Consider the following 51019-nt stretch of genomic DNA (forward strand, 5'->3'; position numbering starts at 1 on the left):
TTTCTTTAATACTCCCTCTAAGCCTTAGCCTTTTTAATATAATAAATTTAGTATTAATCATATTTATAGTTTTTTTATTTTATATACTCGCTATTAAAGTACTTTATAAAAAAGTTAGGGTTTAAACCGAATATAGCTCTATTACTATTATCGAAGCTTAGTAACGTCTAACTAAGTAGTTAATTTTTTATATAAATATCCTTAATAATTTTATTATTACGTTTTTATAAATAAAAACGACTATTTTATTTAGATATAAAATACTAAAGGTATTTATCGTTTAGGTATTCTATTTAAAATAATTCTTTATAAAAGGGGTCCTTAGGGTTAAGTAAAGAGTAATTCTTATTTATATAAGGGGTTATTATAACTTTTTTACGTTTTTTACTTTTATAAAACTAAACGACCTAATTATTTTTAAATAGATAAATATATTTATATTATAGTTTATTATTATCCTTTTTAAAGCTAGTATTATTAATACTAAGTAGTACTTTATAATTAATCTCTATTTAAGTATATTATTAAGTAACGTTACGAAGTTCGTCCGAATTATAAGGTAATTTTATTTTATTAAAATAAAAAGAACTAGTTCTTATTTCGATATCTTTTTTTCTGATCTTAAAGTTGATTTCTTTTTATTAGTAATTCCGAAATTAAAAATTAGTTTTTTAAATACTTTAATTTTGTTTTTATATACGAGGTCCTTAAGCTATTCCTTAACTTTATAAATAAATCTTTTATTAGCGTTTACTCGTCGTATTATATAAATAGACTTAGTTAGTATTTTATTTAAATTAAGTTCTTTTTAAAATTTAATAAGTTATTTTTAGTTTATATAGTTTTATTATACTATATAAACGAGGCTATTTATAATCTTTTTTATATCGGGTCCTCTTTTTTTAAACTTAAAAAGCTATTTTCTTATATTAACTAAGAGTTTTTACTTAATTCGTTCTTTAAAGAAATTAAGTATATTCTTTATAATAAGGTCCGTTTTACCCTTTTTATTTTTTATTTTTATAAATTTAAAAGAGTATAATAAGGCATTCGATATTTCTTTTTTTAAAAATATAGGGCTAATAGGTAAGTATCTCTTCTTTTTTTTTTATTATTATTAGGGTTTTAATAAGTAATAAGGTAAATCGTTTATTACTCTTAGGTTATTTAGGGTACTATTTTATTTACTTTTTATTATTTTAATAAGTAAAGTAGTTATTATTATAATAGGCTATTTATAAAAGTTACTTATAAGGGACTTTTTTATTTATAATATTAGCTCGCTTTTTTAAAATAGGTTAGTATTAAATACGCTTAGGTTATTAATAATCTCTAGCTATATATCTTAGCTTATCGTAGTTATAGTATTTAAAGTTCTTTTTTTATTATATCTTTTTACGTTTAGTAACGCTAAGGTCTATAAGTCTTTTATATTATTTATAAAACGTACTTTATTACTATTAGTTTTTTAAGTTATTTTAGTAGTTTCTTAGTAGTTTACTATAACTTTAGTATTTTTTATTAAAATTAGCTTAAGGGCGCCGTATCTCCCCCTTTTCTTTATGTCGTTTATATAGTTAAGTATTAATTTTAATAATAAGCTTAATATAACGTAAGAAATTTATTAGTATTTTTACCTTATTAAGTTCGTTCTTAACCTTATCCTTTAGTTTTTAATAAAATAAAAAAATACGGGTTTTTTTAGTAAAGTCGAGTTATATTACGAGTTTTTTAAACTTAATAACGTAGTATAAAGCGAACTTAGTTTATTAAAAATTAGCTAAGTCTCTCTTAGCTTATTATTTTTTATTAAGGTCCTAAAATAAGGATTTAAGGGCGCTCTAAAATCCTATTATATTAATAAAAATATTCATAGTTTCTTTTTATAATATAATAAATAACCGTTATTACTAAGGAATTCTTTTTAAAAAGGCTCGAACTATTTTAAAGCTCGTCCTCTAAAAAAGGTTATTACGTAAATAACTTATTTAATCTTATTATAAAAGTTAGTAATATAGAATATTTAATAAGTTTTAATTTAAATTAGAAATCCCTTAAGACGTTTAGTAATTCTATTAAAAATAATAAGTATATTAAGCTTAAGTTTTTCTTATTTATTTATAAGAGTCTTAATAATACTAATAATAACTTAGAAAGTTCTAACTTTTCATTCTAAGTCGTTTACTTTTTTTTTTTTTTTTTTAAATTAATTATAGCTTTATTAATTATATTTTAAAAAGTAGCGATATTTTCGTTATTTTTAGTTAAAGTTATAGCTATTTAAGCGGAGTTATTATTAAAGAGCTCTGCGAGTTCTTTATTCCGCTTATTACTTTTCTTAATAATACGTCGTATTTTTTTATAATTTACTTTTTTAAAAACTATATTATTATTAAAGTCGTAAGTAACGTTAAGTATCTTATTATCCTCGGCCTTAAGTAGCTTGCTAATTAAGTTAATAAGTTTTTTAAAATTAGATAAAAAAGTACTTAGGGTTTTAAAAAATATTATCGTTCTTTTTTACTACTTAGTAAGTCTCGTAAAGTTAACTTACTAAATAAGAATAATTAAAGTATTATAACTAACTAGTTATAATAAGTATATTAATAAAAATTAAGGCTACGAGTACTAAGTAAATAGTATTATAAATATAAATAGCTTTTTTAAAGCTATATTTATAAGTTATAAAATAAGTAAGGCTTTAGTAATTAATTATAGTCTTATTAAAAAAGGTTTTTTAATAAAAATAGTTAAAAGTGATTATAAAATCTAATATTAAGTTAATTATTAAAAAAGCTATAAGAAGTCTATCCTTAAGCCCGGCTTAAGTTTATATTATATATAAGTCTATTTATAAATATATCCTTTATTAATAATTATTTTTATTCGTTAGGTAATTGCTTAGTAAATATTAATAAGTAATTACTTAGAGTAATTATAGTAATTACCTTATTACGTAATTACTACTTCTTATTTATACGTAACTTATTTATAATTCTTTTATTTTATAAGAGTTACCCTATATTTTCGTACTTTTATACATATAGTATATTATAATTATTATAAGCCTACGGGGCGGGCCCTAGTCTTAGTTATATATATTAGGTCGTAATACTTAACGAGAACCTACTCTCTTAGTATATAATTAGTAATTAATAAGCTAAAAATACCCGTTAATAAGTCTACCCCTCTCGGGCTAAGTACTTTTTTAAGTTAGCTCGACGCTATAGCTATCGTAATTAATATAAATACGCCCGAGGATTAGTAAAATACTTTTTAATAATATAGAATTTAGCTAAGTAATATTATAAATATTATAAATAACTAAGTTAGTATAAATACTAAGATCTAGTATATTAATACTAACTTAGCTATAATAGTTATAATAAACGGGCTAGAGGTATATAAAGTTAAAATAATAAGCTAGCGCCTTAAATAGCTTTTATAAAACCCCCTAAGTAATAATAATACTTATATAAAAAAATAGATTATACTAGACCTAGCTACTTATATAGGCTAGTATTAAGAAGTCTTATATATATTAAAATAAATAAAGCTTATTTTATAAGTAGCTAGAATTACGTAGTAAAAGGTTAAGAACTATTAATAAAAGGGAGATAATAGTTAGGTTAGTTAATTTTAATTAGTAATTAGGTATAGAGCGTATTATACCTAGTTTTCTTTAATACGTAATATACGGTACGGCCCCGGTAGATTGCTCTATTAGGGGGAATATAGATAATATAAGTAATAATAATAATAATAATAATAATAATAATAATAATAATAAATAATAACTAAGGGAAGCGTTTTTTAATTTTAATAAAAGAAACGAGGTAATAAGTTTATATATATATATACGAGTTAAAGTTAAAAGCGTATATTAATAATAAAAAGGTTAGTATTATTTTTAATAATAGCAATAAGGGTATCTCTAATACTATATTATTATAAACTATTATTATTATTTAGAGGGTAATAAACTTAGCTAAGTAGGCGGCTTATAAAATAGTAGCGTCGGGTAGTTAATATTACTATTAATAATCTATATAGTAGTTTTTTTCTAGCTTTATAAATATAAAAGATCGACCTTAACGGGATTACGTTTTTAAAGGAAATTATATAATACGGTATACTTTTTAATTATATAATATATATAATATACCCTAAGTATGCGCTTAATATAATATAATAATTTCGATATAAAAATTACTATATAATTCGGGATAAGTAAGCTACCTTCTTTAGTAGCGGCGCTAGTTAAAAAGGTTAATAATAGAAGTTAGCTATAATAGTTAACTATAATAATTAGTTATAATAGTTAAAAATAGCCCTTAACTATAGAGGTTCTAACCCCCCGACGGAGCAATCCGCCGGGGCCGTACCGTGTATTACGTATTAGGGAAAACTAGGTATATTGCGCTCTATACCTAACTACTAATTAAAATAGCTCCTAACCTTCTGCCGCCTGCTTATAAAGCGAGCTTTACCCACTCTAACGCACATAAGACCTCTTAGTACTAGCCTACGTGGGCAGCTAGGTCTAGTATAATCTATTCTTTTATATAAGTATTATTATTACCCGGGGGGTCCTATAGGAGCTATTTAAGGCGCTAGCTTATTACCCTAACCCTATATACCTCCGGCCTATTTATCGTAGCTATTATAACTAGGCCGGCGTTAATATACCGGATCTTAGTATCCGTACCGGCCCGGCTATTTATAACGCTTATAATATTACTTAGCCGAATTCCGTACTATTAGAAAGTACTTTACTACTTCTTAAGCGTGCCTACGTTAGCCACGATAGCTATAGCGTCGAGCTAGCCGAGGGCGCCCAGCCCGAGAGGGGCAGACTTATCGACGGGCATCTTTAGAGTAGGTTCTTATCGAGGTGGTATTTTGACTAGCTAACCTCTTGACTAGTTGTCTAACTAGCTGTCTAGGTGGTGGTTTATATATTAATAGGTTTATTTAGTAGATTTGTTTAGTAGATTTATTTAGTGGATTTGTTTAGTAGATTTATTTAGTAAATTTGTTTAGTTTAAATAAAGAGCAGCTTTAGGTAATATTAGAAGCGATGAGGATAGAAAGAATCTTTACGAGCTCTGAGTAGTAAATATTAGCTTATTTAGCCCTTTCTTTAGAAACCTCTATATTACTATTAAAGTTTAGAACCTCTACGGTTAAGGGCTGCCTCTAACTATTACGGCCGACTATAGCGGCCGACTATTATAGTTAATTATTACGGCCGACCTCTGCCGTTAACCTTTCTAGCCGGCGCTACCGTAGGGTAGCTTACCTATCCCGAATTAAATAGCGGTTTTTATATCGAAATCACTATATTGCGTTAAGCGCGTACTTAGGATATATTGCGTATATTATATAGTTAAAAAGTGTACTATATCGTGTGATTTCCCTTGAAAGCGTAATCCCGTTAAGGTCGATCTTTTGTGCCTATAAAGCCGGGAAAAAAACCACTACATAGAGGTTCTAAACTTTAATAATAATATAGAGGTTTTTAAAAAAAGGGCTAAATAGGCTAATATCTACTATTTTTTAAAGCTCGTAAAAATTCTTTTTATCCTTATCGCTTTTAATATTACCCAAAGCTCTATTTAAATTAAATAAATTTATTAAATAAATTTACTAAATAAACTTATTAATATATAAACTACTACTTAAATAGTTTCTTAGTATATAGTTAGTAATTAGTAAGCTAAAGATACTTATTAATAAGTTTACCTCTCTCGGGCTAGGCGCCCTTAGCTAGCTTAACGCTATAGCTATTATAACTAATATAAATATATTTAAAAATTAGTAAAGTACTTTTTAATAATACGGAATTTAGCTAAGTAATAATACGAACGCTATAAATAGCCGGGCTAATACGGACGTTAAGATTTAGTATATTAATATTAATTTAAAAATTATATTTTATAAAGCTAGAAATCCTTTTAATACGGGTTATATTATAAATATAAAGGAATATATAAAGGGCCCTCTAACCCTTAATAAAAAGGAGTATATAATATAAAATTTAATTACTTACGTAAGCTAGTACTAAGAGGTTTTATATACGTTAAAGTAGGTATACCTCGCCCTTTAGATAGTTAGAACTTAGAGAATTGCGGGGGAAGGTCGGGAGTTAATAAAAAGAAAATAATAGTCGAGTTAGTTAATTACTATTTTAATTAATAGTTAGGTATAGAGCGTAATATACCTAGTTTTCCCTAATACGTAATATACAGTACGGCCCCGGTAGATTACTCCGTTAGGGGGGTTAATAATCTATAGTTATAAACTTTATAAAAAGAAAAGTTAAAAAGTTAAAAAATCTTAAAAAAAAATAGTTTATTAAAATAGTAGGAGTATTTATTAATACAACTTACTAATATTATATAATCAATATCAAAAACCGCCCGAGTAATTAGTAAAAGTAGAATATAAAATTAAATATTAATAATATTAATTTATAAAAAATAGATAAATATATTATAATAAGTATTACTTTTATTAATACCTTTTTAATATAATAAAATAATATAAATAAGCCTAAACTTAATAATATAATTAAGAGCTTAAAAAGAGTATAAATAAGTATATTAAATAGGAATATTAATAAGGAGAGGTTATTATTAAATAAAATAAAAAGAGAAAGTAAGGGGTAATATTAGTTATTTAGAAAGTAATTTATAATATTATAATAAGGTCGTTAGTATTTTAAGTTTAGTTAGTATTAATAGCTACTTAATAATAGCTATAGCTAGTTATAATTAGTTATAAAGTTTTATTAAAATATATAATAAAAATACTTAATATTAACTTTAATAAACTAGCTTATTTAAAAAAGTAAAAATGGCCCCTAATAAGGCGGACCGGACCCTAAAGGGTCTTTAAGATTTATATATTTTAAAAATTCTTAAAAGATAAAAAAATAATATGCCCTATGTAAAATGTACTACGGTTTTAATTACTTAGACTTTTGCTAACCCCCAGCCTCCTTTAGCAATACGAGAGGCGACTAAGAATGATGTACCTAGAGCCAGACATAGCCCTCCAAATATAAACGCATAAACATACCGACCCTCACCGGCCTTGATCAGAAGTCCGGCCAGTGGAGGGCCGGTTAAGTTTGCGAAACTAACAATTGTGTAGACCATTCCCATCCTTGTGCCTGCTTTCTGAAGATCGGTTGTCAATGATGACAATGCTGCTGGGAAGAGGCCCTGAACTGTAGCCCCAAAGATACCTGGAGGTGTAAAAAGAATGGTTAGTTTTGTCAAAGCGGGGATTGTTTGTCTGGAATCCTCAAATAGTGGACACAGAAAGGAATGGGTGACTTACCATAAAACACAGCCCAAGTATACAAGGCAGTGGAACTCTGGATTGCTATCCAACAGAACAAAAGAGTTGTACAAATAGCCGCGGCCGGAATCATAACATTTAATGGCCCCAAATAGAGGTCTGCAAGTAAGCCAGGAATCACACGACCGATCGCGCCGACCCCATTCATAACTATAAGAATGTTGATCGAACTGTCATACGAAAATGAAAGCCTGTCGCGACTGAATGGACCAATGCTATATAGTCTGTTAGCTTCAGTGAGGTACAGGAGATGAAGCAGCTTCAGCTGTCTAACATACTAATAAAACGCAAAATAGACGCCCCAGAAGTTCTAAAGATATTAGTGATGCACGAAGATCAAATTAGGATCAACTTACAAAAAACATGCCAATCGTAAAGAGAAGATAGGCCTTCTCCGTAAAAGCGGAAAACTCAATCACCGAACCGGACCGCCTCGGTCGTATTCTGGATCGCATCGAGAAGTTGGCAATCAAGAGAGTGATGAGTTGGATCAGTGCCATGACACGCATTGTCCAACTGAATCCAATCATGGGTAAAAGCTGGCGTGCAATAATGGGATAAATCATCCCTCCAGTAGCTGAGCCACTGATAGCAACTCCGATAGCGAGGTTTCTGCGCCTGCTGAAGTATGTCGACAACACAGCTATAACAGGGCAAAACAAACCTCCCATGCCAAGTCCCACGCAAAGCCCTTGGGATAAGAATAGTTGCCAATACTGATTCGAGAACGATGCGGTCAAGCTTCCCAGTACCACCAGCGTAGATCCTGAGGCAAAGACTGCTCGAAAATATCCAGCATCGGTGAGACGCCCGGTAAATACACCAACGACGAAAAGAAAAAAGACTTGCATGGAACCAATCCAGCTAATTTCAGAAGCCGACCGAGAAAGATAATCTCGATAGAATGTTTGAAAAATGCCGAAAGAGTTGATTGTTCCCCAAGTATTGAAAACAACAAAATGGGCCATGAGAGCCTGTGTCCAGGCCTTGACGCCGCCGTCGGGGGGCGGTCCATCAAACTTGTTCTCATACCCAACGCAGAGGTGATCTCTTGCCAATTTCTTGGTGTCGGTTTCTTCGTCGGACGTATCAAATATGATGGATCGAGAAGGCCTAATGCTTTCGTGGGTTGACTTGTCTTTCGGCTCGTTGTTTCCCGAGCCAGCCGTGACAAATACAGGACTGGCTTTAGCCATGTTGAGATGTGATAGGATGAATAACGAAACGAGACAGGAAAGTTTGGGGCCACTCAAAGAAAGCCCAATGAGATTGAAACCCTGAAAGCTTGACTGTTGCAATTCTATGACCGCTATATAGCATCTTTTGAAGAATTCGCCAGACAGAATCCTCTAACACGCAAGATTACTAGTGTGAATTTCTTCGTATTCATCACCCTTACTCTTGCCGTAATAAACCGAAATGATTGCCCCATGTTCCGACAATCTTTTTCATCACCTTGTAATGTAATATTCCACATGCCCCTGTAATTGGCTCCTGAGGCGTGCGAGTTTTCCGGACGAAACCATTAGATGATGTGCTGATTAAAGGTTTCCCGCACAACTTACCCGGCATTCGGCGAACTTTCCCTCGGAAAGATAGTTCCCCATCTATGGACTGTCTCTAGCGTCCTATGGCGATGCTATTGGTACGTGGCCTCAAAATGAAACGGGACTCAGACCAGCCTGCTTGCCGATCATGGTCCTACGATAAGCTCTGGGCGGTTGACATCGGCACAAGGCATTGCCGGTGTAATGCTGGTTCGATTCAAGTATGGGTCTGATGGCATTCGCAAAGATGCAGCGATGAACTACGTAGTAAGACCAGAGACTGCTCGACCTTGCTCCGCCCTCAGCTGACAATGTCACGATGCCGCGATCTTTCATCTAAGACTTGCGTCTTGATGAAATGGATGGCTTCAGATAAGACCGGGGCGATGTTATTTGTCTGCGTCTCGAGGAGGCCGGTATCATGAACGCATCGAGAGTGCCTAGATACTAGACGTCCGATAGTCTGCCTATGTTAGATACGAGAGTATGTAGAGCAAGATTTTCTCCCAGATAAACGTACCCCAGGCTTACTTACCTACGCAGATTAGTTAGGGAAGTTGCGAGTAGCCACTTATCGCGATGGCGCAAGCCGTATAGAAGCCCCCTGCAAATTTCAATGCTGCTTACGCCATGTTGACTCCGACAACGGGCTCTTAAAAGCCCCCGATCATAAGTAGGTCATTTAGTCAAAGGGTAGGTGCGTTTATAGAAGCATTCCAGCCAAACAATGTTGGCACTAATTATAGTAGCTATCCACTAACAGCCAACAGAATTCAGTGTTTGTTACATTCAAATGAAAGTCGAAAGGCCCAGCCCGAACTTTTCGTGTATGTACATTGGACACGATCTATCAATCCCTCCCAGTATGTTTTTTGAGGCACCATGACGCAGACCACAGTGGAGGACGTCATTAGGTTGAGTGACTGCGACACAGACCAGTTCAGTGAACGTAACTCTTCCGAAAGACAGCACCAAAATGATTATCGGAAGTTGCCGCTACCATTACACCGGGACAATGGGATAGAGCTCTGCCTCTTGATGCAGGCAGTAATGGCGCCAGCGACCCAAGTAACGCCCTCGTAGGAGCCATTCTGCGATAGAGTAATTAGCCTCGGTCAATACTATTACAACGCAAGGATTCGCGCACCTCGTGGCTGTCAGCCATAAAAGTTCCAGTCTGTCGGAGGCTTCCAATGCAACCCTGGAAGGTGCGGCCGTATTTGCGGTTAGTCCCGGAGCGAGTGATAACGACACCAGTGTAACCATCATCAACGGTGCCGCGAATGAGGTAGCCCCGGCCCGTCGTCCAAGTACGCGAGTAGTTGATCCCAAAGCTAGTCTTGAGTCGGTCCTTGATGAGACCCAGATCAATGCCAGCGCAAACCTGGACACTGTTCGCAATGGAGTATGACTTGGAAATGGTAATGCCAATACCCTTACTGCCAGCACCGATGACAACAGGGGACATTTGGACATCCCAGTCAACAAAGCGCTGAGTGCGATCAACTACGGCCTGATAGTTGCTATTGCAGTCACGTTTTTCAAGGGCGAGACTGGTGTGGTTCACGGATATCTCCGAGAACTCATCACCAGACCTAAGGAAATCATGATCAATGTCTGGAGTCTCGGCCTCAATACCCTCGACCTTCAACAGGAGTTCCCAAGTGTTCTGGGTGATGATGGCAGCCTCAAAACAAATTGAAAAGTTAGCATGGTAAATCAACGATTCAGATTGTGTGGTAAATAAGGCGTAATTGCTGGCCGGCAATTACGCCTTATTTACCACAGATTGAGTTGCGTGATTCGACCACTCGTTCCAAAAACGACAATCTCTCCGTTGCGAAGATTGCGATCTAAGGTATCGGTGATGTTAAGGGCACCATAATTGTTGTCAGCAATGGCGGTTGGCGCAGCGCTGACTGCGGCAGCCAATGCAGAGAGGAAGGGAATCCATATAGAAACCATCTTGAGGGAAACGACGGAGAAGTATCACACGCGAGTAGGTGAGGACATGAGGAGAGTTGGAAATAGCAAATGACTCTTTGTGGGATTATTCCGAGGCTTTATATATATTCTTGGAATGGTATGTATTCTTCTTCTTACCGACTCATGCAATACTCTCTGATCGGCTGGTGAACTACTGGCAGCATTCTCATCATGATCGTTGAATCCACGGGAGCGCGGTTGTGCTCATCCGAACGTCTGTCACTAGTCAGGCATGGTCCCTGTAGGCCTAGTCCAACATATGGTTGCTAAGTGCCCTAACGGCCAGGTGGAGTTTTACCTACCCATGTGGTGTCAAGACGTGATGTCTCGTGTAATTACCGCTGGAGTGCTGTTCTCATACACAGGTGAATTACCTGCTTAATCGAGTTTAGCAATTTCCAGTACAACACGACTCAGCAGCCGTCACGAGAAGGAAACCGCAACCACTAAGCTTCTTTCTGATAGATCAAGCAACCATCTACACATCGATTCGTCTTGGGGACCAAATTCGTGGAGTTCAACGGCTGGATGAGCGAGTAATACTTTCACTAGACAGTATCTGATAGATTACAAACTCCCTGAGGCGGAAAGGGAATTTGACCATGATATACGATATTCCAACCTCATGATCTTTGGAGAGCCACCATCATTCACTCTCCCTCATCCTAGGATAACAGACCGCAGGGATACTTCAACCTGTGGTTTTGCTGTTGTGCTGGAAAGAGATCAAATCACTCTCAGAGCAAATCTCTTCATCAAATTCTTCACTTGTGGTTAAACGAGTGTTCCCCTTAGTCCATTACTCACTATTATCTTACTTCAATTTCTTTTGCAAACGTCAAGATGCAAATCTCCACGTTTGCGACTTTTGCCGTCTTTGCCACGGTTTATGTACACACAGCCGTTAGGCGATTAATCATTCATGCCCCATCGCTAACTCGACTTCAGCGCTTTTGCAAAGATGCATAACGCAGCTGTCTGCGTTAAGAACAGGCAGCGTGGCAGCACCGGGAATGGGACTCCCTACGGCATCACTTACGGCTCATGGACGGAATACGAGATCGACACTGCGGGAACTCAGTGTGCCTGCAATCACTATAAAAATCGCAGCACCGGCAACAACCAATGGGACAAATGCCCCAACTGTCACTTCGATGGTCTTCAGTGCCTTTCCAATGCCTAGCATATCGGCGGAGACGAGGTGTGTCATATAACTTTTAGAATTGTGTCATTAAATCTGACCATCGGGCCTTCTTAGATAACTTACTACTGCGAGAAGAAGTGCGGTAGCTAGGGAGCTGAGGCGAACTAAAAATGTGGCAGAGGCGATTGGTTCGACAGCGCAGCCATGATGCTGTACTTGAATTCTGCTCTAGCCGCCAGAATGTGCTCTTGCTTGAGGGTAATTAGTCTAAAACCAGCATAGTAAACTACGACTACGAAACCGTGACTGCAATAATGAATGAACCTCTGTCTAGATCTGTGACCTTGATTCTTGCTTGCTTCGTAATGATTGGCGTATTAAGGTTCGCACCAACGCACAGACCAACTTTTACTTGGCGTCATCGGGAGTTTAAAGTGGTGGGCAAAAAGGTGAAAAAAAAGAGGTAAAACTGAAACTTGCGGCTCAGAAGGCACGATGTATTGTTAAGGCATAGAGGCCTATTCCCTATGAAAACAACACCGTCTTCCTCTCCTAAGGTCACACCGGCTGCGAAAGCTGTACCTTGGTAATGTGTGTATGTGATATATGTAAACGCTGGTTCTTCAGAGTGATAGGAGTAAGCATGGGTGATTTCAGAAGCCAAGCTTTTGACTCAAATTCTCATGTAGCTTACGTACTACTTAGGAAAAAACACCACTTAACCTCAGAGCCGCTGTGATGGCCTTGCATGCCAAGCTTTGCTGCCAAATTTGGTCAGATCCAGCATTGCGGGGTGCAAGGCTTGTGCGCAAACAAGCTGAGGTCCGTCCTCCTTGACAGGGTTATATTGCCCACGTGCTCAGAGTAACCAATCCTTTACGGCGTCTGAAATACCAATATGAGCTATGACTTCTAAGTACTATGGCAAGTTCGTTCAAGCAAGGGCTTTGCTCTTTGCTACTCATTCGGATGTAGATTGCAGGGTTCAGGGAGTCACACTAAGTACGAGTCAAGGAGCCGTTTGTTTGGGAAGGAAACATTTGCCCTGCCACGGAAAGAGTGATCATATACACGAGGAGCGCGTCTTCTGAGATTCACATTGTACTCCGGTCTCTCCCAGGAGGTGGGAGTTTTGAGCGGCGTCCGACGGAACGAGGACTGTGGAGTTGACACTAGGAACCGGCGAGGGTAGGTTTGCCCCTCAACGAACACATAACCAGCTACCGATCATGAATTTCCCCGTCTAACAGCATTGTTTCCGACCGACCTTTAGTCAGATCTAGTGGAGGTTGATGCCTAGGACGAAAGGTATAGATCACCGGCAAGAACTTCCTAACTCAGATTTACAAATGTTCCACTTCAACCAGGGGACGAATACAGATATGTTCATTTTCTTATCAGAAAATAGGGGAGTATCTAGGCCGTTTTGTATTGAAAGCGTTGGCTCGGAACTTCCTAGAAAACGCAATAACTAATAAGGGAAGTTTTGTTCTTCCACCAATCAGATATGCGGTGTTCCTTTGAGGGAACTCTCTCGACAACCGCGATGTAGGAATAGCCCTGTTCCAAGCAATATAAGGCTTTACTGAAGTTCACGACTCGGACGATGCCCATGTGGATCCGAAATTCCCTGCAGTACCGGTGGGATATACGCCCTCGCTATCTCTGCGTACTCTGTGACCCTGTGTCTGGGTAGAAAGAACGTGCGTATCTATGTTTCGTTCGGTACCACCCACAATAATTAGACTATCTCGAAAGATATAGTGTGGCCCAAATGAAAATGACTCATAAAATAATCTAACACATCAAGACATCTCTCCCTTTGAGATAGTAAAGACTACGAGGGGCCAAATAAGGCCGCACGTTTACTATCTAGGCGAGAGTTAATTATGCGTATCCTCTTAGAGCTACAAAGCCTTCCAGCACATTATCATCACTAGGCGTCTTCCCAAAGGAATTACCACATAATAAGGCACTAACGAGATATTAGTACAAGCGACTAAAGGAAATGGAGAGTGGCTGTCCGAATTAAATAAGCGCACGGTCGGCATACGGTTCTCATGTGTGTTACTGAGCCATCGGGACAAGTCAGATGTGTGACGAGGCCTACAGCCTATCACCGGTAACAACTTACTTACTCGGCCAGATGTCGAGTTATAGACCCACAATTTTACTCTTTTCATGAGGCAGAAAGGAAGAAAAATAAGGCCTTTGCGTCTGGACGTCTACCTATGATATGCTACCTAGGGTACACCTCGCAAAGGAGATATTTTCTCAAAATGACTAATAGCAAAACTTTTAATCACATATGTAAAAGATATAAAATCTCTACTTCCTAAATATACATTATTAGGCCGACTAACACTTTAGCTTGCTCTAGGGAGCTTAGCAAATAAAGCAATTATGCAAAGATGTAGCATGTCGAGCAGTAAAGATTTACCTCCGGCCATGTTCCTATCTTCAAGGTTGGTGGCCGTGTTTCATAACCCGAACTAACTATGGAAGGAGCTGCTTAATACTAATCCCTTTGGTCGACGAGAAGTAGCGGCAACGTAGTAAAAGACTGAGCCACGGAATTAATCATTTCCGATGGCAATAAAGCCCAAAGTCTGATGGCGTAGAATATTCCCGATGTTTTGCCCAATTGTCCATAAATACCTAAAAGCGGACGCGAAGTTGGCATTTTAGTGTTGGCATAGTGTTTCCCTCATGGTTCTGGTTGATTTCATGCACTACGCGCGTAAGAGGCTCACCCTGTATAAGTATATCTCTATATATGGTTCCGCTTTAATAGCGTATACTAGCATTAGCATATACGTATTTCTTTGAGATAAAAGTTCAAGTCGGTATCAATGTAGAAATAGAAAATGATACGTGATTCGGTACTACCACAATTGGCAATGTACTGACGCCATTCAGCATCCGATGAGATACCTAATACGAGGTGGTAAGCTCGAGATAGAGGCTATGATTTCGTCACTTTTAATCTTGGGATGAACTTGGGAATCACCGCATAAGGTTCACCATGCAACAATGTTATAGGTAAGATAGACAAGGAGTCTCTATGTATCCAACCGCATTACACTTGTGTTTATTGATTCATTTTCGAAGTTTCTCGTGGGCCTATCTGAATGCTCCACGGCATAGAGCACCAGGGATGTGATTTCAATGTCTTGTTAAAGACAAACGTGGAAGAATCGTCAACGAGATCGTCAAAATCCGCTGGTGGTAAGGAGAAATCTGATAGATGTATGGTTGGATGTGTAGATGTCGATGACCCTGGCGTCGCAAGATCAATGAGAAGGCCGGGACTCGAGGGCAACGTTAGCGACCGCTCACAGTCTTCCAACTTGATACCATTCTCATCTTCGATAATCTTTCTTCCTGCGGCCATCAGAACGTCTCGATCCCAGAGGTTCTCTCTCGGAAGTCCAAAAAGCTGCATAAATCTTAAGAATTCGAGCCTAATTTCGGGGTAAGGACATGCGGACACAAAGTAGAAGATGATGGCGGTGAATCCCATTTCGAACATGAACTGCGGCGACTGCTTTCCGGTGGCAGCCTGAACATCCGGTGGCATCTGAGACTGGAGCCATTGAAGTTGCTTGAGCACTCTTTGAAAATTAGGGAGGAACCTGTCTCTGGCTTTTGGGGTGTCTCCGTCAAATGCCATCTCGATCCATATTCGAGCGGCCTCGTAGCGAGTCAGCATGAATACTTGCATCTTCTTCTTCTGGTACTGCTCTTGGGAACTCAAGCGTTTCCCGCTCGCATCTATATGATGTATCTTGGCGATGAGCTGGGCAAACATATACAGCCACTTCTCCAGAAGATCCTTGACAATAGCTTGTTCGGCCCGGTGATCGTCAGAATAAGGGGGTTGTGTTTTGGTCCCCTCTCGCTCCACATCTGTTTTTTGTCCCGTCTCGGCAATGACGAGCGTTAGGTGTGATATCCGGGCGATGATGATGTCAAACATGTGCTGAGCATCATACGCTGTTGAAAAAGAGCATGGGGCAGGCTCCCACAATTCGGGCATGTCAAGGAACGTGCCGTCATTATCGCTGAAGTAAAAGGCGGACACGCTCAAACGGCGAAAAATGGGCAGCAGGTGATCTTTGATCCACCCGCTGTTAGGTAAGGCGGCTTTCAAGATTTCGATCCCGTGTCGACCGTGGCGTACAGCTGACTGCACATCTGACCGTAAGGCCTCAATGCAGATGAATAGAAGGCAGACCACAAGTACAACAATCTGCTTTTCTTTCAAGTCCTCGGTCTTGAGTTCCCGAATTGCTGCATTGTAGTGGTGCAATGCCTGTCTCTGGTGGACGAGTCGCTGGCCCGCGGTGACCTCTTGCTGCAATTCGTCAACTTGCTCAAAGAGACCACTTATCGCGACAAGAGCGTGCTTAACCGCGGCCTCATTGGCTCCGAGCTGCATGACAAGGTGTGTCCAAAAGTAGGGGTCTGAAGTACCAGACATGGCTGGCCCAACAACCTCGCAAAAGTACTGCAAAGCGCGGCCCTCCTTGGCCGTTGTACTTGGGAAAACAACATGTGGCTGAGACAGGGAAGCCACTCCTTCGGAAGTGAGCTGGGGTGGATGAGCGAGTCGTGAGCCATAGCCGTCACAAATGCGACCAGCGGTCATACACCGAGAACAGCTTGGTTTGGTTTCGTCGCACTTGACTTTGCGGACTCTCGTGCATTATCAGCTCAACTTATGCGAGGTACGAGACGTGACGCATACTACGCGGGTTCGGCGCGGACTTACTTGCAAGTAATGCATCCTGTCTTAACCTTTTGACTCCCCTTGCGAGGCATCTCTTCGGGTTGGTCCAACCTGACTAGGTTTTGGATGTCGTGGGAAGTCGAGGTTGTAGATGTTTTAGGTAGCGATGGCCTGCGACTGTGAATTTGACCATTATGTCTTGATCGTCAAGCTTCTCTGGCGGTGAGACTTCCGTAGCGTGGTCTAACCGAGCCACGGTAATCTCGCTGCGCTTACTAAGGTGGCGTTAGGAGCGCCACAGAGGCGCCTGGGCCAGCCAAGGGTAGTTAAGTCAAAGCGCCCTTACTCGGCCACCCTGATAAAATGAGGTCTAAAAAGTATTACTACTCAAATTAAAATAAATAATAGAAAGAATTATTTATTCTGGAAAAATATAAAAAAATAAACTAAAATACTGGAAAAGTAAAATATATTCTTAAGGGATAATAAAATTAAGATTAATAATAAGAGTTTTCAAGAGTAAATAAGCTAAAGTAATTATATAAGGAATTTTAAAATTATAAGTAAATATATAGAATTATTCATTATTTTTAATGTATTATTATAAAGATAAATAATCTCCGCGGATATATATCCTCTCCAAGACGGGCGACCTCAATATATAGAGGGATATTAAGTTTTAAACCTAGGAGAGTAATAAACTATATAGAGTTAACGACGTAGTGGCCAGATTTAGACATAGTATATATTATAGTTATGCTCGTAGATAATAAAAATAAGTACTGGGCTACTATAAAAGAGACCTAAGAGATGCGGAATAACTAAGATAGAGCGTAGTCTCGATTCTCTATTATTAAATAGTTATCCAAAATACTAAATATATAAATTACTAAGACATCTCACTTTTTTTCTACTTTTTCTTTTAATATCTTATAGAGTAAATTCTCGGGTTCGTTATATACCTTACCGAGAGGAGGGGGTAGGTCGCTTCCCGTATAATACTTAAAGTATTATTAATAATAAGAACTATAACGTATATAATAAGTAAGTAAAATAAATAAGCGAGTAAAATACGAAATCGTAATTATAATACTTTAATATAACCAAGTACTTTTCTTTTATAATATATTATAATATACTTAAATAAAAGGTTTTAGGTTTAGTTTACTTTTTAAACTATTTAAAATAACCCTTAACTAAGCGCTCGGGCTATAGCTAAGATCTATTTAGTTAGCTATATTATACTTATTTATAAACTTAAGGAAATATAATTACGTTATAATATTACCCTTAACTTATAAAATTTAATACTATTTAAAAAGAAAAAAACTAATTGAGCATATTTTTAATTTAAATTCTTAATTGTTTTTTTATATTAATAATATAAAAAATATAATTAATTAACTACTTATTAATTATAATATACTTCTTATTAAGAAGCGCTAGGTTTTTAATTTTATGAAGTACTAACTATAGCTCTGGATACGATTTCTTTATAAATATAATTCTAAAAGGGCTTAATATAAAGATTTAAAAATAATAAACGCTTAGTTTCGCTTTATAATAAATATATATAGTGGTTTTTTTTTAACTTTATAAGCGTAAAAGATCAACTTTAATAGGATTACGTTTTTAAAAGAAATTATATAATGCGGTATACTTTTTAATTATATAATACGTATAATATACTTTGAAGCCGCGCTTAACGTAATATAATAATTTTAATATAAAAACTATTATATAATTCGGGATAAATAAGCTACTTTATAACGGTACTAGCTAAAAAGGTTAATAATAGAGGTCGGCTATAATAGTTAACTATAATAGTTAGTTATAATAGTTAAAAGTAGCCCTTAATTATAAAAGTTCTAAACTTTAATAATAATATAGAGATTTTTTAAAAAAGGGCTAAATAAGCTAATATTTATTACTTTTTAAAGCTTATAAAGATTCTTTTTATCCTTATCGCTTCTAATATTACCTAAAGCTACTCTGTTTAAACTAAATAAATTTACTAAATAAATTTACTAAATAAACTTATTAATATATAAACTACTACCTCGATAAGGACTTACTCTCTTAGTATATAATTAGTAATTAATAAGCTAGAACTTTCTAAAAATACTTATTAATAAGTCTACTCTTTTTAGGCTAGGTATCCTTAACTAGCTTAATACTATAACTATTATAGCTAATATAAATATACTTAAGGATTAATAAAGTACTTTTTAATAATATAGAATTCGGCTAAGTAATAATACGAACGCTATAAATAACTAAGCTAATATAAATATTAAGATTTAGTATATTAATATTAGTTTAGAAATTATATTTTATAGAGCTAGAAATCCCTTTAATACGGGCTATATTATAAACGTAAAGGAATATATAAGGGGCCCCCTAACTTTTAATAAAAAGGAGTATATAATATAAGATCTAATTATTTATATAAGTTAGTATTAAGAGGTTTTATATATATTAAAATAGGTATAGCTCGCCCTTTAAATAGCTAAAAGCGGAGAAAAGTCGGGAGCTATTAAAAAAAAAAAATAGTTAAGTTAGTTAATTTTAATTAGTAATTAGGTATAGAGCGTAATATACTTAGTTTCTTTTAATACGTAATATACGGTGCGGCCCCGGCGGATTACTCCGTTAGGGGGATTATAATAAATATAATTATAAAATATAGTATTATAAAATCCGATATTTATAATTTTAATAAAACTAGTTTTATAATAAGCTAGGAGCGCGTACTTAGGGCATATTGCGCGTATTATATAATTAAAAAGTATACCGTATCGTATTTGTTTTTTTTTATTCTACTTTTACTAATTGCTCGGGCGGTTCTTAATATCGATTACACAGTATTAAAACATAGTATTAATAAATACTCCCACTATATTAATAAACTATGTTTTTTTTAAATTTTCTAACTTTTTAACTTTCCCTCTTATAAAGTTTATAACTACGGCTAGATATATTATTAATAGCGATATTAGGCGCCTAACGCCACTACTTTATAAGCTACCTACTTAGCTAAGTTTACTACCCTCTAAGTAATAATAGCTTATAATAGTATAGTATCGGAAATGCCCTCGTCGCTGTTATTAAGAATAATACTAACCTCTATAAATATTAATATATATTTTTAACTTTAACTCGTATATATATATATATATTCGTTACCTCGTTTCTTTTATTAAAATCGAAAAACGCTACTTCCCTTACCGTTTATTACTATCGCCCTATTACTATTACCCTATTATTATTATTTTATTACTATTACTATTATTATTGTTATTAAATCGTTTACTTATTTTTAGATATATATTATTAAAATACTAAGATACCTAGTTATTATTAACCCTTAGGGCTTTTTTAATAACTAGAAGTTCGATTTTATAAGTATTATACTAAAGGACCCCGAACTATAATACGGCCGTTTTAAAGAATACGGATTAGATATTATTAACTTAAAAATCGGAAAAATATATATTAATATAGTTATTACCCTAATAAGTACTTAGCTTATATAATATAATAGCTTCGAAATACCTAACTAACTCTAAAGTACTATTAATACTTTAAAAACGTAGTATAGGAGTAAGTTAAGAAAAACTAAAAGGGATATTCTAAAGTTATTAAATAAAATAAAAAGTAAGAGGTAGTTTTTAGCTATTTAGAGGGTAATTAATATATTATAACGGGATCGTTAGTATTTAATAACGGCTACGGCCGGCTATTATTAATTATGAAGTTTATTATATAACAAAAATACTTAATATTAACCTTAATAGACTAGCTTGCTTATAAAGGCGAAGATGGCCCCTAATGAGGCAGACCGGACCCCAAAGGGATACCGTATCGTATAATTTCCTTTAAAAGCGTAATCCCATTAAGGTCGATTTTTTGTACTTATAAAGCCGGAAAAGAACCACTACATAATAAGCTAGATTATATTTAGAATAGCTATTATAAACATCAAAAGGCATTTAAATACGAAAATAATATAGCTTAGTAATTAAAAATAAGTTATAGTTATTTAAACTATTAGCTCGTTAAGCTATAGCGTCTTATTATATATTATTATTATAAGTAAATATTACCTCTTTATTTAGTATATAAAATCTAATTTATTATATAATTAAGTTATTAAAATATTTAAAAACGGCTAGATAATAAATAAAAGACGCTTAGATTAAATAAAATACTTTAAATAGTAAATAAAACTACATACTAAAAGTCAATATTACCTCTTTATTATTAATAAATATAAAAGCTATTATTTTATATATTTTAAGTTATATTATAAAAAGAATAGTATCGTTACTTTTTATATACTAGCTTATTCGTCTCATTTGTTATAGCCCTTAAATATTAGATATTTTAGGTTTTTAAATAATATAGTACTAAGGAATTAAAAAAGATATAATAAGGTAATACTTATATTATAAATAAGGACTTCTTTCTGATGTTTTATAAGGTATTTACGTAAATAATTATAGAAAAGAATATTTACAGAGGTTTTCAAAGAGCCGGGTTTATATTTTTAAATATAAAAAGTATATTATTTAGTTAAGCTTAATATAAAGTTATATATTCTAACGCTTCTAAGATCCCTCTTAATAATATTACTAACCTAAACTTTTTAAATACTAAATAACTTAATAAAAGTATTATTATAGTTATAACTTATTAAAAATCGAATTACTCGTTATTAAAATAGCTCCTTAACTTTAATTATTAAAGCTATTAAGTATTTATTAAAAAGAGTATAAGGATTTATATACTAAATTACTTTATTAAAGTCGGAGTATTAGATTTTTCAAAAGAGAATAACTTACTTAATTAATATAAAATAGCTAAAGAAATACGTTTTAAATAAAAAAGAAGTTTTATAATAGCTAATAAAGAAGATCTTTATTTATAAAAAGAAGTAATAACTTAAATTAAAAAAGGAAACCGCGCTAGAGTAATAATTATTACTTAAGAACTAAAATAGATTAATAATAATATAACGTTTATAAAAATACTAATTATAATACGTAAATATATTAAATTACTAAAGAAATATCTAAAAAAAAGAATATTAAATACTTTTAACTAAATTACTTTTTTAATTATTACTTATTGGTTATAAATATAACATAATCTTAGTCGGGTAGCTAGCTCGCTTATTTAGCTAGCTCCCTTATTATATACCTTATATATAAATTATATATTTTATTAAAAATATATATTATATTAAATATTATATAGTAGTTTTTTTCCGGCTTTATAAGCGCAAAAGATCGACCTTAACAGGATTACGTTTTTAAAAAGAATTATATAATATAGTATACTTTTTAATTATATAATACGCGTAATATACCCTAAATACGTACTTAACGTAATATAATAATTTTAATACCAAAACCGCTATATAATTCGGAATAAGTAAGCTATTCTATTACTTATTAATAATAAGCTAAGTAATATATTTACGTAGCGGCGCTAGTTAAAAAGGTCAATAATAAAGGTCGGCCGTAATAGTTAACTATAATAATCGGCTATAATAGTTAGAAGTAGCCCTTAACTATAAAAGTTCTAAACTTTAATAATAATATAGAGGTTTTTAAAAAAAGGGCTAAATAAGCTAATATTTATTATTTATATTAAAGCTTATAAAAAATCTTTTTATCCTTATTATTTTTAATATTACTTAAAGCTACTCTCTATTTAAACTAAATAAATCTATTAAATAAATTTACTAAATAAACCTATTAATATATAAACCACTACCTTAATAAGAACCTACTCTCTTAGTATATAATTAGTAATTAGTAAGTTAAAAATGCTTATTAATAAGTCTACTTCTCTCGGGCTAAGTACCCTTAGCTAGCTCGACGCTATAACTATTATAACTAATATAAGTACGCTCGAGGATTAGCGAAATACCTTTTAATAATATAGAATTCGGCTAGGTAATAATATAAATATTATAAATAGCCGGGCTAATATAGATATTAAAATTTAATATATTAATATTAACTTAAAAATTATATTTTATAGAGCTAAAAATCCCTTTAATACGGGCTATATTAAAAATATAAAAGAATATATAAAGGGCCCCCTAACCCTTAATAAAAAGAAATATATAATATAAAATCTAGCTACTTACGTAGGTTAATATTAAGAGGTCTTATATATATTAAAATAGGTATAGCTCGCCCTCTAAATAGCTAGAAGTAGGGGAAGGTCGGGAGTTTTAATTAGTAATTAAGTATAGAGCGTAATATACTTAGTTTTCCCTAATACGTAATATATAATACGGCCCCGGCAGATTACTCCGTCGGGGGGATATTAAATATTATATATTATATCTTTTCTTTTCTTTATTAAGTATAATACTATTTTATTAAATCAAATTATAATATATTAGTTATACTAATTCTTTTTATTTAAACTATCCGCTTACTTATTATAACTTTTAATAATAATAATAGCCCGAGCCCTTTGATTATTATTATTAATATTATAGTCGAGCGCTATACTTTCTAAAGTATTAAAGTTAGAGGATTTAGCCTACGGGCTAATAGGGCTTAAATAATTACTATACGATAGTTAAAAAGTAAGGAAGTTAGCCGAGGCCTTATACTAAAGTTTAGTCCGAGCCTAGAGCTACTATAGCCCGCTAGTTAAGTAAAGTTTAAAAAGAATAATAATATTATTATAGCTATAGTAAATATGGGTCTTTCTTTAGTTTTTTCTTATTAATAAAAATCAATTAATTAATAATTTTTCTTTCAGCCCGAGCCCGGTAACGAGGAGTATATTAACTTAGTAAGCGCATAGTTAAGAGTAGTAGTAGTAGTAATAGTACTAATAGTAGTATTAATAGTAATACTAATAGTAGTACTAATAGCGCAAAGAGTCCCCTAAGTAGTAATAGTATTATTAATAATAAAAAGAGACCCCCGAGAGCCCTAAAAAGTATTAATAATACTATACTAGCTATATACTAATAGCACTAGTATTATAATATTTTTTCAAAAATAGAATAAATTATAATAATATAAATAAGATATTTGTAATATTTAAATTAATATAATACTTATTATTAATCATATACTTTTACATAATATTATTGTTATTTAGATTTATATAAAAGAAATATAACCTATTTATAACTCTTAAACTTTATAATAACTATTTAGTAATAGTAATTTAGTTAGTAATTACTATATTTATTATTATTATTATAGATAGTACTTCGAGTATTATGGGGGAAGCGACCTGCCCCCTCCTCCCAGTAAGGTACTCTGTAAAAAGAAGGGCCAGCAAAGAGGAGTAGTAACATTGACAATAAAAGTCCCAGAAATGCTACCAAAGGGGAAGTCACGACACGCGAAAATCCAGGACTACTCGACTCCCGGCAAAGGACTTCGCGCGCGAGCAATTCGAAACCAAGATGAGCGATCGCCCTCCCATAGCCTAGTGACATCTCCACGGAATGCATCGCTTTGCTCTTTAGCATCAACTCGCGTCGCTTTGAAAGGCAGGAGCTCGCCAGTCAGCAAGCAGTCTGTCGCGCCGTATATAATTTGCTGCTCTTGCTTGCGAGCACACCTCAAGGTCTACAGGAGACCGTTATGGCATCACCATTTGTCTGTCAATGAATTGCACGAAATGTCAATAGATCAGGGGTCTCCCGCAGCATTGTTTACTATGATATTGAAAACCAAATTTCAGTCGCTTCTTCCCAAGTCCCTACGCCCCCATAAAATACAATGGTTATCCACCCAACGATCCACTTTCAGCGTGGTACTTTACGGATAGATCCATTACACTTGGCGTAACGATCTACCAGTCCCAGCCGTCGAAGACATCTTTACAATGCCGTACGGATACATGCACTGCGAGTGAGATTAGCTCAGTATTTCCAGCTTTGCATTATTCAAAACCAACCTCAAGCCTTCTTTGCCGCCCGGGCACGCGCCATGCGTGCAACTCTCGCTGCTTTGAGCTTCTCCCTCTTCTCCTTGTTGGCGACTCTCACGGCACGCGCGTGGGCGGCTCGAGCTTGCTTTGCCTGCTGAAGATCGGTTGCGGTACCAGACATAGTGGCGAATGTTGTGTTACGATGATGAATGAGAGTTTTTTGTTGAGTAGGTGTAGAGAGGAGAAACGCTTGACGCGCCGTGACGCCTCGACGCGTCAAGTTGAGTAGCCCCGGCTCACGGACCCTCCTCAGCCCTTGCTGACTCGGCCTTAGCCGGAGTTTGGACCGCGCCACACCTCTACCGCCACACTTGCCGGCTATCTTCTATGATACCGTAGAAACTCACGCCGTTCGAACTTGCGTTAGCCCGTGCTAACCCTGCTAGTGTTCCGTACTTAGCCCTTTCGGGAGGTCAATTTTCGTAATTATTCAGTAGTACTATACCTAATATAAAAGGTAATAAAGGGTTATTTATTTATTTTCTACTCCTTCTTAATTACTTATTTACTACTACTTACTACTTACTACTTATTACTACTTATTAACCGTACTTCTACTTACTTTTATTACTTTTATTTTTTTTATAAATTATATTACTAAGTCTATTACTAATTATATTATTAATTACATTTTTATTATAAACTTTATAATACTTTTATAACGGGCTCTTATTAAAGAGAGTTCGAATATTATAAAAGAGCTAGAGCTAATTATATTATTAGTAACCAAGTATTACGGGCTAGCTTTTATTCTTATTAAAAACTAAAAATATATATTATAAAATAGCTTAGTTAAGCGCTATTATTATTACTATACTTATTAAATTAAAATCGACTTTTTAATATTTATAAAATATTATTACGTAAAGAAACTTAATAGAGAAGTAATTAACTTATTAAAGCTATACTAAAATAAGACCGAGCTCTTAAAATTTTATAAATATTTTATATATTAAAGGGAATTAATAGGGACGCATAACGAATTAATACGGACGTATAGCTCTTAGGGACGTATAATATTCTCCATTTCTAATTAGTTTAAAAAAATAATACTTTTTTATAAAAGTAATAAGGGTAATTATACTAATATAACTATTCTTACTATCCTCTTTAACCTAAGCTCTAGTTTAAGATTTTTAAAAATAAGAATATTATTATAACCCCCGTACTCGTTTAGAACTATTATAATACTTATTTAAGATTTGGGAGTATCTATTGATACTATATATTAATACTGTATAATCGATATTAAGAACCGCCCGAGCAACTAGCAAAGGCAGAATAAAAAAAAAAAAAATCTTAAATAAGTTAATAATTTAAGTTTTTATAAACTTTAAATAAATAAGGCTTTTTCGTATTATATACTTAAAATATATAAGAAGTAAATTATAATAACGTCTACTTAATTACCTCTTTTAACGTAGTTATAATAATTTATTATTATTATAAACTACTTCTTACTAGCTCCGTTTTTTTTAAATACTAGGCTATATTAGCTATTTATTTATATAATTCCCTATTATCCTCCCCCTATTAAGAATACTAAACTAGCTCTTTATTTATTACTAAAATAAGCTCGATATTTAGCTTTAACTTAGCTAATTTTTTTTTTTATAAGCCTAGCTAGCGTTAACTTATTCTTATTTTTAAATAAGTAGCCTCGCTTTTTATTACTAATACCTTAGCTATTATAAGTAGTACGGGCTTAATTAGTCAACTAGCCTTTTTTAAATAAGGCTAGTTATAATAAAATAGGCTATATTATATTCTTTAGCTTATTATAAAAAGATATAGTAATTTTAGGGTTAAGGATTTAGTAATATAAATTTAAAAAAGACGTTTTTTAAAAGTATTACTAAGGGTATACTTCTTATTTATTAAAAGTAGCTAAATTTAATATTTAAAATAGATCTTATAATAATATAAAATACCTAGCTTAATTAAAATAATATAATTTAAATTATAAAATCTAAGGGGGTTTAAAAATAGCTTTTTACTAAATAGTATTATCTTTTTTATAAGCCGGCCTTATATTTTAATTAAAATAAGATATTTTAAAAAAAGTATTATTTAAAGTTTACTTAAGTATTTAAAGCGAGTACTTATATACTCCTAGCTTATAAATACCTCGTTTTTTATATAAGCTTAGTAAAAACGTAGCTCTTAATTACTAATTATATCCTATATAACGTTAATAAGCCGATATAAGTAATTAAGACTATTTAAAAAATAACCCTTAATATTATTATTACTTAACTTAGTACTAAAAGTAACGCAAGTACTAAGGTTCTAATATTTTTAAATAAAATAACGGGATTATTATATTCTCAAAAATAGGTATATTATATAGAAGTACTAAAGGATTAGGTATTAATTATTACACTCTTTATAAAGCTTAGTTTAGGCTTTTTTAAAAGTATACTTAGTCTTAGTAAAAATAATAAGTTTTTATATTATAAAAACCCTATAATATATATATAAAAGGGGCTTATTAATAAGCGTATTAATATAGGCCTTATTTTTATTACTTAACGTAACTATTACTTATATTAATAACTAATATCCCTCGTTATTAAACTTATTATTATTATTATTATTATAATTACGGTCCTTAACTTATTTTTACTTAGCCCTAAGTATAATATTAGAGTTAATATAATAAATATAAAATTATTACTAAACGTCTAGGAACTACTTATTTAGTATAGTTTTTATTTATTTATTATAGTTTATAATAATAATAGTAAGATAACGGACTAAGTATTAGTTTATAAGTTAGTAAATACTTATTAAAAAAAACCGGAAACCCTTTAGTTTCTTATTATTAATAAGGCTAAACTTAGCGTTATAAATAGATCTAAGGTAAGTTTATTTAATAGCTTAGAAAAGAGGGAGCTTAAAGCGATTAGTATTATAAATATTATTAAAACTAATTACTTTAGGGAATCGTTTTTATATTTAAAAATAATAAAGAAAGGTTTAAATAAGGTTAATAAGGTAGTTTAGCTCGTTATTTACTTATTTTATTATATATAGGATATCTCGTTTATTAAATAGTTTAATTAACGCTATAGTTAGCGAGTATTTAGCTAGTTTTTTTTAATTTATACGAGCCCTAGCGTTATAAATATTTCGCTAAGTAAATAAGGACTTTAGGAACTACTTTTAGATAATAATACGTACGTTACGTACTTAAATCCTAACCTGTTAGCTTATAATTTTAATAATATTTTTAACTAGTTAAGTAAGCTTATAATAAAAAGGGTATATAAATACTTTAAAGCTAGGCCTATAATTATATTAGCTATATTAGGGATTTTTATATTATTATAATAACTACTATCCCTCGACCTTAGCCTTAATAATTAACTTCTATTTATAATTATATTTTTAGGATTTTTATTATTTTAAACTTATATTACGGCTAGGCTTAGGATATTTATATTAGTCGTATTAAAATATATACTAAATTATTTTCCTATTTTACTTATACTTATAATATTTTATAATACTAAAGCTATTAGTTTTAATAAAAGTATTAACTTAATTAAAAAGAGTATTTACTATTAGCTTTAGGCCGCTAAGAATTAATAAGTTTAGGGTTTTATTTAAGGGAGGGGAGGAGGATTTATTATTTTAAGTATAATAAGAAGCTACGGTTTAAAAAAACGATAAACTTAAAAAAGGGTTTTATTATAAAAATAAATAGGGTAATAAGTTCGTTTAAAAACCCCACGTTTCTTATTATAAACGGCTTTATTTATATTATTAAATAAGGCTAGTTATTAACTTTTTATTAGTCTTAATAACTCGTATAATAAGCTAAAGAATATTATTAAACTATTTTATAATAAGCTAAGTAGGTTATTAAAATTTATTAAAAAACAGAGGGACTAGGCTTTAGTAATATTTAGGGGAGGGTAGTATACTAAGTAGTTTATATCCCCCTTAAAAAATAGTATATAAAGTAGAATATAAACTATTTAAACTTTTTATTAAAAGGGGGAGGACTGTGCACTAATAAGAATTAAAAAATATTAAAAAGTTAAAAAGTATCAGTTTTATTAAGGAATTTCTAATTAAAATAGAGGTTTAGTTCTATTTTAATATATCGGTACGGATAATAAGATAGTAATCGCGTTTTTTATAATAGCTTAGGTAAAATATTATTTATTAAGTTATTATATATATAGGAATTATTAATTTTATAAAACTAGCTAACGTTAATATAGTTTTTATTTAAAATAAAAAATAATAATATATCGTTATTAATAGAGCGTTAGCGTTTTATAAAATAGCTTTAATTATTTAAGTTATTAAATTAAGCTTAGTAACGTAGGCTCGGTATATAAGTTATTAAAAAAGCTATTTTATATTATATAAACTAATATAATCTTAAGGAAAAGAGGATATAAGATATGTTAAGTTAATAATAGCTTCGTAATAAAGCTCTTTTAAAATATAATTATATAAAAGAGATTATAAAAAGGGATAGGTATTTTAAGATAAAGTAATAGAATCTAAGTATATTAATAATAAATTTTTAAACTAATTAAAAATAGAGAATATTATATATCCCTAAGAGCTATGCGTCCGTATTAATTTATTATACGTCCCTATTAATTCCTATATGAAAAAGCTATAAATTAATTTCAAGTTTTTTAAAGTACGATTATTACTTAGTATTTAAACTACGATTTTCTTATTAATCGATCTTCTAACTATACTTATTATTTATAATAACCTAAGCTTAAAATAGCTCTTTATATTTCCTTTTATTAATAATATAATAAAAAGAAGCTTATTATTATTAATTAGTTTAAAAAGAATACTAAATAGATTTCTATTTAAAGAAATCTAAAAACTAAATAAATAAATATATTTATATATATATATCAGTTAGTTCTATAGTTTTTGGAATTATATAAAGATTACTTAACGTTAACTTACTAAGTAAGTATTAAGACTACTTATAAAATATTATAAAGTTATTAATAACTTTTATTTATTTATTCAATAAGTTAATTAAATAGGCCTAGCTAAGGTAAAGCGATTAAACCTTAGAGATTTACTTAGAAATCTAACTTATTAATTTCTTCACTCGTAAATTCTTAACCTTGAGAAGACCTTAGTCCTATTTAAGTACTTTAATAACTATTTATATAATAATCTCTTTAGGGTCTAGTCCGCCTTATTAGGGACTATCTTTACCTTTATAAGCAAGCTAGTTTATTAAGGTTAATATTAAGTATTTATATTACGTACTTTAATAAACCTTTATAACTAACTATAACTAGCTATAGCTATTACTAAATACTAACGATCCCGCTATAATATATTAATTACTCTTTAAATAGCTAAAACCTACTTCCTATTTTCTAACTTATTTAATAACTCTAAAATATTCTTTTTAATCTTTTTAAATTTCTTATTCTACTATTATAATATTAAAGTATTAATTATATTTTATAATTAATTAAATATTTTATTAAGACTATATTATATTAATTAAATATTAATAAGGATAATAATTATATTAATATACGTATTTTGGATTTTTAAATTAATAATATTTAATCTATTTGTTTTTTATTTCTGCCTTTACTAACTACTCGGGCGATTCTCAATATTAATTATACGGTATTAATATATAGTATTAATAGATACTCCTCCCATTTCGATAAACTATTTTTTTTTAGATTTTCTACCTGTTTAACTTTCCCTCTTACAACGTTCATAACTACAGAAATATTTAATCTATATTTTTTAAAATAACCTTATTATAGTTCGGGGTCCTTTAGTATAATACTTATAAGATCGAACTTCTAGCCCTTAAGATATTCTTATAAATCGATAAGTTAATATTTTAGTATTTTAATAATAATAATAATAATAATAATAATAATAATAATAATAATAATAATAATAATAATAATAATAATAATAATAATAATAATAATAATAATAATAATAATAATAATAATAATAATAATAATAATAATAATAATAATAATAATAATAATAATAATAATAATAATAATAATAATAATAATAATAATAATAATAATAATAATAATAATAATAATAATAATAATAATAATAATAATAATAATAATAATAATAATAATAATAATAATAATAATAATAATAATAATAATAATAATAATAATAATAATAATAATAATAGTAATGGTATAATAATAATAAATAGCGAGGGAAGTAGCGTTTCTTAATTTTAATAATAAAAACGAGGTAGCGAATATATATATATAAATATAGTGGTTTCTTTTTAGCTTTATAAGTACAAAAAATCGACCTTAACGGGATTACGCTTTTAAGGGAAATTATATAATATAGTATATCCCCCCGACGGAGTAATCCGCCGGGGCCGTACTATATATTACGTATTAAAGAAAACTAGGTATATTACGCTTTATACCTAACTACTAATTAAAATAGTAGTTAACTAACTCGACCGTTATCTTTTTTTTATTAATAGCTCCTAACCTTCCCCCGCTCATTTAAAGGGCGAGCTATACTTATTTTAACATATATAAGACTTCTTAATACTAGCCTATATAAATAACTAGATCCCGTATTATATACTCCTTCTTGTTAAGAGTTAAGGGGCCCTTTATATATTCCCTTACGTTTATAATATAGCCCATATTAGAGGGACTTTTAGTTTTATAAAATATAATTTCTAAGTTAATATTAATATATTAAATTTTAACGTCCGTACTAGCCTAGCTATTTATAGTATTCGTATTACTACTTAGCTAAATTCCGTATTACTAAAAAGTACTTTACTAATTTTTAAATATACTTATGTTAATTACGATAGTTATAATATTAAACTAGCTAAAGAGGGCGCTTAGCTTAAAAAGGGTAGACTTATTAACGGGTATTTTAAAGTTCTTATCGAGGTAGTATTTTAACTAACTAACCTCTTAACTAGTTATCTAACTAGCTATTTAGGTAGTAGTTTATATATTAATAAGTTTATTTAATAAATTTGTTTAGTAAATTTGTTTAGTTTAAATAGAGAGTAGCTTTAAGTAATATTAGAAGCGATAAAGATAAAAAAAATCTTTATAAGCTCTAATATAAAGAGTAATAAATATTAGCTTATTTAGCCCTTTTTTTAAAAACCTCTATATTATTATTAAAGTTTAGAACCTTTATAATTAAGGAAGGCCGCTTTTAATTATTATAGCTAATTATTTCAACTAACTATTATAGCCGACCTTTATTATTAACTTTTTTAACCGGCGCTACTACTAAAAAGGGTAGCTTACTTATCCTAAATTATATAGTAGTTTTTATATTAAAAGTATTATATTACGTTAAGCGCGTACTTAGGGTATATTACGCGTATTATATAATTAAAAAGTATACTATATCATATAATTTCCTTTAAAAGCGTAATTCTATTAAGGTCGATCTTTTATACCTATAAAGCTAAAAAAAAACCACTATATAATATAGTATACTTTTTAATTATATAATATATATAATATATCCTAAGTACGCACTTAACGTAATATAATAATTTTAATATAAAAACCGCTATTTAATTTAGGATAGGTAAGTTACCTTATAGTAGCGCTAGTTAAAAAGCTTAATAATAGAGGTCGGCTATAATAATTAGCTATAATAATCGGCTATAATAGTTAAAAATAGCCCTTAATTATAAAAGTTCTAAACTTTAATAATAATATAGAGGTTTTTTAAAAAAGGGCTAAATAGGCTAATATTTATTACTCTTTATACTAGAGCTCGTAAAGATTCTTTTTATCCTTATCGTTTCTAATATTACCTAAAGCTACTCTCTATTTAAATTAAATAAGTTTACTAAATAAAGTTACTAAATAAATTTACTAAATAAATTTACTAAATAAATTTACTAAATAAACTTATTAATATATAAACTATTACTTAAATAGCTAGTTAAATAACTAGTTAAGAAGTTAGCTAGTTAAAATACTACCTTAATAAGAACTTAAAAATACCCGTTAATAAGTTTACTTTTTTTAAACTAAGTACCCTTAGTTAGCTTAACGCTATAGCTATTATAACTAACATAAGTACGCCCGAGGATTAATAAAGTACTTTTTAATAGTACGGAATTTAGCTAGGTAATAATATAAATATTATAAATAGCCGGGCTAGTACGGACGTTAAGATTTAATATATTAACGCTAACCTAGTTATAATAACTATATTAAATAGGCTAGAGGTATATAAAATTAGGGTAATAAGCCGGCGCCTTAAATAGCTCTTATAGGACCCCCTAGGTAATAATAATACTTATATAAAAAGATAAATTATATTAGACCTAGTTACTTACGTAGGCTAGTATTAGGAGGTTTTATATATATTAGAGTAGGTAAAGCTCGCCCTATAAGCGGCTAGAAGCGGTAGAAAATTAGGAGTTAATAAAAAAGAGATAATAGTTAAGTCGGTTAACTATTTTAATTAGTAGTTAGGTATAGAGCGCATTATACCCAGTTTGCCCTAATACGTAATATATAATACGGCCCCGGCGGATTGCTCTATCGGGGGAATATATATATATATATATATATAAGTAAAGTTAAAAGTATTAAAGTAAACGTGCTTATAAAGATTAGCACTAGCTATTCTTAATAATAGTAATAATAGTATTTCTAATACTACTATTATAAGCTACTATTACCTAGAGGGCTATAAACTTAGCTAAGTAAACGGCTTATAAGATAGTAGTATTGCGCTTAATATTATTATTAATTTATAATTATAAACTTTATAAAAGGGAAAGTTTAAAAAAATAGAAGAATATTTAAAAAAAAATAGTTTAATAAAATGATAAGAGTATTTGCTAATATTATATATTAATACTATATAACTAATATTGAGAATTGCCCGAGTAGCTAGTAAAGGTAGAAATAAAAAAACAAATATAATACCATTAGAGCTAAGATTATAGTAAGTAAAAGTAATTATAATAATTAAAATAAGTAATAAGCTATACTTATATTCTATATGTTTATTAATAATATATAGCAGATTAAACTAAAAATTATTTTCTATAATAAGCTTTAAAAAAACAAGGTTAATTATAGAAAGAAAAGGCTAATTATATACTAAAAAAGTAATAATTAAGTTTAATAAGACTACTTATAATCATAAGTACTTATTTAAATAATAAATTAAAGTGAAATTAATACTATTAACTAAGGGCAATAAGTACTTTTTAGTAATAAATGTTACTATTTCTTATAAAATAGATTTTATCTTTATATAATTACGTTGATATAATATTATGCCCTACTTTATTTTATTAAGGACTATTTCTCTTCTCTAACTTTTTAATACCGTAATTAATAAGCCCTTTGAATAGTAGCTTTTAAAAATACTTAATGCTTACATACTTAATAAAAACAAGTAATTAGTTAGTAAAAGGAGCTTAAGTAAGAGATTAACATAAAAAGGATAATAATTACCTAAATAGTCGTTATAATAGTTACATAATTAATTAATAAGAAGGGCTTAATAATTAGCTAGGCCTTTTTATAATACGGAATATTTATTTAGCCTAATAGTAATTAAGTTAATAAAGTCTAAATTAAAAATATATTAACTAAGGCTATTAATTATACTAAGTAAGAATTATATAATATAAAAACCTATATTAAGTATGAGACGCTATAAGAGGAAATTCTAAACTATACTATTTAAAATAATAAGTTAGAGTATATTTTTATAATAGAAGACGTCCGTAATAATATTAATAAGTAGTATATTAACTTAATTATTTAATTTACCAAGTGATTAGGCTATAAGAAGTTAGGGTAAGGCTAGAAGCTAAGGGCTATTTATATAGTTTTTAATTAGCCTTTTTATTTATTTTTATTAATTAATTTAATATAAAAAGCTTAAATTCTTAAGTTTATTAAAATAAATATTAAATTCAACTAATTATAAGTCTAGTCTCGGTAATAAGCTCTCATTAAACCGATTACTTAAGATATTAGTTTATACTAAAATTTTACAAAAGTAACTTTGTTTACCTTGTTATTCGCCTTATTATCAATATTACGTAAGCAAACTATATACTATATTAATCTACAATTTTTATAGATTATTATAGGTATTAATTATATAAGTAATACTACTTATATGAGCTTACGTAAGCAATGAAAAATACTAGAAAGTAACTAAATAAACTAGAATTCTCTTAAGACGGAATTACGTACTATAATTACGCATTTACTTATATATACGCTTATTAATTATATTATAATCAATAAGCTATAGAATATTCTAATAGGAGGTTTTCATACCTATATATAGGCGTATATTTCCCTTTGGGGTCCGGTCCGCCTTATTAAGGGCTATATTTACCCCTATAGGCAAGCTAGCTTATTAGGGTTAATATCGAGTTTTTATTACGTACTTAATAAAACTTTATAACTAACTATAGCTAGCCGTAGCTATTACTAACTATTAATACTAACTAAACTTAAGATATTAATAACTCTGCTATTATAATATATTTATTACCTTTTTAATAACTAAATATTACCTCTTATTTTCTTTTTTTCTTTTATTTAATAATAACCTCTCCTTAATATTTTTATTTAATATACTTACTTACGCTCTTTTTACGCTCTTAATTATATTATTAAGTCTAGGCTTATTTATACTTTATTATATTAAAAAAGTACTAATAAAAGTAATACTTATTATAATATATTATTCTATTTTTTATAAGTTAATATTACTAACATAGTATTTATTAAAGTAATCTTTTTATAGCTTGGGGTCGTTTAGTATAATATTTATAAGATCGAACTTTTAGTTATTAAAGAAGCCCTAAGGGTCGACGAGTTATTAACGTCTTAGTTTTTTAATAAAGTATATTTAAAATAAATAGTCAAATAGTAATAGTAATAATAAGAGTATAATAGTAATAATATAATAATAATAAATAGTAAGGGAAGCGTTTTTTAACTTTAATAAAAGAAACGAGGTAATAAATGTATATATATATATATCAGTAAAATTAAAAGTACTAGGGTAAATATCGTACTTATAAAGGTCGATATTATTTAATAACGGTAACGAGGGTATTTTTAATACTACTATTATAAGTTACTATTACCTAGCGGGCCGTAAACTTAGTTAAATAGGCGGCTTATAAAAGAGTAATATTAGGTACTTAATATTACTATTAATAATCTATAGTTATAAACTTTATAAAAGAGAAAGTTAAAAAGTTAGAAAATCTAAAAAAAATAGTTTATCGAAATAGTAAGAGTATTTAATAATACTATATATTAATATTATATAATCGATATTAAGAACTACCCGAGTAGCTAGTAAAGGTAGAATATAAAAATAAATATAGGTATATATTTACCTACTTAAACCTTTTGTGAAATAAGTAACTTCTTATATAATAATTTAACTATATTACTCTTTTTAATATAAAAACCTCTTTTATATACACTTATTATGCTTATATTTATATATTCTTATTTTTATATAAATATTTATTTTTTATATTCTTTTATAAGAATATTCCGTATTACCTCGTTAAAGCTATACGTACTAAATAAAACTATATAGCGGCCGTATTTACTTAAATTAGGTAGTATTATAGTTTTACTAAACCGCTAGTATGGTTAGCACGGGCTAACGTAAGTTCGAACGGCGATAGTATCTATAGTAATATAGGAGGAGAAGCGCGGTATAAGTTATATCGACTAGGGATTAATATAGATTTTTATATAGTATAGCTCGGGATCTAGCTCCCTAAAAGGAGTAAGGCTATTCCGCACCTATATAAAGGCTATCCCGCACTAATAGTAGGCCTACTTAAGAAAATAGTAAACTATACGTAACTATATAGCCGTAGTAGTTATAATTAACCCGGAATCTATATTATTCTAATAGTTTCTTAGGAAAGCATAGCCTCCTCTACTATACCTTCTACTACTATACCTCCTACTTTACCCTATTCTATAGCGCGCTTTTTAGAATCAAAATTACGACTTTAGAAGCTAGTCTTTGCTCAGGGGAAATATATCTTTAGAGCCTATATTTTAGTACTTAGAGAGGTACTTATCTTACTTTAAAAATAATTAAAAAAGGTAGTATTACGCGTTAAAATAGAAATAATAGGAAGGCGCGCGCCCATAGCCTAATGTGTAGCTACTGCGGCTGTGCGGTCACGTGCAGCCCACTATTTGCTTGAGTAGGCCTAGTATGGGTGCGGGATAGCCTTCGTGTGGGTGCGGAATAGCCTTACCCCCCAAAAGCACGCAGATTCCAAAATGTGCGGATAATGACCGGAGTCATTTCCGAGAATCGTATCACCAAATCTTTCCACATATTCTGCTCAGCTCATTCTTCTTGTGCTAATTCGTGGCATGGATGGCTGCTTGGCCCAACAATCCAGTCGGAAGCTGGCTTAAAGAACAGGATCCCAATCTCACGAGCAAGCTTGGAGAACGATTTGGAGTTGAATGATGTGAAAAGGTGCGAACTGTCAACTAATGGTCGCGGCGAACGATGGGAGCAGCAGTGCAGTCGTGCGAACAGAGTGGCGGTTTGAGGGTTTGGCGGTCTCGCTTTCTATCTAGAATTTCCTCGCCTGTAAACCGCCAAAAGTCCGAAGGTCAAATCGGTCAAGTTCAAGGTCTACGGCACATGCAGCATTCATGATGTGCCTCCGCCCGGAAGCCGGGTTGACGCCACCGGAGTCCAGGGCCAGTAACTTTCGGAAATAGGATCGAGAGTCGGATCGGGATTTTTCACAGTTTTCTGTGAGGAACCACCAACCATGAGTGGTGTACTACTATCTTCGACAGCGTCTTTCGAATTCATTCACTGAGACTAGCCAGGACTACATCCTATCCAATAAGTCGTCAATTGTGTTCACATGGCGCCGTAGTCACTTGAGCTGAACCCATTAACGGGAGAAGTTCTAGATATCACTGGGAGCACTTGGATCAGGCAAGCCATGAAATCACTATGTGCAGGCTCAGCGGCACACATTCAAGCATGGTTTCACCGATGAGGGTAATTCATGTCTTATGGCTTGAGCATACGCATGGATACGTAGCGTCTGCCTATCGGCTTTCATCTGCTCCAAAGACCTACATATACCACTTCTCGAATGCTTGAATTTCAGACCTTGGGTATCACTATCCAACTAGTATTTTCCACACTGGATCCCTCTCGTCAACCACTTAACGTTGCTTGGACTGTCGTCGAACGTGTCGGCCCGCCGCTGATTGACGAGATTGGCATTCTATCCAAAAGATCGCTGTCGTAAGATGACGCAGTCGACTTCAGACGGAAGTCCCGAGGTTCTGAAATAACTTCAAACTCTCTTGTGACCCAGATTTTGCTCAAAGCTCTCTGAGTGACTGGCCAAACGATCGGGATAGACGCGCAGACTGTTGCCAAATTCACTTCGACTGTTGCAAGTACGGCAGGCACACAACCATACCAAGACGGATCGAGGATGGGATATGTGCCTGCAGCCGTGTTGACAATGGAGACGAGACGACTGACGCCAATGGCAACGACACTATTGAGAAGATTAGCCATTTTAAAGTTAGGGAAGCTGACCGTCACTGCGTGGAGTCTTTAAAGGGACCTACATGTCGCCGAGGACGAAAAGAAAAACGACGCCGTAAATAGACCTCTTTTGAGCCGCGTGCTGCCAGGCCCAAGGAAGCGGTAGACCGCACACCAGCACGTCAAGCACCATATTCGTTGCAACATGGCTAACGTACGTCCTTCTATAGATTCCAAGATCTGAAGAGCCGAACCCCCAGCGTGCCGTGGCCGGTTGCGTGAGTTTCCATTGAGACGAGACGGGGTCGCAGGGAAACCAGGCGATGGTAGAATACGCCAGACCCCACATCGCCGTGACGATGGCAACGATCATGGTTAGTCTAAATGACAGCGACCCGAACTCAAACATCGTGAGATACTGAGAGAGCAAGGCGAGTTTGATAAAAGTTGTGGCCATACAATACGCCGCGTTGCAGATGTAGAATGTCTACCAAATCTCAGTATCCGCGCTTCATGTTTCTTATCATCAAGACCAACCTTTATGAATGCTTCCATACCAAACAGGCCAAGGCCCGCGAAATGCCTACCCAGACCATTTGAAAGAGCTTGAGAAGCGTGTCAGATCATATTCGTCACCTTAATTTAGGATCCATTGGGCTTACCTATGCACGTTGCTATAGACAGCAAGGTGGTTGTCATCTAGCGAAGAATAGGATAGACGAGTCAGCATAAGGAGATAGAGACACCAAGCTCCCTGAAGTTTATCAAGAACTCACCAACACTATTATAAGAAACCCATCGTCCCAGCCAGGCCGATGGACCACGCAAAACCGGATGTATAAGCGGGCTAGGCCACACAGGTACGCGAGAATCTGTATATAAACGTCAGCTACCTCATGTTCGTATTCAAGCAGTCTTCAAGCAGTCTTCAATTACAATGAAGATGTTGAGAAGAGGGCAGCAGCATGGGTGGCATACCAGGAACACAATGATGATACCCAGCGCAGCTGGCTGACGATTAAGCAACGGAGTTTCGTCGTGGGCGGTTTCCATCGTTGTAAACACCACCGTAGCTTGTAGGAACGAGACAATGTTTGGAGAATATCAATCCACAAGATAACGAGGTCAATTGTGCGGTCAGCGTGCGAAGTCTAGCCCTTCCAAGAAACAGACATCTTCCCTGGAAGCGACTACGGAAGTGATGAAAAATGCTAGGTGAGAAGGAAACCCTTTTATCTAACATTGCAAGAATTGCGGTTAATGCTCTGAACCATCCCTGTCACAATGACAATCCGCCGATGATTTAAACTCCAGTTTTTGTTTCGAGGGGTTCCACACAAAGTTTATCCCGATGTGATCATTAGCCCAGTTTGGGGGTTTGGTCGTTTCATCATTAGCTTTGGCATGCCAGCCCTGCGCGTGCACCACGGCCCCTGAACTATGCCCAGCCAAACTATTGGGCATTCGGACGTTGCATCGGCATACAGAAGGGTCGGTCTCTGACAAGCTCATTCTCTGGCTCACACATTTTATGAGACAAGCCTGTAGCTAATGATCCTGATTCTAGTCGAGGCTAGAGTAATTTCCACATCACGGTTACATCGTGGTAATGATTCTTTTGCAGTGCAACGTTGTCTCCACAGCTCGGGCTGATCCGGCTGCTTCAGGAGTCGCATCGTAATAGAACCATCTGGGCTTCTCATCAATTAAAACCACCTGACAGCCTCAACTAAGCGAGATCAAGAACACCCAGTAACCTCATGCCGCCCAAGATCTCTGATAATGTGATGAGGAATCGAAGGGTGTGCCCAATTACGTCTTTGCCACGATGCTGCAGCACAAGCGAGGGAAGGCCAGATTGTGAGCTGTGGTGAGGATGTCGTTGTTTTCTGTGGGATCTCTCAGCCAGGGCCCGACAATGAGCCCGCGTGGATTCGCGTTGCTGCGCTTGATCTTTCGTTGCTTCGATTGACGCTTACGAGCCGTTGCGGTTGGGTCCTGCGTGGCGACATCATGGTTCCGTGTTCAGGTCAAGGGATGAGCTAGGTGCCACGGCTCTTAGCCCTTGCAAAACCATCGAATGCGGTAGGGCAACATGCCCCGCAAAAATGCGCGGGGTTGGCTTCATGTCGACTCTCGCTTGAGTCTCCGCATAATGACAGGTGTGGCACTGAGCAACGCACCGCTCATTCTTTCATGGCTGCAGGCCAATATTTCTAACCATAAACTCTGGGTTGGAGTGTCGCAAGGCACTGTCTCTGCAGACCAAGATATCAAATGGGCTTTGCCAGATATCCGACCCAACGTCGTAATAAGTGTCGGAGTGAGCTAATGTACCCCCTAGACCAAATGGATTAAAACTTTTGGTTAGGAGAACCGGGCTACGAGCGGGCGGGACGGAAGCCTGTGGGTAGAGGCGGAGCCGAAAGGCGGCTTGAGCGCGTCCTAAGCCACTTGCACCGAATCTCCGAAGGAGGGGTAAACCGCCGTGCGAACAATCGGGGTGCCAAAAGTAGTAGTGGATGGGCACTAATTCAATCCCACGGTTTGATTATCACGCAACTTGAGAGACGAAAGGCTCAGAAGGACCTGCGATTTGTTCGAAAGCTTCAGGCATGTGTTAGTCAAGGATGCAGATTCCGTGATTCGACTAGCTAGCTAAGAATGGAAAACACGTGCATATCGCGTTGAGCGAAGTGTTAATGCACACTGGGAATATCGAACCGATACCTGTTTGCCACGATTGTTAAAAGTTAAATGCACGTAGTCAACATTCTCTTCAAACTAAGCATAACTTGTGCGTTTCATCGTTTGAACCATCTGGTCCCTGGAAACTGTTTATGTATGCTGTGCACGGCTTGCTTGCAATTGAGGTACGATGCCATTCAGAGATGTCTGGTCAATGTTTTGTCTCAGTGATGAGATTGTCAACTCGGAAATGATCACTAAATCTTATTTCATCAATATTGCACGCCAAATCAGTCAGTGCGGATTGCTGCCTAAGAGCTTCCACGAGTCTTTCCCGGATAGCCGGAAAGCAACTCACGGACATCGAAGCCCTCATACTGCGCAAAGCACGTGGTTCATTGTGCAAGTGATGGTTGAAGAAGACTAGGCATGGATCTCAGGAGACCCTATGTGTTTAAATCAAGTAGATCAGTGCTCTTACAGAATACTGAGTATTGTCTTCCGGGTTATTAGTTCAGGGCAGTGCTAACGATAGCTCCATGTGTTGCACAATTTTCCCCGAAACCAAATTTGCCCCAACGAACTTGTTCTAAAGTAACCTGTATCGGGACTGAAACAGCTCAGTAAGCTAGACCTCTGTTGTTTCGCGAGCTTATCCAATGAGTGCTCAGATCCGAGGTGTGGACGATTCTACACGAAATGTTGAGTTGGGTTCTTGGGCTGTGTCTTGGACTGGCAGGTCTTGGCCCCAACCTCACCCCACGTTGCTCTCCACCTAACTCAGTACCCTTGCAGCCTTATCAGATACGACACCTTGGCATGTTCTACCTTGCCTGGACCCTGATATAATATTGAGCATGTTGACCCGTGGCCATACGCAATCATACCTAAACTTCGCCTTTCGCCGTCCCTCTCCTCCCACCACTGCGCTTGCCGCCCTCCGCCGACACCGTCACCACTCTGCCTAATCAACCCCCTGGTTTCTTTCTCGTGGCTCGGCCCAAGAATAACATTGTCGTAGTCTTCCCGGGGGACTTCCCCATTCCGCCCAAAACTCCGCTTTTGCCCTCCCCCCCCTTGGGGCCCCCCCCCCCCCCCCCCCTAGTACACAGTTCACCTGTCCTGTTATGGTAAAGCCACTCCTTGGAAGGCGTATGTATGACAACTTGACACTGCGGTCACTGAGCAGCTTATTGCCAATGTCTCTAGCAATATCACAAAGCTTATGCCATGTCGCTCATTAGCAGCATAAATGACATCAAGCACAAAAACCACTCCTCAAAACTGACATTGCCGATGCGACAAGTCTCAATTTCTGAACGGATTCAGAGATCATTCACGGCTGCCTAGCTTCGCATATTGGAACTGTAGCCATTCTTCGACTAGGATCCAAAAGCCCCGCAAAAGCAGTTCCAGCCTGTGCAAGGAACACTCGCTGCACATTTGTCGATGCTGAAAACTTCTATCGGCGAAATCCTTACTTTCTCAATGCGGACCTCAAAAGCCACCTCCAAACGCCATCTTAACATTATTTCGATAACCGTTGAAGTTGGGCCTGGCGGTTTCAGGGGCTCTAGTTTGTTCGCCCGAGTTGCTTGTGGCGATAGTGGAAGTATAATCTACCTTTCAGGTACCTGAACTAGGGCGGAGTACCCTGCTTACCTTCGTATCTGCCGTCATACACTAAATATAATTGTGTGAAAAGTCTCCGCGGGCCTATCTTCAGAGATTGAGCTCATTTTCCAAGTTCGATACTTATCTTACTGCACTCTAGAATCTGTCAATTCACTTCATTTCAATATACTCCGTACCAATTTACCTCGTGTTACCCTGAATTTGTACCGATATTATTTATTTGAAATAGTATGCCGTACCTTTGGCAATCGATCGAGGTAGTCGGGCATTCTGATTGTTAACTTGGAAGTCTGTATATGCTCGGAAACTCCTTCGACCAAGCTGAGCTTACTCCTCACCACTGGATGGAGAAGTTCGTGTCATGTTTTATCGCGGGGTATCATACCAGATTGCCGGTGCAATTTAGGACCTGCCTTTGGCCACTCCTGTCGTGATAGGCACATATGAGCTCAAATTTTGCAACCGCGAGGTCGGACTAACCGCGGGGAAAAACCATCAGATAATTCAATTATAGCATAGTACTTATTCCCTATCAGTGATGTCTATTCAGCGGCCGTGACTTTGTTTGCCTACGTGATATGCATCGAACCTACGTTGCGGTAAGTGTCCCTTGGACCTGGCCAGAAAGCAGGCCGGTCTTGGCAATGAACGTCGTGATTATGACGGAAAGCCCACCGAGCAAACCACTCATCTGGTCAGAATGAACACCCAAGCGCCAGGGCTCGGAACTCAAGAAGGCAGTCTTACCTGTTCAATTTCTATATATAAGTGTCAGTCAAGGGATCACAAACTCTTACTAAAGGCAGCCAGCTACCTTATGTGACATTTGTGATATTGTAGGGTTGGCGAAAGCCCGAGTGAGGGAGCAATGCCATCTGACAAAACTACTAAATCAAGGAAGAAGCTAATGGAGAGACATATTACCTGAATCGGAGTACCCCGAGACACTCAGACCAAAATAGAGACAGGCAAAATAAATAAATCTGGATATTGTGATCACTCGTACTTAACCGTCCTCTTTTTCGGAAGGGATTCTTGCAAGGGTGCACCTTCACACCGACTTTGGGCACGTCCTCTAGTCCCTTTCTCGGGCAATATATGCGCAACGCGGCTACTTGAGCTTTTCCCATCGTCACTCTCATCATTCCAACCATTACTTCCCTCTGAGACAGTCCAGCACTTCTACAAAGGGAAGTAGCCGAAGAACCGCCGCTTGCAGAATTTGGGTTCAGCTTCCTTTTCTAGTAGCAAATTCAATTTAATCAACAGTCGAGCCACGAACTCTATTGGAACACGCTGTCGGTCAGAATCCAGCACCAGTATCAGTAGTAGATGAGCCTCCTCCAGTATGAACCGCGCTCCCATCATCGTATCCATCTGGGAGTCTGCAGCGCCGATCAGCCTCCAGAGATCCCCAATCACAATTCCCATCTGGCAGTCAACGCCTGTTTCGTCACATAAGCCATATCAGCATAGTCAGATAAACGCCGAACACATCGCAGAGATTACTGGGAAACTTTACCAAGCTGCGCAATCGCCTATAGCGGCTGACGTCGCCTACTATGTCGGTCTATGGGAGGAGTTGCACGATTGTCATTGGAGTTACATGCGTAGCCACAGCACAGAGAAATCGGCTCAATGCTGGCCGGAGTTCATTAAGGGTAAGTTCGGGAACAGAACTGACGCCGTCTTGGAAATGATCTACCGAGGTCATGCCAACACAGTCAGATCAAGCTCAGAATAGAAGCTCTTGGTAAGGTTCGACCGAGTCCGTGACTGGCTCGGCCATAGTGGACCTGTCATGTTTCTTCAACTTGGCCCAGAAGTCGCGATTTGTTCAAAGGCCCTCAAGATAATCCTGAAGCTTCTCGATCATCCCAATGCGCTGACCTTCTCAGGTGCCGAGATCCTGGCTGAAATTTACAATGTCATGATGCAACGAAACGCAACATCAGAGACACCAACTTATCCGACACTTCGAGACGTACAAGAGGCCCAAGGTATTTTGTGAAGTAATTCTCAACGGTCGTGATGCAAAAGACTAATACAATTCCAGCCGTAATCCTTCGGCACTATCGCTCATAGCCGTAGCGAGCTGCTGAAGATGAGCGTGTTGGGGGAAGACAGTCACTCAAGGCGATGGAGGAGGTTCGGAATTTCCAGAATCGCCGAATCGCGTTTTGACTCGATCAGAGAACCAAAGGGAACTAAGTTGGAAGGCACGAAGCCTAGCTAGACGTAAGGAATCGTCTGTACGCGAGATCTGGAGAGATCTAAGCCCAACATGATCCCCCAATGAGAAGTGCACATGCGAAATTTGAAAATACATTGAGAATCCAGACTGGTTCTGTCATTGTAACATCTTGCTGATGAGTGAAAAAGGTCGCTTGAGCTTGATACAGCTTCACCAATCAGGCCATGGAAGTCTCTATTCTTCCAAAAGGTTACAGATCTAACATCAATGTTATGATTCGTGGGTCATGTGGATTACAACATGTCCAGACTTTAACTTGAACAAAAACGCAAGAGATATGTGAGACCACCTGAAAACCCAAAATTCGGTTACACAGCAAAATCAAGCCTGAGTTACAAGAAAGGGAGAATTAAAGCCACGAATCTCAATACCATCATGTTCAATCTGGTCTGGAAAAGACGTTCTTGCTTCACGGTCAACCCCAAAGTACGTCTCTCCCTGCGCGACCACTGCAGCCATTCTCTGCGCTTGATCCCTTTGGGCGGCTTGTGCGCCTGGAAAGCTTCATTGAATCTCTCAGATCGCGGTGCTTAGACCTCTCAGTATATTGTGATCTCCAAAGTAATTTCATAGCGAGGGAAGATGCCGCTCAGGTGTGGAACTGGAAGATGAGCCATAGACTGCGCCGTGGTGGTGTTCAGGCTACTGCTCTAGTTGAAGAGTAATCTCTTCAATTGGAGAGGACTGAGCGCCTTCCCCGACTGAAGCATTTTGAAAGGTTTTAGTACCTGGAGCTCATAGCTCAGCTTTCCTTGCGGCCAACACTGATTTGATATTGAATGAAGTTTTTGGTTTCTGATAGCGGTATGCATTGGAGAGATCGATGTCGAATTTATGGGTGCGAGAAGACACCCACTGACTATCAGCGGATGTCGACCGCTCTTCAGACATGTCGCCAGAGGAGTGACTGATATTGGCCTCCGACGTAGCATCATCGAGTATGTCGAGTTCCTCAGTCTTGGCGTGAGCGTTTTCTGGGCATCGCAGGATGGCAGTCAGGGCGACGGATGAGAATGAGAGGGGGGCCGGGGACTGATTGCGACCAGCAGCTAAGTGAGCATTCTTCTCCGAGGACGGAGACTCAGGAACTCTGCTGGGTGACTTCAATGGCGCATTAGCATAAGATCGTGGGTGAAACACTAAGATGGCCGGAGGCGGAAAGGGCTTCAGAACTAGAACGCCAACCATTGTAATTGAGTCCGGGTAGGTTTGTTATTGTGAAATGTAGAACACTGAGGTGAAATACGAACACTGGGGATGGAATGGCAATGCTCATCGATACTGGGATTTTGAGTAAGTTTTCCCATCGCTAGGTTTCCAACTTTCCGCAGCTACATGGAATCGGACTTAACGCCATGACTTTAGTATTGCTGGAAAGTTGCGAAGGCTTGAACGCTAGATACATCACTATGGTTCTGCATCCAAGTGTTGTCGCCTTGAGCGCGATATCGATAGGTAATATCGCCCCAATGATATTGTCCATTACGGGATCGATTTTCCAAAATGTCAAAAGGAAGAAAGTCAAAGTCGTCTCCAATGGGGTTTAAAGATGCCAAAACCTGAGCGTCCCGCATGAACCGAGCCCTGAAGTGGGATGTCTCGAAAAACGCAAAGCCGTTCATTTTGCCAAGATCATCCTGTCCAAAGACGGTACCAAACAAGATGCTTAGAGAGAGGTAAAATAGTGCGTGTAGCTGTGATTTCTTCATTCTTGTCGTGGGTTGAAGTGGGCTGGCTAAGCTGTAGTAGAAGATTGCGGTGGTTGGAAGAGTGAATGTAGCTGGTTGTACTACGGCAGGAAACTAATTACTCATGGAAAAGAGAACATACGACACCAATGTAATATTGGCGCGGATGACCGGTTGGCGAGTGGAGATGATCAGCCCGTGGCGTGTCGCCAGAAAATAATACATGCGCACAAGCTGGACATCAAGACCGCTCGTTTTGGTTTGATATTGTCATACTGAAGGATTGAAACCAATGACTGTATCATGGCGTTGAGAAATGGTCATTTAAGCGCTTGTGTGTTTGAGTTTGGGGATATTGCCTTGTTAGGTTCAATGCGAAAACACATCTCCTCTAACTCTGTGGGCTCGGAAACCGCATTGTGCTAGTTGGCTCGGGTTCTTTGCCTTTGTATTGGGCAACCTGTAGGAATGCTCGTTTAGGAAGTGTCATAGAGTCACTATAGGGGCATCGACATATATAAAGAGAACGGTTATTTATTAAAAATAAGAAATAAGTACGAAGCTCGCTCTAATATAAAGGGTACGAGCGAAGTAGGCCTTAGTAATTATATAACTAAGGTTACGTAATATATAATAAGGCTATAAATAATTAAAACTATTATAATATACCTTTTTAAATAAATATATATTTAAAAAAAGCGTACTTAACTACCCGTATTATTATAAAAAAGTTTATTAAAAACAGAAAACTAAATATTATTATATAAAAATCTATTTATAAAAGGAATTATAAAATAAATTAGTTTATATATAAAGTTATAGGCGAGGGGTAAATTAGTTATAAATTAACCTTTATATTCGTTATTATAAATAATTTCAAAACTATATTATTGATAAGAAATATAACTAAGGGACGGCTTTTTATTAATTAAATAATTAACTTACGGGTTAAGGGTAGTAAATATATAAATTTCTTATTATTACTTATAGTACTAACTTTCTTTCTCTTTTTAACTTATATTTATATTATTACTATACGTATATACCCTTACTTTTCGTTTCTATAACTATATTCTTATATATATATATTATTAAGAAATTTTTTTTATTAATAATATCGTTTTTATTTAAATATTATTAAAACGATTAGTTAAAAACCGTATTTATATTATTATAATATAAGAGGTTAAAAAGTATAAGTACGAGGCTACGGCCTTAAAAAAGAGTAGCGGCTCCCCTAGCCCCCCTTATAAACCTAAAATAAGTAAATAATATTCTCTTATTTTATACTTTAGTTATAATATAGCCTTATTTATTTAATATTAATTTAACTACTTTATTAAATAAATAATAGCCTTATAACTAAACGAGTTATTTAAAAAAAAAAAAAAAAAGGTTTATAGCCCCTTCCCTCGCTCCTTTTTAAAAGTTAAGAAAATATCCTCGTTTTTTAAGAGGATAGTATAAGTAAAGAGGGTTTATAACCCCCTCTCTTACTTTTTAAAAAAAAAAGAAATAAGTTTATAGCCCCTTTTTTTACCTCTTTTTAGAAAGTATAGAGTAATTAACTATATATATAATATTTTTCTAACTCTTATTATTTATAAAACTAATTTTTAATAGCGGACCTTTTTAGTATTATTTTTAGTATTAAAGCTTAATACGAGCTAGTACCTCTATTTCCTCTATTTAGTTATAAATACTTTAAATATATTAAGAACGCCCTTAATAACTATTCGGACGGTACGTACTTTTTAAGTTCGTATATTAATAATAAATACTAACGCTATTAAACTTATAAAAAGTTAGGTTATGCCCCTATTTTTAAGGGATATATATAGTTCTTAAGTATAAAGTTCTTATATTTTAAATAAGAAATAATAAAAAAGTTAATAATAGCTACAGCTATTAATATAAAACTACTTATATTTTATAAAGTATATTCTAAGCTATCCTCGTTCTATTTATTATTTATAACCTAATATATAAACCCTAACTCCCCCCTAACGGAGCAATCCGCCGGGGCCGTACTATATATTACGTATTAAAAAAAACTAAGTATATTGCGCTCTATACCTAATTACTAATTAAAATAGCTCCTAACCTTCCCCTATATAAAGTCCTTTAAGTTCTAGCTATTTAAAAAGTAAGCTATACTTATTTTAATATATATAAAACCTCTTAATACTAACCTACGTAAGTAATTAAATTTTATATTATATACTCCTTCTTATTAAAAGTTAAGGGGCCCTTTATATATTCCTTTATATTTATAATATAGCCCGTATTAAAGGGATTTCTAGTTCTATAAAATATAATTTCTAAATTAGCGTTAATATACTAAATCTTAACGTTTATATTAACCCGGCTATTTATAGCGTTCGTACTATTACCTAGCTAAATTCCGTATTATTAAAAGGTACTTCGCTAATCCTCGGGCGTATTTACGTTAGTTATAATAGCTATAGCGTCGAGCTAGCTAAGGGCGCCTAGCCTAAGAGGGGTAGACTTATTAACGGGCATCTTTAGTAAAGTAAGTTCTTATTAAAATAGTAGTTTATATATTAATAAGTTTATTTAGTAAATTTATTTAATAAATTTATTTAATTTAAATAAAGAGTAGCTTTAGGTAATATTAGAAGCGATAAGGATAAAAAAGATCTTTACGAGCTCTAGTATAAAAAGTAGTAAATATTAGCCTATTTAGCCCTTTCTTTAGAAACCTCTATATTATTATTAAAGTTTAGAATTTCTATAGTTAAGGGCCGCCTCTAACTATTACGGCCGACTATTATAACTAACTATTATAGCTAACCTCTATTATTAACCTTTTTAGCTAGCGCCGCCGCTAAAGAGGGCAGTTTACTTATTTTAAATTATATAATAATTCTCGTATTAAAATTATTATATTACGTTCAGCGCGTACTTAGGGTATATTACGTATATTATATAGTTAAAAAGTATACCGTATTATATAATTTCCTTTAAAAGCGTGATCCCGTTAAGGTCGATCTTTTATACCTATAAAGCTAAAAGAAAACTACTATATAAACCCTAACTCGTATAATAATAGCGTTATATAAAGCCCTTAAGTATAACGGTTTTTTAAATAAAAGTAAAAGTAAGGGGGTTTATATAAACAAGGCCTTAATAAAAAAGTATTTATAAGTACTCTCTTTATACTAAAAACGTTATTAAAAGAACTTATTAAGGACGTAATAGTATTAACTATTTTATTTATAAAAATAGATAATATTTAAATTAAAATTAATACTCTTATTAATTTATATATCCCTCTAAGTATATAGACCGTATTTAAGTCTTTTTTAAATAAATATATACTTATTCTTTTAAGTAAATAGCCTCTTTTTAAATAACCTAACGGGGTTATTAGAGCGACTTTATACTCCTTAGTTATAAGTTACGTTTTTTACTTAAAAACTAGGCCCCTTAGGCCGTTTTATTACTTTCTAAACGTCCCCTTATTTAGTATAATTATTTTTTATATATTTCTTATATTTAAGAATAATATAAAGTACTCGAACTTCGTTTTAAAAAGGCTCTTTATAAAACCGTTAGTTAATATCTTATTTATTAATATATAAATTACTTAGAATAAGCTTTTTAAATACTCTTATTATAACTATATATTTTAAATATCGACGTAATATAAATAAGTTAAGAAATATTCCCTTTCTTTTATTATAAATCTAATTATTTAATAATTATTATAATATACTTTCTATACGTTACCGAGTTTAAATAAAATATTTATAAAAATGCGTTTAAAAATAAGTATTTCTTTAGTTATATATTCTAAGCTTAGTAGTTCGGCCTCCGTAATTAATATAGTTATTATATTTTAATAAGCTACTTTATACTAAACGAGGTTATTAAAAAAAAAGATTATAAAACCCTACGAAGATCTTTAAGTCTTTTTATTATTTATAAACAAAGCGTCGTTTATAATTAGTAATACTTAATTACCCCCCGAGATCCTAAAATATATTACTAAGTATTATATATAAAAAAAGTATTATATAACCTAATTTATAATAAAATAATATCAATAAGACGGGTTTATTAAGAATTAAAAAAGTAGAGCGTATATAAAAATAATATCGGGCCGAATTATAATCGCTATATATAATATTAATCCGACTTTTTCTTAAAAAAACTTAGTTTTACTTAGGGATATAATCCCTAAGTTCTTTTTAATTAAAACTATTAATAATAAAGTTATAAGAGTAATAAAATTAGTTTTTTAATACGTATATACTTAATTAATAAAAAGTAGTTAATAAAATAACTTAGGGTTAGGGTTAGGGTTAGGGTTAGGGTTAGGGTTAGGGTTAGGGTTAGGGTTAGGGTTAGGGTTAGGGTTAGGGTTAGGGTTAGGGTTAGGGTTAGGGTTAGGGTTAGGGT

General features: G+C 33.7%; 8 protein-coding genes across 8 annotated transcripts; 2 read left to right on the top strand and 6 right to left on the bottom strand.

Moving 5' to 3' along the window:
* Positions 1-6977: 6977 nt before the first annotated feature.
* On the bottom strand, positions 6978-8564 carry CLUP02_14498 (riboflavin transporter MCH5; the record flags this gene model as incomplete). Its single annotated transcript, XM_049293426.1, has 4 exons — positions 6978-7252; positions 7348-7583; positions 7647-7678; positions 7725-8564. The coding sequence occupies 4 exons, from the start codon at positions 8562-8564 to the stop codon at positions 6978-6980; spliced, it is 1383 nt and encodes a 460-aa protein (XP_049150572.1).
* Positions 8565-9895: 1331 nt separating this feature from the next.
* Positions 9896-10798, bottom strand: CLUP02_14499 (uncharacterized protein; the record flags this gene model as incomplete). The annotated part of the gene is made up of 3 exons (XM_049293427.1): positions 9896-10006; positions 10063-10602; positions 10796-10798. The coding sequence occupies 3 exons, from the start codon at positions 10796-10798 to the stop codon at positions 9896-9898; spliced, it is 654 nt and encodes a 217-aa protein (XP_049150573.1).
* Positions 10799-11744: 946 nt separating this feature from the next.
* CLUP02_14500 (uncharacterized protein) lies at positions 11745-12084 on the top strand (the record flags this gene model as incomplete). Its single annotated transcript, XM_049293428.1, has 2 exons — positions 11745-11792; positions 11863-12084. 2 exons carry the CDS (start codon positions 11745-11747, stop codon positions 12082-12084), a joined length of 270 nt encoding a protein of 89 aa, XP_049150574.1.
* A 3052-nt stretch (positions 12085-15136) lies between these two features.
* On the bottom strand, positions 15137-16970 carry CLUP02_14501 (uncharacterized protein; the record flags this gene model as incomplete). The annotated part of the gene is made up of 4 exons (XM_049293429.1): positions 15137-16639; positions 16699-16745; positions 16820-16892; positions 16956-16970. The coding sequence occupies 4 exons, from the start codon at positions 16968-16970 to the stop codon at positions 15137-15139; spliced, it is 1638 nt and encodes a 545-aa protein (XP_049150575.1).
* A 7649-nt stretch (positions 16971-24619) lies between these two features.
* Positions 24620-30495, bottom strand: CLUP02_14502 (uncharacterized protein; the record flags this gene model as incomplete). Its single annotated transcript, XM_049293430.1, has 3 exons — positions 24620-24672; positions 24752-25082; positions 30487-30495. 3 exons carry the CDS (start codon positions 30493-30495, stop codon positions 24620-24622), a joined length of 393 nt encoding a protein of 130 aa, XP_049150576.1.
* Positions 30496-37987: 7492 nt separating this feature from the next.
* CLUP02_14503 (uncharacterized protein) lies at positions 37988-39028 on the bottom strand (the record flags this gene model as incomplete). Its single annotated transcript, XM_049293431.1, has 4 exons — positions 37988-38339; positions 38413-38816; positions 38867-38934; positions 38992-39028. The coding sequence occupies 4 exons, from the start codon at positions 39026-39028 to the stop codon at positions 37988-37990; spliced, it is 861 nt and encodes a 286-aa protein (XP_049150577.1).
* A 4972-nt stretch (positions 39029-44000) lies between these two features.
* CLUP02_14504 (uncharacterized protein) lies at positions 44001-45440 on the top strand (the record flags this gene model as incomplete). Its single annotated transcript, XM_049293432.1, has 5 exons — positions 44001-44313; positions 44381-44405; positions 44444-44659; positions 45055-45129; positions 45191-45440. The coding sequence occupies 5 exons, from the start codon at positions 44001-44003 to the stop codon at positions 45438-45440; spliced, it is 879 nt and encodes a 292-aa protein (XP_049150578.1).
* Positions 45441-45495: 55 nt separating this feature from the next.
* Positions 45496-47084, bottom strand: CLUP02_14505 (uncharacterized protein; the record flags this gene model as incomplete). Its single annotated transcript, XM_049293433.1, has 7 exons — positions 45496-45526; positions 45670-46007; positions 46045-46187; positions 46315-46616; positions 46737-46828; positions 46871-46890; positions 46991-47084. The coding sequence occupies 7 exons, from the start codon at positions 47082-47084 to the stop codon at positions 45496-45498; spliced, it is 1020 nt and encodes a 339-aa protein (XP_049150579.1).
* Positions 47085-51019: the final 3935 nt, after the last annotated feature.

The sequence above is a fragment of the Colletotrichum lupini genome, chromosome 7 (genome assembly GCF_023278565.1).
Source record: "Colletotrichum lupini chromosome 7, complete sequence".
Classification (NCBI taxonomy): domain Eukaryota; kingdom Fungi; phylum Ascomycota; class Sordariomycetes; order Glomerellales; family Glomerellaceae; genus Colletotrichum; species Colletotrichum lupini.